Source organism: Erigeron canadensis, chromosome 7 (genome assembly GCF_010389155.1).
Source record: "Erigeron canadensis isolate Cc75 chromosome 7, C_canadensis_v1, whole genome shotgun sequence".
Classification (NCBI taxonomy): Eukaryota; Viridiplantae; Streptophyta; class Magnoliopsida; order Asterales; family Asteraceae; genus Erigeron; species Erigeron canadensis.
In genome coordinates, this window is record NC_057767.1 from 34,165,286 (window position 1) to 34,224,979 (window position 59,694).

Sequence of the window (59,694 nt, forward strand, 5' to 3'; positions counted from 1 at the left end):
ATATCGTTATCCTATTATTAGGCTAATCTTTAAACATACCAATTATGTCTATTAATCGTTATCCTTTAAAATAGGGATTTATATCCCAACCACACATTTTTGGTATCTAGACCACACATACTATTTGCAGCGATAGTCGCTGCAAATAGTGTGGGTGGTAAATCTGACAAAAAAATTGCGGACCCCCTGTCAGTAATCGCTGCAAATAATTGGATATGGACAAAAACACCACTATTTGCAGTGATAATCGCTACAAGTAGTCTGGTTTAATTACCAAAAAAATATCGGAATACCAGTCGCCTTTAAAATTATTTGGTTTATTTATAAGGATGGACAATGTTTACTGCGCCTAACCTTATTCAATTCTTTTGAGATGGTGGCATCAATATAACACAGTTTTAGGTCACTGTACCAAATTCAACTTGGTCGGGTGTTGATAATATTAATTAATAAACGATCCAATAATGAAGCAACTCCACTTGGTGGCTTTCTCCTGTAAAGTTTTTGTTTTATCAATAATCTAGTATAATCAGGCTCTATTGTAATCTGTATGCATATTCGGCTGCTTATGACAACTAAAAAAATTTAAAACTGTCTAAGGTTAATTATTTTATCATATACTCCATCCGTTCCATATTAAATCTCAAATTATGACTTGTCTAGTATTTTGTTTCAAACTTTGACCATGAAAATATTTTTCTATATTATACAACACTTCATATTAAATATATTGACGGATTGAGTTTTCAATGTAATTTTAATTGATATAACTTTCGTAAACTATTATATAACCCAAAAAGAAGATATTTATGGTCAAAGTTGTAATTAGAAGACTTAACAAGTCAAAATTGGACATTTGATAAGGAACGAAAGGAGTATTGCTTTTTTCATCATTTTTGCAGTTCTTACAGTTAAAGCCTTAACAAGTTTTGTGGTTAACTAAGATAAATACCGTGTTGATAATAGACTAGACAACTCTATGGTCAGGGGTAAAGGTGTAAACGAGACAATACAATTTGCGAGCTACCCGAAATCGACTCGATCTTAGTCGAGCTGAGCTCGAGCTCGAGCTACTCGAGTAGACTGTTGAGTCGAGCTCGAGCCTCAATATATCTTACTCGAAAAGCTCGCGAGCTTAATCGAGCTTATTCTTATTTACAATTTTACCCTTAAATATTAAATATTTTTACATAATTACTTTCCTATCGAGCCGAGCTTAATCGAGTCGAGCTTGAAATTGTCGAGCTTATAGGCCTAATTTGATTTGAAACATAATTTAATTCTTAATCGAGTCGAGCCGAGTCGAGTCGAGCTCGAAAGTGTCGACACATAAGGCGAGCATGAGCTCGAGCTTGAAAATACAGGCTCGGTCGAGCTCGAGTCGAGTTTTACAATCGAGTCGAGCTCGAGCTTGGCACTGTGTTGGCTCGATTACACCCCTAGTCAGGGGCGTGCCTAAAGGGGGGGCAAAATTTAAAATTTTGCTATGTATTTTTAAATTTTTTTTATGGATTTTAAAATTTTTTCAATAGGCTTTTAACATTTTGCCCCCTTTTAGATTTATAATTCATAAATTTTTTAATTTTGCCCCCTCTGAGAGTTTTTTCTATTACCGCCTCTGTCTGTGGTTAATTCTATTTTATCAATTGGTAGATTTTGGTTATTTATGAGATTTACAATGTTTTTTAGCCCTTTTTTTAGCATTTGATATGACTTTTATTTAATTGCACTGATAGAATGTTAGGGGCAAGGGTGTAGTCGGCTTATTTTATAGGCAAGTTGGTTCGGCTAGCTTCGGCTCTTTGGCAAGCTTATAGCATATGCATCGGCTAGTTTTGGCAAGTTACATCGGCTATATAAATATCGACCATTCTTATCCGATCCTTGTGAACGTTGGGAGCGTGCCTTGTGTCTGTTTTTTTTTTTTCTTCTTGTGCCAAAACTTATAAATCACCGGAAACCCTTTTTTTTGGGGGGTGGGGTGGTTTGCGTTTTATTTCTTGTCTTTAAATTTATATGTTGTACAAGTAACTATCTAACCTAAACACACTTAACGAGCAGAGAACCCGGTTAATGTAATATAGCCTAGTGGTAAGTTACAGGATCGTTCGCATGGACGCGTTACGTTAACTAATCTAGTAGTACGTGTAATTCTAATTTGTTTGGGGGTTTGTCACTAACTCCTAATAAACTAATACTTCTAACAGTAAATTAAAAATCTAGCCGCAACCGCTTTTCAGTGAGAGGCTAATCTGAAAATATTTGAGTAAAGCTAATAACAGTAATTAAATTAAAATACTTGTTTGGCATCTCCGATCTCATGGTATGACCTACTAGTTTGCTAGTCTGTTGGAAACTTCATCATGGCTCAGGTTCTCGTTAGATTCACTTTGCCTAATTAGTAGTGTTGTCGCTAGACTTACACTACCTATAAACAAATTCTCGCTAGATTCATTGTTTAAACATTAATGACCTAAAGTTTGTTTTACTAATTCATCTATTAGTTACCGACCAGATATAATTCCCTCTGGTAACCACAGTGCTTGGTTACAAGTCAAAGGATCGCGTCTGGCATTGTTAAGCTTCATGTTTAATTCATCCTAGTTACTATGGTTCTGGATCTCTCGGTTACAAGTGAATCACTTTTTACTTCTAGTTAAAGACCGACTAGTCATTTTCTGTCCTGGCATATTAGTCCTAGTGTATGATCATAGACAACCATCAGAATTAAACTAATATCTTCAGATATTAAACCAAAAGCAACATGAATTACTAATAAACATGGATCTACGATAAACAGCAAAACACATTTCAATAGAATCTAAACAAACACAGTAAAATAATAAATGTCTACATGATCACATCGATCCAAACAAGTATTCAACCTACTAGCCTAGCATTATTAAAGGAATAATAAAGTCTGAAAAGATGAAAGACATTGTTTGATAATATAAGTAAATAAAAGAGATAGATCTAGATCGAGGATGAAGATCGGAAGGTGTTAGAAGCTCCAAAACCTTCTTGGAATCTGCAAGATCGAACTAGGGTTGTTGCTGGGCGGCTGAATCGGCTCTCTCCTAGGGTTTTGAGGGTTAGTTCAACTTAAATAGTGGTAAAAGTCGGTTTTTGATCTGGGCCGACCAGCGGTGCTGGTCATGGGCTCTCATGGGCTAGCGGCGCTGGTGATTGGCCAGCGGGGCTGGTGGCTGTTGTTCTTCTTCTTGCGTCTTCGTTTGGCTCCCGAATCACTTCCTTGTGCCTTGTATCTTCATAGGCTTCCTTCTTAAGTCAGTTGATGTCATTTACCCTCTCTCGCATCTTCCGTGAACCTGCATAAACACATCATTCATTAAGTACCAATAGTTCCGGAATAATAACTCATTTAAGCATAGAAATGAGGTCCTTGGGGGTTTTTATCACAAAATGGACGCTCATCATGGGGTTTCAATTTTGAGGCTAATCCTATGGTTTTCTTGGCTTCTATTGCCGGAATCCATGCTGAAAAACTTGTCGATGCTCATAACGTACAACACCCTTATTCTAGTAAGATCGGTAACCACTTTTGGGGTTTCTGGTTGTTGTCAGCCATAAACATTCACTTTTTTACGACCAAATTGTTGTTTGCTTTGGCAAGAGTGTAGTTGACACTAGGGATGGGCATGGGACTGGTACCGTCCCATACCGGTCCCGGTACTGACGGTACCGACGCCGAGTATGAGCAAAATATGGTACCGATCTCGGTCCCATTTGAATTAGTACCGGTACCATACCGAGACGGGACCGGGATATTGGTACCAATCCCGACTAGTCCCGATAGTTGGCATTTAGTAAGATATGAATGGTTATACTTAATATCCTAGTAAGTTCACTGACTCAACTTTCTTGCATCTCGTGATGCATGGAAACATTATACATACAATGGTATAAGAAAAATAGTACTAAATTTGCAAAACATAAGATATGAAAACAGACAAAGTATAGACCAATTAACACTTTCAAATTTGAGGTCAAAGATAATATTATTTATCTTCAAAACTGATTAACTTGAATGGTGATGGTTGTGTTTGTTTTAGTGTTTAAATTTATAAAAGTTATACAAGTAAATATCTCAAAAAACACTTACACACACACACCTTAATGGACTGTGGACCCGATGAGATGTAATATAGTTAAGTGATAAATACAGGATCGTTCCCAGAGACGCATTGCTTTACCTAATCTAGTAATATGTGTAATTTTAGCTTTTATCACGATATTCTATTTAACTAATTAAAATACTGAAAAGTAAATAGAAGTCGCAACCGCTTATTCAGCGAGAGACTTAGTTTGATAATAGTTTGAAAAAGCAAATAACAGTAATTAAATTAAAATACTTGCTTGCATCTCAGATCTCATGACCCAGCCATATATCATTCTACCTACTTGCTAGACTGTTGGAAACTTAATCACGGCTCGGATTCTCGTTAGATTCACTTTGCCTAAGTAATTAGTGTTGTCTCTAGACTCACACTATTATATGAACAAATTCTCGTTAGACTCATTGTTTAAGCATTAATGACCTAAAGTTTATGTTATTAATTTATCTTTAAGATACCCTGCTCTTAATCCATGACCTGATAATAATTCTCTCCGGTGACCACAGTGCTCGTTTCCATGTCACTGGATCGCGTCTGACATTGTTAGTCATCATGTTCTATTCATCCTAATTACTATGGTTTTGGGTCCCTCGGTTACAAGTGAATCACCTTTTACATTTAGTTATAGACCGACTAGTGTTTTCTATCCTTATGTATTAATCTTAGTGTATGATTATAGACTCATCATCAGAATTAAATCAATACATGCAGATATAGAACCGATAATAATATTGTTTGATCAAATAATCGCATGAACCTTCGATCCGGAACAAGGAGGGGGTTTTGACTGATCCGTTGGCGGTGTATAGCTTTGAGAAGCTTAACGCCACAAGATCGGAGGTGTTTGTGTTGGCGGTGGAGACGACTCCATAGAGGAGCCGACCACCTTAGGTATTTTGAGGGTGAAGAGAACATGTCTCAACTATTGGGGAGGACCTCTATTTATAAGAGGAGCTAGCTTGGAGGGAAAGCTAGGGTTTTAGGGTTTTTAGGGGGATACCCTAATTATTTGGGGACAAGATATCGTAGACATGTTTATGGGATTTACATGTCATATAATAAATATATTATACTAATAAAAGATAAGGAAACGTACCTTTTCTTTAAGAGAAAGAAAATAAGAGATTTCCTCCATATTTGGCGGAGCTCCGTTCTGACGGATGAGCTCTGTTCCTGATGGAGGTGAGCTCTGTTTTCCTGAGGTGACCTCCGTTCTGACGGAGGTGAGCTCTGTAATCCTGACAGAGGTGAGCTCCGTAATCCTGGTAGAAAACATCTTTAAGTAGCAGATTCACATACAGAGGTAGAGCGCTGGAGAGGTATATCATCAAATATGAAGAACTAGTAAAACATGGATCTACGATAAACAGTAAAACATACTCCAAAATAAAAGTAAAATAGATAAACATCTACATGATCACATCGATCCAAACAAGTATTCATCATACTAGCCTAACATTATTAAAGAAATAACAAAGTCTGAAAAGATGAAAGACATTGTTTACCAACTGAAAGTAAAATAAAAGAGTAGATCTAGGTTGAGAATGAAGACCAGAAGGTGTTGGAAGCTCCAAAACCTCCTTGAAATTTTCAAAGTCGACCTAGGGTTTGATGTGGGAGACTAGGGCTGCTGAATCGGCATTCTCTTAGGGTTTTGAGGGTTGCTTCGACTTAAATAGGGTGATAAGTCGGTTTGCTAAATTGGGCCGCCCAGCGGCACAGGTTGGGCTCCAACGACGTTGAGCATGGCAAGGTGCCAGCGGCGCTGGTAGCTCCTGTTGCTTCTCGTATCGCTTCGTTTGGTTCCCGAATCACTTCCATGTGTCTTGTAACTTCATAGACCTTCATCTTGAGTCACTTGATACCATTTACCCTCACTCGTATCTTTCGTGAACCTGCGTAAACATAGAATCCATTAGGTGCCGATAGTTCCGGTATATTAACTCATTTAAGACATAAATGAGGCCTTTCGATAGGGTTTTTATCACAAAATAAATGCTCATCAAATGGCTTGAAACTTTGAGAACTACATTAATGTTATACGCAACCTGTGTAACTTCCAAGTGATATCACTGATATTAATTCTTTATTTTCTAGAATGTTACTTTCTGTGTATCTCGGGACCAAACGAGACCATCGCGATTTGCTCGGTATTTCCCGGTTCCAGTCCCACTTGGTACCGATCCTACAAACTCTCAAATCGGTACTTGGCTACCTCATATCTATAGTTATTTGAAGCGTTACATAATATTTTTGTGTTTGAAAATTAATCTAAGAAAGTGCACAAAATGAAGAAGAAAAAACTACTTTTAACATACATCACTTATAAACAACCTAGATCATCTTTATATAGGCTAATTAATCATTCTAAAAAACCTCTTAATTTATAAGAATATCTATATTTTTCAAACACCTTCAAATCAGATAAGTTGTTTGAATCACAATCATTTGAAAAGTATATTTAAGAAAAATCTTTTGTTATTTCCACCTAACGTGGAAATGAATCCTCCTAATTGAGGGATGAGCTCAGTTATCCCTCTAAATTTTCCAATTAAAAGGTGTGTGGTCGTCTTAATTATGGAGTCGGAATAAGAACCCCAAAGAAATTAAAAGTAGAAACAGGAGCCCCTTTATAAAACACAAAGCCATATTGATATTCACAAAAACCAACCAAATGTGGTTTAATGAAAAGTAAATTCTGATTTGACACGAAAAGAAAGAGAGGGATGTATAGGTTTGCCATTATTGGAAGTGAACCACATTGGGGTTTGTGTCAAACTATTTAAAAAATTATGACAACTAGCATGTGTTTTGTACATCGTTTATCATAAAATATATGAATGTATAGAAAATGTTCTTTATTACGGTAAACTTGCAGTCGGTATTTTCAATCGGCTCCTTTCATCAATAAACATCGGCTCGTCGGCTCCATTGAAATTGGTTTTTCAACTTGCCCCAATTTGCCACAAATTGGCACTGCACCCTTGCCCCTTATAGGGTATTGGCACGGATTACACGGTTCGTCATTTATTTTACGGAATAGGATTAATCCTTCTAAACATTAGGCAAAAAAAATACCCCTAAAACTATATGTATGTGACATGTGGATTACACTTAACCACGTTCAAAATCTTATCATTTGAATTTCCACATGTCACTATTTTTTGAATTAAAAAGATATTTAGGATTATGAACTATGAGGTATAATCATCCCCTTATTTTACTTACCTTCTAATTATTTTTTTTTTACTAGAATCATTTTTTAATATTTTACCTTTTCTAAAAAAAATAATAAAAATTCTTCTAATTCGTTTAAAATAGTTTACCTTAAAAACCATACATTGTTAAATGAAATGAAATTATATGGGCAGTTTTAAAACTTCTTTGTTCATTAGAGAAATGAAAAGAAAGACGACTTAATATACTTTTGACGCTTTTTAATTTTTGTTTTTTTTATTATCTATACATGTGCAAATTATATACTTACACATGTGAAATTAAGATATATAGATAAATAAAATTAGTTCGTTTTGATTTTATATCCTTAATAATATTAATAAAGGGTGACTGGTAGGTGATAAGTTATAAGGGTGTATTAATATTAGACTCTTTTTTTTTTTGTAAATAACACTTGTCTTTTTGTTAGAGGATGTTCGGGATTACGTTATGAACTAATTATCTGCATATTACGTTTGTAAAATGCAAATAATGTAAAAAGTGTTTGTATTCAAAAGTGATTATTTGCTATGAAAACACATTTTTGGAAAAAAACATGTTTTGTAAACACATAATCCATTTTGAAGACATAAAATTTCTTTTGTAATCACAATACCAAACACCCCCTTTAAATAAATTATAATTCAAGTATGAATATCCTTTGGAGTACTTGTATTGTAACCTTTTGATAATATTTGTGTGTGTATGTAACTCGTAACCAGCTACTATTGTATGGAAAAAAGTTTAATCGGGTTCGTTGTATATAAGTAACCTGTTAAACTGAACGAATCGTGTAAGAAATCATCCGAATAGTAACGTGGCACAATCTGGCATCTGATGCGTGTCCCGATGAGTGACCTGCACATTATTTACACGTCCCGGGATGCCCAAGATAAATGTTGAATTTGAAAATTTGTTACATACAATGCACAAAATTGAAGTTCGATATATATATATATATATGGGAAAAGGGAATATAAGGCTGTCTGGCACCTAAGCTTAGGTGTGGAACCCCTCGCATACTAATATTTTATTATTTCTTGTTTAATGAATAAATGCAGGGGCCCCCATGATTTTTATAGATTAAAAAAACAATATGTAAGTGTTCCACACCTAAGCTTAGATATCTGACAACCTTATATTCTCATCCCCTATATATATATATATATATATTATGACAAGTCATGTAAAGTGGTTTACATCCTTTTTTTGAACGTTCGTGTCACGGGACGAATAGCCGTTACATCCATTCGGGCAGACAGTCACTAGCGACCGATCCACGAAGTCAGGGACCATAGGGGTTGGAAAAACCGCCAATTTAACCGCTACAGAAGGCTCGACATTAAATTGGAGGTAAAACCTTGCCTACTCAGACTCGAACCCTGATCTCTCAGAATCCAAGCATCATTGCAGGACTTCAGAATACCACTGGTGTTTTAACCCATTGGCAAAGTGGTTTACATCTTAAAGCAATAATCTCGATCATTCTTATAATAATAATAATAATATTTAATTATATGATGATCAATATCAATCTCGACATGCTTCCTTATGTGAGGTGTCCTGCGTTCTATTTACTGAAATAGTGTGGCATTATCTTTTGTCTTTTTTGGCCGTGGAATATGTTCTTTTGATGAGCCTAATTAGTTATTTATTTACTTATTATTTGTATGACATAAACGTTCCAACCATCATATCCATAAGGTGGATTGGTTAGGACCACTACAATGAAGTCTCTCCAAAAATATATTGGCACGCGTTCAATCTTAGGATTGAGCAATAACGTACACTATATTGGCCAGCGGATATTGGGTGGAAGTGTTGAACCTGCATGATACCCCTTGGATAGAGAGGTTGTCATCAATGTAGTACACGAGATTAAAGAGTTCTTGATCAGTATTTTTTTCATAAATATTTAATGTTTTCTTCATTTACACGATTACTTACCTTATATACGAACAACTAAACCGGATATATTTTATGTGATTTCTGAAAGACGTATAATCACTTTCAGATTGAATCAATTTGACGGTTTACCCAGACTATTCAATCAGATACAACCTATAGATTTAGAATTTTATGTGTTGATATTTAAGAGTGTGAACTAGAGAATATGATGACCAGAATGATTATCACGGGTATATGAAAGTTATTAGGCCCATTAATTTCCTAAACGACGGTTAATTACAAAAGGTTTCCAAAGGTGGCAAAATTACGTCAAGTTCCGAAAATTAAATTTATCAGAGATTTGCCTCTAAGATCATAATAAATCCAGATAGGCGTGCATGTTTTGCGTATCTCCAAGGCTATATGATGTTTTCTTATGATGATAATGGTCAAACAAGTTAATCAAATTACACCAAAAGATCTAGAAGTATCTAAGTGTTATGTGGTGGAAGTCAACCAACATCAGATGTACATTCTGAAATAATTGAAGTTCTTACTCATGTGGTGGATTCATTTCAATTTCAAGTGCTACATATGTCACAACCGAAAAGAGTGGACAATTTGGTGATCAAGACTACTCTATGGTTGTTACCATGTCAATCATATAACGACATCAACTTCATCTTAAATAGTACGAAAAACAAAGCTAATTGCGGCTAATGTCAAATTATTTTCATTTATTTGGACCTCCAATTGAAGGAGGCAAATTACTAAGGTGGATGGTCGATCTGTAATTTGAATTCGGCTAGCTTCAATGATTTGTAATTGTTTTGCTCTAGCATTTGTCTTTAGTATTTTTAAGTAAATCATAATTACGACATATATGTATGTATGTATACAATGTACCTATGTATATATGTATGAATGAATATATACTACTACTCCACAAAACACCAAGAAGCACCAATGTCAGGTATTGAATCCTCGTCTTTTGATTAAGAGGTAAGAGCCTCTACCAAGTGGGCTAACCTCACATAAGCATGAATCGATCTATATATGTTCGTACATGTGTTTGTATGCTTTGTAATACCCTACATTGGCAAGAGTATAATCTATGAATGTATATGTGTTTGTATCCTTTCTAACTAATAAAAATCTTGATCTAGTTAACTAAGATAATGAGTACGTATTAGAATTAAAATTAAGGAAACATAAGGAGGAGTGGGGTTGGATGCAGGGTGAAATTTGAAAAGATTTTTGTTTTTTTTTTTCCCATTAAAATTTAATAATACAAACTGTAGGCCATTAAGGGAACCGTTTGTGGTTAAATAATTTACAGAATATGATCACCCCTCAAGTTCATGTATTTATATACATGGTACAATGCTTGTATCCAGATCATAACAAACTACAATTATCTCATCATCAAACACTTCAAGAAACAATAATTTTTTAGGAAATTAATAATTAAATTCGATCGAAAACATAAGATTAAGCATGACAGGATCAGGTTCTCCTTGTGGAGCTTGCAAATTCTTGAGAAGAAAATGTGTAAGGGGATGTGTTTTTGCCCCTTATTTTTGTCATGAACAAGGTGCTGCCCATTTTGCAGCAATTCACAGGGTTTTTGGCGCAAGCAATGTCTCTAAACTCCTTGCTCACCTCCCCGTTAGTGGTCGTTGTGAAGCAGCCATCACTATCGCTTACGAAGCTCAAGCAAGGCTTCAAGATCCCATTTATGGCTGTGTTTCACATATCTTTGCACTTCAACAACAGGTGCAATAAGTAGCTTATATTTAAACATAAACCCTAATTATCTATTTATCTAATATAATCTAGATAACTAGCTAGATAAAATTCATTCTAATTGTTTTTGTTTTTCTTTAAACAGGTAGTTAGTCTACAATCTCAACTAGCTTCTTTAAAGGAACAAGCGGTTTTGAGTGTGCTAAACGGCTCTAGTTGTTCAAACTATCCGTCCAACGATCATAGACAAAATGGGAGACTTCCATCTGATGATACACCTCCACAAGATATACATAGTTGGTTTCAACAAGAAGAAAATTCTTCAATCAATAAGGCCCAATTCGATCAAAAGTCAACCTTAAATAACAATATGAACGAGATCATGAATTTCAACTCCATGGGAGGAAACTACGAGAATTCGTTTCTCAAGGAAGAAGATGGATCGTTTTCCAGCTTCCAAGAAGGTTCAAATTACTCGATAGATTCATTGGAGATAATGCAAATAGACCACAACAACAAAGAATGGATTTTCCAAGAGAATACGGAAGACCTTCATTCGGTTGCTTTTGGCTATAGTCATCATTAATGAGAAAATAATGATCAAGAGATCAGCTTGGGATCAGCTAGAATATATACTTAATTATATCTATATATATAGTTCATGTTACTCTGTCAATTTTGGTATTTGCCCCCCACCTCTATCCAAGACATAATGCCAATTTTCTATACTTATATTAATTATATAATAATAATTAAGATTAATTAAACTAGGCCAGCCAGCTATTAAACCCTAGCTAGAATGTGTTTATTAGTTTGGAAACCCTAAGCTACATGATCATTGTTTTACTTCATAGATCTTGTATGTGTAAGTTTGGATATGATTTATCCATCATGTGTATATGCTAGTAGTTAATTATATATCAAGTATCTTGATCAGAAGAATATCCAATGTTAATTTCTTTGTGAGCTACTTTATGTTTTAATGACCTAGCTAGCTACTGATTAGTATATAGTAGCTTATAATGACTGATCACCCATGCATACATAGTCACATCATTGGCCTTTATTAGTTACATGCTTTATGCTCAAGACATACCTGATTTTATTCCTTACAAAGTTATTTTGCAGTTGTTAAGAATTAGTAGTCCTGATCCTTGAAAGCTAGAGCTTGCTAGCTAGGTATCTAGTGGCATATCTTCTAATTGCTCTGCATTTTAACTAACCGACGTCTTTTGTACAATACGTAGCATATACTTTAGCTAAGTTGATCACCGATGACACCGATCTATCTATATATATATTTTTCCAATATGTTTACTTCCGGCAAAACTTATAAATAGGATGTGAGTTCATCTAACTAATACTACTTGTGAATGCATTTTCTTTTCACGACGAATGAGAAATATATATTAAGGAAGCACGCACTCTAGCAAAACACTAAAAAAAAAAAAAAAACCTAAACTGGTTTAATATAGAAGATACTTTGGTTTATGTTTGAGATCCTTATATCAACTGTGTTCAGAAATGTTATATTACATATATATGTTTGGGGTGGATTAAGTTACCATGTTGGCTTAATTATTAATTAGTTTGTGATTAATCTTTTAACTATTATAATCAGGATGTCATTTTCTTTCATTCTGCAGCCTGCATATATATTTATATACATCCCGGCCAGTCTGCATATACAAAGTCAGTTGAGATGGTATAGTGAAATAGCAACTTGTGTTATGTGTGATCTGCAGGTCACTTTTCTCTAGATGTTAGTACTTAATTGAAATGAATTGAATATGTTGCATTATGCATATATATAGATTAAGTCTATGAGTTCTGTGTATTTATAAAGCTCAGCTCGCTTAATTACAAGCAGCTAGCACATTTTGGTTGATTCAGATATGAGTGCTATCAATCTCTGGTTATATAATGTCATACCCGGGTTACTGCACCTTATTATATATCTAGTCATTCTAGCTAGTCATTCTAGCTATATGTACATATTTTTATCTTGTTGATCAGCAAAGTCTACAAGCCGCAAGGATCTGATTAGGCAACAATATTGAGTACGTATTACACACGGAAGCCGGCCTCAAGATCAATATATTAATTAGTTCACTGTGAAGTTGGGGATACCAGTGTTATGGGTAGTTCAGCGCTTCCTCTGGGGGCTGCAGCAATCTGTTAAGTTTTTACTTGCAATTCATTAATTAATTTGTAGCTAGCTTGAAGTGTAGGTAGGTTGCACCCAATTGGTAAACATGATACGTTAAAGATTTGCACGTACATTGCCTGCCCAGAACAGGAGACCGGCCAGCCTGCTGATCGACTTGACAAGATTAAGGTCAGAGCCTTAAATGATCAAGCTACTAGTGGTCTTAAAGACTGCTTGTGACTTGAGGCTTAATGCTTCTGACCTTTTCCATCATCATATATATTAGTGGCCTATATGCAAGTAGTGCACTGCACAACTCCGAAGTCAGAGCCCGTCTGGTTCAATGGTTTTAAGAGAATGTTATAGCAAAATACTTCAGAGTTTCCTTAACATAAGTAATTCCAAATTCTGGCCTAGCTTCACATCAACTGACTTGTCATGATGAAAACTTTGAACCAAGCAGTCACAGTAAGTCTAAAAATGATTCACATAATAAATATTTAGCCAGGAGCACATGTTAGCAATTTCCTTACAAGTACTAATACTTTTCATATTAGTATTATTAATTACGATAGACTATATTTCCATGGGTTAAGTATGAGATTTTATACATTCCACATGCGAGCAAAGCTGACCTTTCGTCATATATATTACTACAACTGATTAGCTGTAAATTTTCTGCTGAGCAATTGTTTTATCCATCCATACCATAACTAACAATATCTAATATTCTTATTCATTAATTTGTTTATAAGCCATTTTCCCAATTTGGTTAAAAGTATCAACATCCTTCATCAAGAGGTTCTGAATATATCACAACCATATGCTAGAACTGTGGGTGTGTTTGGCTGTAGCTTATAGGATCTTAATTAAGCTTGAGCTTATTGTTTTTCATAAGCTCATGCTCATAAGTTTTGTTTTTAATTTGGCTATCAAAATTTTTAGTAGCTTATTAATTTTATAAGTTTCAAAACCATGAAACTACTTTTTATAAAAAAAAAATAATAATAAAAATTTTAAATTAAAAAAAAAAAGTTGCTTTGAAAGAACAAGCATGTATCTTATGAAAAAGTACACAAATACCCTCTACCTAATTACATTTCTACTATTGAAAATAATATACTGTATTTGTCAATTTATGTCATTTCACATTTAAGAACCAGAGTAGTTAGTCCCAGATTTTTTAAATATAGTTTAACAGAACAGAAATACGTAATGCAAAACTATGAGTATCGTCAATGAATAAATCATTGATTAAATTATAGTATTCCAACAAGTTTGACACATAAACTGATAAACAATACTAGCTGTAGAGACTTGATAACCACCAGAAAGGCAGAAATGAGTGAAAAACATTCTCTATATCTATAGGCAAACATTGTTCTTTTAAGTGGTTAAGTGCATTCCACGTGTCTCCTTTCTTGTGGAACTATCATTGTCTCATCGATATTTTGACATATTGCTCCAATAAGAATGGTATGCACAAGGTACGCGACGATTTTTAATGTAGACAATCATATACTCGTATATCATTCCTAACTTAAATAAGACCTACTACTTAAAACTTTCATAATTGACGTTAAATTTTTTGTCACAATTGTTTATAACGTTCTCAAATCTTAACAACTATAGAATATTTTTATTCTTATTTTTTCATGGTAAGGAGAAAGCATATCATCATTAAATCATAAATATACATATATATGATATATGATGGCAGAAGAATGGATTGTTCAACATTAATCTGTTCACGCACACTTTAATTTTTGACAACCTTTTGACTAGATAAAATTTATTTGGGTCATGGGCTCGAAGTACATAAAGATTTAATATTTTATGGGCTTTTTCAATCCTTTTTCCACTTTGATTTATTTGTTTTGTAGTTAGCTTTCATTTTCTTTTTGGAACTTTTTGGGTAAAACTCAATGTAATATGTCTTCAAGTTGATGATAATGAATTATTCAACAATAAAGTGTAATTATTTGGTCAAGATCAAGATGTTCTGTTACTTTAATTATGTTCAAAAAACATAAAATTATTTATGTATTAATTTGTTGGAAAGTACAAATAAAATTGTACACATGATGCAATTAAAATTGATGACTCGTTCATTGTATTCCGATAGGAATTCTTTCAAGTTTTTCAACTTGATTAGTCGAGTTGGGGAGATCTTCACAATTGAATTTTAATCAAAAAGGTCAAGATTTAAAAATCATCTTTAAATAAATCTTGACATTTGATTATAATCTAATAGTAAAATTTTATAGACCTTTGAAATAACTTTTGAAACAGTTGGAATTTCATACATTCTTTGAGGGCCTGATGAGAAACGGTATTTGGGGTATTTTCATCCAAAGCATCAAAGTAAAACTAAAATGTATAGTTTGTCACTAAAAAGTACACGTTAGTAAACAGTGATGCACAAAAAGTATTTTAAAGTTGTGTCCCTATTTATTTTCTATCATTTCAAATAATTATTTATTTTTACAAATAAATACGACTTACACCTCGATCATATTGAGAATGATTGTTTTCAAGGACAATAGTCAAGAGGATTGATCAAAAAAATTTCATTTTTGTTTTTATCAACATTAAACACTTATTTTATTCTTGCTGAACAGCTCAACAAAATTTTAATGTATTTATCAACATTAAACTATTAGCCACTCGTGTTATGCTAAATAACTGGGTGTACTTGGTTTTTTTAATTAACAATTATTAATCTTTGCTGATTTAATGAATAATGATGATTCTGCACGAGTTGTTTAACATTATTATTTTGCTAAGCAAAACTAAATTATGAAACTAATAGAACTTGTGAAAGGCGCTACTAAACTCATAATATATATAATCAATCAAGGGGACATTTTGTCTATATATTTGAGTACAAGACCGTGTTTATTATTGTATATAAATATAAATGTTATTAGCTAACTTACGTTAGGTGAGCCATCTTATTAATTAGTACCTTATACACTAGATAGTGGTTTCAATTATAATATATCTCTTTATATAAAATTGAGATTTAGTTCGAAAGTGTATAAAATAAGAGTGTTCGAAACGCATGACTTAGACAATACGATCGTGCATGAATTAAAATAATTGCAAGATATTTAATCATATATTAACTAGTTATTTGCATGAGATTAGTCTACTTGATCGAGACTCTTACCTTTTGGAGCTGTGACATGGGTGATTTAAGAATTATTTGAGATAGTTTAAGTAAGACTTTTAAAGTGACTCTCAAACGGGAGAAACACTTTTAAAAGTCTTAACCCTTGTACTTCCTAATTTTTCTAGTTAAAGACTAAAAAGGTAAAATAAACTACCGAATAACATGATGTATTTTACGAGGAAAACAACCTATGTGAACTTTAATATATGAGCATGAACTACTAATTAGATTTAAACACAAAAATCATGAACTACAAATTAGATTTAACCACAAAAAAGTTGTGATTATTAATTAGCATTCTAAAATAGTTTTATGAGACTTAAATTCTTTAAACAATCCAATAGTTGATAAAAAGAAATTTGTAAAAAAAAAAAAACCAAAAAAAAATAAAATGAATTGAGTAAAACTAATAGTTAATTAGCTTGACTACGGACAACTAAATCATAAGTCTCCATAACTGGTTATGTGGTTACAATTTTAGCAAGAGAATTCTATAACGTACTCACCCTGAATCGGCTCTGGTGATAAGGTCCATTATTAACAATGTAGATATGTGTGTATATGTATATAAATTAATAAAATAAATTTAAACGACAAGGTCCATAGATAATAATATAATTAAGACGACATCAACTAATACCTTACATTGAGAGTCTTGTTAATTAAAAAGTTATTACTTAATCTTTGATTGACTTAATCTATTAAATCAATTAAATATATTTATTTTTTAATTTAATAAATAAAAAACAATTATATTGGCTTAATTTATACAAACTTTATGTATTCATTCAATCATTTTACGTATTCAATTACTTAATAGATAAATAAACAAACAAGTTGTTAGTGGCATCCATATCTAAAATTTACAACTACTTACGTACATCTTAAGCACAATATTTCATAATCCCCATACAAAATATAATCAATTAGGTACGACTTTGGTAGAGAGATTATTGAAATGTTTTAGTTAGATTATATTTAGACAGTGTACATAGGGAAGGAGTATTTAAAATTCTAGGGAAGACACCATAGAATTCAAACTCCAATTATCCACACACTTATCTTAATTAGATAAAAATACAAAAAACTATGTGCATATATTTTATTCCTCCTGACGTACGATCTAGCTTAGTAGATGACATTTTTTCAAAATGACTCACGAAACGAGGGTAATTTCCTTCCAAAATGTCAAAGAGTATGTGTCCCCATTATTTTGTCATTATCAAACCTTCACCCCTGTCCGTCCCCAATATACCACTAGCAGTATACGTTTATGATCATACGGACTTGTTAACACTCAAAGTTAATAGATTTTGTGTTTGATCAGCTGAACAAATTTCGTCTCTCTTATTTGTTTTTGAAAAAAGTGACACTATAAAAATTTGTGTCTATACAGGTTAAATCCGTTAAGAATATCACTGTATTTGAAAACAAAATACTCCGTATAATAAACGAGTATAATACTAAAACTTCTATGAACTTTTGTTTTGCTAAGAATTACTCTTGTTACATAAAAGTATTATTATAACTTTTATATATGGACTGATCTAGCTGGTTTCCAATTTTAAGTTAGGACTTGAATTCAAACGTTTGAATTGTCTACTATTACGTACATGCATATCCCGGCTCTATCTATAAGATAATTAAAAAGACTGCTTTCAAAAAAAATCTTGGCGAAGAAAATTGTTGTAAAGCAAATGGAAGCTGATGTTGTCTATATGTTAGGCCTGGCTTCTTGGCATGGGCAACCAGTTTTTTTGGGGACTTTTTTGATGGCTAATCAAGCTCCAACATAACTTAACTACATATATATTGGTTTAAAAGCAAAAAAAAAAAGCAAAACATAGTATTTTATGATAAGATGAATAAATAACATGATGTCATGATAATAAGAAGAGCAAATTTGAAAAAAGTGAGGAGTCTATAGGCCGGCCGGGTTACAATATTAGAAGTAAGTTTTGATCAGTTTCTCATCATTCTAACAGCAAGTTCTTGAAGCTCACCTAGATCATCACTTGGAAAAGGTCTCTTCTTATTGTTATAAATTTGTTGAAAAGATAGATCAATATTATTGTATTGCTGATGATCATGCTCATCATCATCTGTATTAATATTTTGTTGTTTCTCTTGAACTCCCATTCCTTCATTGTTATGATCAATAGATTCAAGTGAGCTTTGAGGGGAAATATTTCCATTCATAACATTCGTGAAAGTTGGATAATTCTGATACACCGCGGATCCTGCCCATGGAGTCTCTATGTTTTTTGAGTCGAAGAATCCTTGCGCCATTTGTGCTCTCATTTGCATCAACTGTGTTTGTAAGCATGCAACCTACCATTCAATTAATTATCAAATCAAGTTAGAAAGTAAAACCATGCATCAATTCATCACAAAATATTTTTTAAGTATATAATATTTGTGTACTCGTATTTATATATGTATGTGCATACTTGTTGTTGCAAGGCGAAGATATGGGCAACACAACCATAAACAGGATCTTTGATTCTAGCTTGAGCTTCATAAGCAATAGTGACTACAGCTTCACAACGGTCAGCTACAGGCACATGAAGCAATAGCTTAGAAACATTGCTTGCACCAAACACTTTATGAATGGCAGCAAACCTAGCCGGGCCTTGTTCCGAGCAGAAATAAGGTGCAAAGATGCAATCCGTGGCACATTTTCGCCTCAGAAACTTGCATGCGCCACAAGGTGAGCCGGTGCCGGCAGTTGCCATAAACTAATTAAGGAACTGAAAGATATATATATAGAAAACACAAGAGGTTTTGGCACACGGGGAGACTAGGAAATGGTGAAAAATATAAGAGAGTCTCGAGGGGTTTTAAGGAGGTGAGGAAGGGAGACAAAGAAGGTGTGCTTGTAGGGTTGTAAAGTGACACTTACTTATGGCTTATGCAGATTTTGTGAACCATTCTTTAATAGGCTTAGACCATATATAACCAATTGAGTTTTGACATCCTAAAATTAGATTTTCTAAGGTTTCTACGTGTCATATATATTTTTTGGATGACTCAAAAAATCACATTTAACTAATTTTTTAAGATTTTCCACAACACTAGCTATCAAGATGACTTTGTAACCAGACGTTCGGATGTAAATATCTTGGGGGTGGTCAGGGAAATAGTTCAAAAACAGCCATGAAGATACCCGGCCTCGTTGGATACCGTACATATGAGTCAAAGATTTTAGCTTGAACAGAGAAAATATATTCCGTTTATCATGTCCCCAAAACTTAATTTAGAAAATTAATTAAAGTTATGTACTTGTTCAAATCACGAATCGAAAGAGCAATTATATAGCTTGTTATATACGAGTAATAGCGCGCTTATGCATTCACTAATTATTTTGAGTTGCAAATCATTGTTGTTAAAGTTAATAGAAAGTCGCGCGCTACAGCCAAATGAAATTAAATGGACAATTACACTTCAAAGGGTGGTTTAATCGAGTAAGAAGTCCGGTCATCAGCAACTAAAAGAATCACACTTCCGTGTATATGAGATGATATATATACCAATGCGTTAGGAGGGGTGGGTTATTTTAGGACCAATATTAAATTAGGACCATTATAAGCAAATCTCAAACATTCAGTTTTCTTTCTCTCTCTTTAAATCTCAAATTTCGTTTTCCAAAATCCGGCGACATCTCCAGCAACGGCCAACGGCGACGACATCTCCAGCGACATTTCCGGCGGGAATCAGTTTTGTTTTCCGATGGCTACGGTACGGACGTTGCCCTCATCCGTTCTAAAGAGGTTGTCACTTGACGCATATGAGAATCGTATGAATTTGATGGGCGGCGATCCAAAAGATGATGTCGGTTTGATACGGTATGGGTGTAGCCCTTGTTTCCGGCGCAAGCACCGTGGATGGGGTGGTCGGAGATGATGGTGGTGGCGGTGGTTGTCTCGCCGGAGAAGAAAGAAGGAGGAGATGGTGGCCGAAGAGGAAGGAGGAGGAGGGTGAGGAAAAAAATGAGTGGTTGAGATTTGAGAAGAAAGAGAAAAATAAATGATTGAAATTTGATCCTAATGGTTCTAATTTAAGATTAGTCATAAAATAACTTTTTCGTACATTAAAAATCATAAATAATATGGAGGAGGATTCCCTCAAGTTTTTCCAACTTGACTAGTCAAGTTGGGAGGATCTTGACCCTTGGATGAAAATCAAGGGTCAAGATTCAATGATACTTATTTAATCTTAGCCTTTAATTTTCAATCAAGGATCAAGATTCTCCCAACTTAACTAGTCAAGTTAGAAAAATTTGAAAGAATCCCGTTCCAAATAATATAAGAATGAACAAAATTGTATAACACATAGATTTTGTTTCTATGTAAGCCTAGTGAAATGAGATCCTGTAAAATTAAAGAATCCTCATCCAAATATATGCGTCTGACTTTAGTATTAATTTTGTACTTCCATATTTTTGGTGAATGGGAAATCGTGTAAACATTTTTACACATTGCTCATTTCCAGAATTGACTTTTATTATTTTCTAGATCAAATATGTCTATTACTCTGCTTATATTTGTTTTAAGTTCATGTTTCTTTTTTACTTACAAAGTAAAAATGATCTTCTAAGTGCTTTTAAAAATAAACAAAGTATTTGTCAAACTTGTTCATTCTCGTATTTTTATGTCGTGGTAGCTGATACAGTGGCGGATCTTGACGTATTTAATAGGGGGACCGAAAGTCATGGGACTAAAAATAACACTAAAAAAAATACTCAGGGGTACCAAAACTCACGATATCTAAAAAATAACATCTAAGAAAATTAATTTTTCAAAAGCATAGCGGATTGAATTATATTAGATACGTAAACCAGGTCGACTGATCCGTTTTAATTCTGAAAAATTCTGAACGGATGGGGCTTGGGCCCTCTCGGGCCCCAATAAAGCTCCGCCCTTGCGCTGATGTCAGTGAAAATTTTCTAGTAACACTTGTTGATACTATTAATGTTCATCCAGGTTAATTTATCAACTTTCAGTAAAAGCCGGTTATAATATCATTTAGGTCCATTATTATTATTATATAAATATATAATAATTGCATACTACTAAATGCTCGACCAGTAAATCATATTTTTCCAAGTGAAAATATATATCCAAGTTTATGTCTAATTAAGATTTAATTGAAAATCATTTAACTAACAATGTTTTATTTTTATCTAACATATTAATGTGTTATGTCATAATTGCAATTTGGCACTTCTAAAGTGTTAGATAGCGACATGGCGTCCAAAACTTTAGCTTTTAATTTAGAAATATAATTCCATTAACACAATAATGGGGAACTTATTTGTTCTTTTACCATTACTCGACCACAAATGTAAATGAGGATTTTGTATGTATATTTATTTATTTAATAATATTAAGCAATACGCAACATATACCTAGCTACGCTTTTATGAAATAATTTAATTTTATTTGACAAAACTTTGACGTCATTTCATTTTCATATTAATTTTAACTTGGAGTATAAAAATAAATACATATTGCTCACCATCGTGGTATTTTTTTAGTTCGTTCTCTCAGACTAAATGGAGTGGGCGTTTTCCCCCTTTGTTTGCCTAGTCTATCACCCCCAATTAAACACCAATCTAATATGGCGACCCCAAAAAAAAGCATATTCTGGTGACTTATATTCATCGTCCGTCTCTCTTTCATCATCAACCAATATCCTAATGCCATTTGTTAGAAGTCCCCTTACCCAACTAAATAGCCTCACTCCCCCATTTTAAAGAGGCTACCTATTTGGTGACATGGCACCACATGGTGCAAGTCTCCTCCTTGGGAAGTTGTCTCACTCCAGTTAACCTCATATACTTACTTACGATTACTTATTTGAAGTGGTGAAAATCAAACATGAACACCAATTAGACGAGCTAGTCAGAAGTCATATTGTTAAGTTCCTAACAAGAAGTTAAGTTTAAACCTTCTTAAATAAACATCTTAAAAATAGCCAGTAAGATAATGGGAAACTAAAAGAAAATAACTCAGTTAGATCGCTAACAGTGAGTCGAAAAAACTCGTTTCCATCAGGTGACCCGAACAGAAAAAGAGATCATCCGTTTACCGTTTGATAGTTAAATTTTATAGAATGTACATTTTAAGTTGATGTTTATTACTTAACTAGTGCTTAGACCCCGTGCGATGCACGGACAACCTAAATAATTTTTGTTTAAACTTTATTTTAAGATTGTATCAATGAATAAATATAATTGAGTTGGACATAATAAAAATATTCTTATGAGTTGATTAATTTAAAGAAGAAGAATGCTAGATATATCTTGGGATTTATTAATGATACACGAGGGCTTAAAACGCGTACATTGCACGCCAGAGAGAAATTATAAAATTGATTGCCCATAGTAGACGCATATAAGAAGGATTATGTTGGTTACCTGGATGTTATAAGTATTATGAATTTTCCCCCACTTTGATATATAGACCCACGTGGATGCGCTATAACCTTAAATAATTTCTTTCACACCGGTTCAAGCATGCATGTAGCAAAGTAAATGTACTCCTATTACAACTAATGACCATTTTAAAACAAAACTAATGACCTAAAATGCATATAAAAAAGTCTTATTTAGCACTAAAATAAACCAAATATACCTCATAATTTTCATCACAAATTTGACAGACTCTTATTTGTATAAGATTTGAAATTTGTTGATCATTCACTTTAACTCCAATAGCACCAGTTGCATCTACAATCCTAACTTGCACATTAAACCTACAAAAAAAAACAGATATACAATTTTACCACACAACTTAATGATTATAGAGTTTTAATATGAAATATAAATATATACATAGGATTGATGAGAACTCCTTCCTTGTTACATGAACAACAAATCCACATTTTGTTGTCCCTTAAAGCATCAATAATGTCGAATGCATCCATGTAGAGACCAGTCAACTTAACTTCTTGAGAACAGTTCACACATTCCATTGAATACCATAACTGGTCGGTTGGAATAAAACCGATTGTTGCAACAACAACCACTTTATCAAACTGTCAAAATGAAAATGTTTATACATTAGAATGTTAAAAAGCTAGTTATAAATTCGAAAGAAAGTTATGTTAAAAAGTAATTTAATCAAAAAAAGAAAAATTCACAAACAATGAATACTTACATGTTCGTTCATCAGGATCATCTCAATACTACCTATGTTATTAACATCTCCATATAGAGGTTGCTTCCATAGCCGCATATTCTAACCGTTATCGTACATGGCTTATTATCTGGACGCAAATTTCTAATTGAAATATGGTTTAGTGAAGTCATGCTAAAATTGATCTGTTATGTGTTTACGTTTTGAAATGCCTTAAAACTGAATGGAAGTGGCCTTATATAGACATAGACATGCAAGGAAGTAACCGCCACAAGTAATACACGAACGGTTACATATTCAAATTTTCGAAAATTTGAACTTTTTGAAAGCATAACTAATCCGTTTTCAAAAATTTGAACTTCTTATAAAAATAACTAATCCGTAGACCTTCCAAGGAGCAATATTGTAATGATTTTTGGGCTTTCTTGCATTTTTAAGCATGTCACATAGGCAATAACTAACAAATTTTGAAGTGAGATTTATATAATGTAGGAATTATTTAAATTTCGAAAACAGTTTTCCAATTAAGTAACTGTATATTAATTAGTACGAGTAGCTTGTACTAGGATCTCCTGCTAAAAGTTCAAGTTGTTTAACGTTAAAAAAAAAAAAAATTCTAATATGGAAGGTCTTTTGGTGCTTCTATGTGTAACGTTAATATCCATCCCCCTATATATAATAATTATATGCCCCAAATATTCTTGTAGTATGAATGAACGTATACAAAATTTTGATATTCATTGATGCAATCACGTACTATAAGTTACATCAAATATATTCAGCTTTGATTAAATATATAACTTACATGTACTAAAATATAATTATTACTAGAATTATAAAAGAAATAATTAATGGGCAATGATAAGTTAATTAAATTTTAATTGTACTATTAAAGTCAACTTTTATGAGCGATTAGTAAGGGAAAAGAATGGGGTCCATATGTAAATTAGATTATATTAAAAGGGTATTTAAAGTAACATTTTTCCGCCGAACGTAGCCGCACTGCTGTTCCTTGTCTTGTTGCCACCGCCACGTGTCAATTAGCTGACTACATCACCGGCATTTGATTAATTAAAATTAATTATTTAATGGGCGATTACTACACTTGATTAACACTAACTTACAAATTTAACCCATTTTTTAGATTTGGTGGAACCCGGGTATTCCCTTATTATTAGGGATGAACAAGAAAAAAAAAAATGGTCAAGTCTTTTGACGTTGAAAAACTTTATAACTTCCAAAAGTTTGGAATTTGGCACCTCCCATACACTTGAAGTAACACAATGTAGGGTTAGCCTACCCCGTTCAAGACTTTTTCTTCAAATAAAGTCCAAAGTTCAATCCCTAACATTAGCGGTTTTGGATTATTTGAGTGATATAGAAGTAGAATAGATTTGTCGTTCAAAACAGAATACAGTTAAGTATTGAAGCTTTGTACATAGCGCCCTTGTGACGAAGCAGCGTGGTTCTGTCAAAGTTTTGGCCAATAACGAATAAACAAGACCCTCAAACGCGAATATGATAGATGACCTCGCACCTCATATAAACATATGTTGAGACACTAAACTTGTGAAGCTTTTTTCTTTTTGGAAAGGTTGTAAATCAACTATGATAAACGGTAACATTCATAGTGCTTCATTCAACAAGAATAAAAAACTGTATAAATATATTAATACCCATCAACATCACTATCTAGCCACCACTTGGTTGCATAACTTTGAATGCTACCAATATTCATACTCTTTATGCTACCAGGGTGATGTAAACACCTATTTGTAAAGTAACTTAAATGATTAAGTTTTTTAATTAGTAGATAGTTCCATATTAGAAAAGTAAAACTCAAAAGACTTGTAGAATAAATTTTAACTGGTTTGAACTCATTACACAGTGACTACATTATAACCGACTCGGATCAAAAAAAGTTAGTGATATGTGATGTGAAAACTCATTGTTTTTCAACCCAAAATGCGGATGACAATCATCTTCACTGAATGACATCAGCCATCGTCCAACCATCAAAATTCGGTTCCATCAACGAATAATGAGAGGCGGGGGTCAAAGCTATGGAGTCATATAAAACCATAAAAATATATTATCTTATAGCTCGGGAAAACCAAAAAAGACTGAGTTGACGTTGGTTGGTTGCATCACATGTAAAAAGAATGGGCTTGAGACTTCGAGTACATAGAGTCAAAGACACTATGTGAGTTTGCATGCCTGGGTGTGCACACGGGTGTCTAGTGTTCATCAGCGTGAACAAAGAAAGATGGGGATCTATATGTATTTATGAATTTATAATGGAACTCTTGAAAGAGTGAATCTGAATCGAATAGCTGATCAAATAAACTCTAAACATGACTTAGTACGTGAACCAATCACAAATAAATATCATGGTTAGAAATTAAACCATTTGCAATTACATTACTAAAAACATAGAAATTGCTTCGGTTACAAAAGCATTCCAAACTACATAACGAAACGCTTTACTTAAGATCTCCAAGTAAACCCCAAAAAAAGATCTTTAAGCAATAAGCGTCGATCCACTACTAGCATTCAAATTTTTTTATAAACAAAATAAAACTACCATCTTTTTGTACATTGTGCATTTTTCATTTTTACCTTTTGTGATGAAAACGCACCTTCAGCAAGAACTGCAGCTTAACCTGTCAAAATAATTTAGCATCCAAACATTAGTTGTGCAGGATAGTTACGATTCCTAATGAATCATGATCTGTTAAAACAGTTACAAAAAGGGCAATTAAGGTGTTTTTGGATGTGTCATGGAAATCATCTGTTTCTGGTGTTTGGATAATATCATTTTGATAATAACTATTTAATAATCAATGATTCAAATTATTGGACTCAGCTAATCAGTTGCAACAAAAGGAAGCCATAAAATGAAAATGGTTAATGGCATCGTAGAATATGCTGTAATTCTTAGTTTACGAGAAAAGTTTCCAATAATGTAAAGGAACAGATGAACTTACTTGATCAGTGTTGTAGACTATGTACTCATTATACATTAACTCAGATGCCTTAACATTTGATGATAACGGTTTTCCACAAGGCACGACAACATCATCCCTCCACGTAATGTGTTCGGACTCGTTAGGGATTTTCTTGCCAAGCCCTTTAGTCGAGTCTTTTCCTTTTGGAGGTTTATCAATATACTAAAAAAAAAAATTAAATTCAAAACATGTTACCCATCGCTAGGAATATACAGTCATGTAAAAAAGCCATGTTATAACTTATAAGACAAATATATTATACAAAAAACACAGACCTTGGCCTTCTTCAGCTCATACATCTCGCCTAAAGCAACTTCACTAAGTAGCATCAAACCCACTGGATTTTTCTTGTCGGTGAAACAATATTGAGCACTTTTGCTGACCAAGTCCGCAAAATAAACCCCTTTGCCAAACTACACATCACAATAGATTTGATTTCTCAATCATCAGTCGGTCAATATGGTCACTTAACAACTGTGCATTATGTGTATGCGTGTGTGGGGAGAGAGAGAGAGAGAGAGAACCATATAACCAGTTGCTGGAGCTTCAGGTGGAGCTATTCGTAGTCCTTGGCTTAATATACCAACAAAGTTTGTCAACCGTGAACCTATGAAAGTATCAAAACACTATATTTTAGTAACACGTGATGATTTTAAGAAGAAAATGTTTAAGTCTACTCATTTATACGAAAAATGTGAATTTGAGGTTATAATTTAAGAGTCAAATGTGTAAAAAATATAAAGAAATAAAAAAAAAACAGCTTGAATGAAACCAGTCAATTTGGAATTATAGTTTAAGAGTCAATTTGTAGTTATCATATTTAGTATACAAAGTACTGTATTACATATTGACCTTATATTGCCCACATAAAAACCTCAAAATCAACCAAACCCATCCAAACCTAAACTTTAGAACTTATGTTTACTAACTCTCAACACGAACAAACTTTAATTATATTCAGGTCGGCCAATTTGGTCATTCTATGAAAAACGAATTATCAAACATCATACTCACCATGCCAAAGGAGCATCTTGTTTTTAAGTTTATTTTTATACGGTGAGAACTTTTCAAACTCTCCTCGTCTTTCAACCGTAAATACTTCTTCAAGTTCAAGTGCCCAATCCTACATATAAGGCCAAAGTTCAGCACAAATATTATGTGAAAAGACGGAAAAAAACCCAAGAAACTACAATTTGAATGTTTTAAAGCATAAATGAGATAAATAGGGGTGGAAGTAGACGCACCGTATGCGTAGGTGCATGTGTAGTTTGGAGATACTTCTCAACCAACCGATAATCTTCACTATCATGGGAAAGAGGGACCATTTCACATTGAAGCTTTCTATATTTATCATCAAGAGAATCACCGTTGTCAACATCAAACCCTACTATCTTAGAAGCTATTTCAATATCTTGAAGTGCTTCTAGCATTTTAACCTACAAAAGCGCAAAAGAGGCAATTACATTTACATAGGGAATGATGCAAATTACAAAAAAATAACTAATCTTTTGTCGTCTTCGTTTTTTTCTTATTTGTTCAGGTGGGTAGTGAGTTAGAGGTGATGGTTTCTACCCATTTAACTAAAAATGAGTTAACTAATCAAACGGCTAGTAGACCCAACACAGCCCACTTTGACTTGAAGCCATCTTGACTGCCAAACGTGTCAGTCTTGCCACCTCTACCAAAAAATTTTCAAATCTTGTAAAATTTATTGAATCTATTATGAAACAAAATATCACAAGCATAAAAAGACACAAAAAATAACTCTGTTACCTTCAATTTAAAGTCATCTTCATCCTTAATTACATGTGGATGAACAGAGGGAATGACTGTAAAAAATCGGTTGCTCGCATCAACGATCATGCTTTCTTTGACTGCAGGATTATCAGTCACCTGGTTTAGTAGATTCTGAAGCTCCGTCAATACTTCAAAACCTGCAAAAACAAACTGTTCCTTGTATAATACTTTATATACATCAGTAACATGATAGTATATTCATCAACAGTTTTCAGTACCTTTCTGGATATTACTTTTGCTAAGCTTCCCAAGGGGCATTTCCGCCATATTAATCTCAAATTCCATCATTGCAGCTCTGCAAAGTTCAAGATTATGTAAAAGATCCCTTCTTTAAGCATAAGTGTATACTAACAAAAACAAAAAGTGTATCTACCGGTATGTTTCCACATTAAACAACATCTTCATCAACTCAGCTAGTGGGGGAGCAAGTTCACTTTTAGCATCTTTAAACTTGTTCTTCTGAGGTGAATCTTTATTCACCCCATAATCCTGCAAGATCAAGAACTTTAAGCATTCGTGGAAGCAAATGAAATGTGACTCGTGATCATGTTTTAAAGTACACCATGAGAAAATTGAGGCAGAAATGTCAACCCATTTATTTTAAAAAGCGTTCAAAATTTCTACGTTTTGATTAACTATGCAATTAGCCCTTAATACATGAACCATCTGTAAAATTAGTAAAGATAAAAGAACAAAAAAGTGTTGCCCGGTTGACTGACATGAGCAGTGTCAGAAAATTACTTTAGTTGACCCAAATCCTTTTTGACCTGGTACCCAACCCACCCATTTGCCACCTCTTTCATGAAATAACTAAGGAAGATTGTCAATACAATATCCAATGGATAGAATTTCCCAGGTTGCTTCTGAAGCGTCTTTTGTTCCCAAGATTCCCATGTATTTCCCGTCTTTTCAAGAAACAGTCGTTTGAATTCTATAATTGCATCTGCCTTTGACATCTCTTCCAGCTTGACTCCTCCGATTTTTTCATTGCCAACTCGGCCCCACTTTCGGAACACATGACAATCTGATCCCTTATCATCTTCAATGATCTGAAGGATATAACAACTTTCATGCAAAAAAGAAACCAGGGACATGAAGCCTTTGTGAGAATTAATAATAAGGATGCACAAATATATGTCAAAACAATCTACAAGAATCAACCAACTATCTTCCCCCCTTGTGAGTTTTATAATGTAAAAAAATGTTGCTACAGGGCATGCCTTGATAATATTTGTCAAGGTAGTACATACCTTGTAAGTATAGTTTGCAATTTTGACCCATCAGCTTATAAATGGGTTGGGTTTTTGTTTTGATCTCAACGGGTCAACACGTCATATAAAAAACCATTAGCTGGTAACAAAATATACCAAAGGGGTTGGGAACATCCCACAAAGTCTTTTTTAATGCATAAAAATTCCAAAATAATTTTATTCAGTAACATATATCGTTATTGTAAACATAATATAAAGAGAGTAGTAAAATATGAACAAAATTGTTTTGCAGGTCAACCCAAAGACAGGATCTACCGTGTATAACCAATTTCAAACTGACACCTTTGTGACCCATTACCCAGCACATCCAGACAAAAAATCAAGAGTAAATATGTGCTTCCAGAGTATTTCCGGTCATAGTCATTCACGGAATGATAGAAAGTTATAACAAAAGCCTCGTACTATAATGCATTCCCCAACAGGTTTATAATGGCTGTACATTACATGATTCAAAATCTTGGATGTGACATCGCTAAAGCATCATCAAACCATGATGTATGTAAGCTAATTGTTTCCCAATAAACCAGTTATATACAAAAAATGATAATATTTAGTTAGAATAAATAACCTGTTGATGCCTGTGGATAGGTCCGCTAAGCTCAAAGTTGTATTATAAATGCTCTTGCCATGTTCTAAGATATGGCCTGTGTCTTGCAGACCTGATGATTCATGCACAGCGCTCCGCCCTTTGACTTTAACAGTAACCATGCTTTTGGACTCTTCAGCGGATTCGATCTTATACATATCAAAACGAAGTTTCTTATTTCTTTCAAAGCAGTCAACCAGATAATCTTCCCTTACAATGGGTATCTTCATCCTCCTGTCAAAGCTCGAACAAACACAAACTCAGAATCCCACCCACAATAATATCATAGACATGTGACGTGGAAATGTGCAATTGGAATAGTAACTTTTGTTGAGGTTAGATGGATTCAAAAATCTTGCTCTAATTTTTTTTTTTTTTAAATTCTGATATCAATATAGGATGTTAAATGTGATTGAAGAATTATATTACTTCAACGATAATCTAACTTGTTTGAATAAAATGATTTGAAGGATTATATGCTTCAAAAATAAATTCTCAAAGACTTCCGCCCGTTCTAATTGGAGATCAAATATACCCGAACGGACACATTCACAAGTAAATGGGTCAAGATTGCCGTATCTACTTGTGTGGTACCTGAGAATGAAAATGTGGTCATAGTGTTGGATATACTCAGTAAAGAAGTTTCAAGTGGTGTAAGCAAGAAAGCAGACTGACAGCTAATGTGACTTAGGCTGTGTAAGTGGTTATTGCAGCTTGTAAAATCAGAATCAGAATCAATATACACTTGCTTAAAGCTAAGTTAAAATAGATAGGTTGACCTCGGTAACTAGGTGTCTTACAACTCATCAGTACATATCAAATTCTGATTATTTGGCCTCTATATAGTAACAAAATGACAATCATAACGAGTTAACCAAAATGCTAAAACCTACTATTTGCACGCTTATATCTCTATATTCAGCTTAACACGAATCCAAACAACCCAACAAAAAAAGTGCTACCTTGCCTTCCTCGTCTCAGCATTCAGATTATCTGGCACTCCAATTACAACTAAGCAGTGTGTGTCTGCCACATTACACAAAAGTGCGATATATTAAGCCACGCAAACTTAAAAATGGGTGTAAAGATACCTATACGGTGGAGGTGGCAAAAAAAAAGGTGGTCGAACAGGTTGGGTGATGGGTCAAAAACTGGTAACTTTAGTGCAGGTCGGGTTAGGTTGTCACAGAATTGCCCAGAAATTTTCATTTTTATTAATAACTAGTTACCATTACCAAATATAATAACAAATCTTATCCGACCTGCTTTTTAAGCTAATATTTTTAATTTCATCGCTTGAACTGTTAGAGATAGAACATACCCGCATCAAGCCATTCATAAGAAAACAGGTCATAATTGCCACCTCACCTTTTTTAAGTTGTAATCGACGGTTTCAAGTTAAAAACATACCTTTCTTGAGTTTCGCATGAAACTCTCCACCCACGCTTTCAACTTTGGTCTTCCACTCATCCTACACAGTAGCATCCATCAGAAAGTTGCATGGTTCGAGTACATTTGATTAAGACGATCTAATGGAAATAGTACCAGAGTGTTAGAAGAAAAACTGATAATTGAAACTTTCAAATCTCCCAAATTCTCACTGTAGGATGACTGAGATGTTCCGTTACCAGCTAGTTTTCCAGGAGCAGGTGAAGGTGGAGGCATTATCCGAGTAGGCTTTTTGAGGGGTTGTGTCTTAAACCACTGAAGATCATCAATTAAGAGGATGGTTAGAATTTGTGTGACCGCTACAATTCAAGCCATAAGTGGCAAAGTGGGTGGGTCATCCGGTTGGGTAAAGGGTAGAAACTGTTTTTTTTAGCTGGAATAGGTTGTCAAGACACGTAAACACATTTTATCCTTTCCATTTATAAACACTTGATCTGATACGAAAATTAAGAAAACAACTGATTAATGCGCCAAGATATTACTATAATTATATATTCCAGTATTACCATGAAAATCTAACCTTTATATTGTCAAAAGTGGTTTCGGAGGTTAGATTCCGAATGATTTTCATCCCATTTGACCCATTTCCTTTTTAGTTAAATCTTTTAAGCTTAACCAATTTGACTCATTAAAGGTGGAACGTAACCCAAATCAACCCAGAAAATTTATCCAACTAAAACTATAAATGCAGCCTGACTCATTACCTTCTTCAGATATTGGTTTTTCGTTTCCTCTGGAATCTTCCATTTTCCTTTCGAGCGAGCAGGCTTGGAAGTGGAGTAGGCACACTTGCTCCATTCAGTTAGAAATCCTCTGCATTTATAAGTACCTTCCGAATAATGAAGATGCCCAGAACACATTGAACAAATTTCAAGTGGTCCAAATAGCATCCCATCAGCACTGATTAAAGAAATTGGAAACAAGAAAACCCTTATGAAAAGCATATTCGACATAAATAATAACAATGAGTTAATCAAGGACCCTCTAGGTGTGCATACCTTAGAAAAATTCTAGCGTAAATACATATATTAAAAAAAACTATTTAATTAAACCTGCATCCCCGGATTAAATTTAAGATGGTAGTTCTTACCTAGAGGTGGCAAAATGTACCATTTGGTAACTGGTAACATGTTAAAATATATTTTGACCAGTTTAGGTGACTTTTAACCAACTTAAAGAGCTACCTTTTTAGCGTAACTTTCGGAACTTGCCAATATGAACAGTTAGAGATAAAACATCACCCGAATTGACTAATACATCAGTAAATATTTCCACCAATAATGTGTATGTAACTACTACTATCTAGGTTACCTATACCAATGACCCACACCATGCAAAATAATGCGTCTTTTAATCTTAAAAAATAGTTAACGATCTAATAGTAGGATTACAGTCAACTTTATATCCATTAACGAAGTTGGATAGCAAAAGAAACCGTTATAAAAGTTATAATTTATAGCCATAAAGAGTTGAAAGAAAGAAATTACCAGCGGTCACGCAGGTCAAGTTCAGATCCTGATGAAGATTGATTATTAGCTTCGAGCATTTCCCGCAACTCTGCTGTTGATACATTCTTTTTAAGATCATCTTTAAGAGCCCATAATTCTTTCGTTTGGGCCTCTAGTAGACTATTCAACTTAGATGGTTCTGGCTCACAATCTTCGGTCTTAGCTATCTTTGACTTCTCGTCACGGTCAACAGTTGCTTTACGTTTAGAGCTTCCTTTTACGGTCTCTTTCTCCTCCTTCACTTCTTCTTTGCCTGAATATCAAGCATAAATGTCAAGTACCAGCATAAACGGAACTAACAGCAAAAACTTGTGAAATGTAACGAGCAAATGCAATTAATAGCAATGCACATTCACTTCATCTAGCAACCATTTTAAAGGAAAAATAGGATGATATATGCTGCAAATTTGCCAAACTTGACTTTACCTTCTTTGGTAGTTGAAACCTTGAACATTGAATCAACGGTTTTTTTGTCTGAACCTGACAGGCTTTCCCAACCATCCAAACTTTTAGGTTGAATAGCTGGAAAAGACTCCATGAAACATTTAGCATGATGCCATGCCAAGCCTCTAGCACCTGGACCCTCAGGCTTACTAGATATACGAACCTACCCATGGAAAAGCTCAAATTACATTTGCAAACAATAACCTTGAGAAAAAAATTACAGGATTTCGATCTGATGGCGGTAATAAAAGAGGTAAAAAGAATTATATGTGGTATATTTTTAAGGGGTATGCTCAATATAGCCCTTAAAACTTTGGTTAAGGTGCACTAAAGTGTTGTATGTGGTGCTTGAAAATTATTTTTAGGGACACCTATTTTTATGTAATAAATTGTATAGCATGTTAAACATAGCTTATATCTCGAATATGCTTTTCGTAACTGAAATAACACCCATTGCGGGTCAGCCTATCAAAAAAATTATGTTAACTGACATAACCAATTTTCTTGTAATCATATTTGACATGCAAACTGTTTGATTTGGCAATTTATAAACTTTGGACAAAATCTGATGATAGTGAGCCCAATCCATTCTGACTCGCACCATGATTACCCGATTTGACCCATTATCCAAGCTGACGACCCGCCCATTTTGCCACTTTCAAGACAAATTGCTAACCTCTCCTGTGGTAATCTTTTCTTTGCAGATCTTACAAGTAGCACGAGGAGTTTTTGAAGCTTCAATTGTGCATTTTGTAGCAGTGGAAGCAGATGAACTTGGGGATCCGCTGCCACCACCTTCTACATACTGTCTTATCTTCTGCTGATCTTCCCAACGAAGTGTTTCAATGCCTTCTACATCATCACACCTAAATGAACAGATTTTAATCAAAAGAATAAAAGAACAATCAAAAAACATAACTACGAAAAAAATACGCACGATTTAATTTGTTTTGCCTTCTTCAAGATGCACCGAGCATGATTCCACATCTGTTCAACCAGCACACAAGTAATCATTACTAAAAACAATTTGTAACAGACTAAATGTGTATATAAACTAACAAACCCGTCCTGCAAAACCAAAAAGAAAGTGACTACTTTTACTAGAATACCACATTTGAAGTGAATAGGGGATGAAAAATACTTAGATACACCTTAATGGAACTCTGCAAAACTAAACCTGTAGATCGCATTTATAACCATGATAATTGGAGTTTATATCTGTAGGCAGTCACTCTACCATTGGGTAGAGGTGTGACTGTATACATCTCGCCCCCCCATACCTCGACGTTGATGGTATTGGGTATTGTTGTTGTATAGTAGGTGTCTATGTTTAAATAGCTATTATACTCTCAAATATGCAAGATATCCATTGTATTTGCCATTGGTAAGAACACTTGAAATAAATTATGGAAAAAAACATTACAATAAACAATTAGGCAGAATATAAATCCAGCTTTTATCCGAACCCCCCCCCCCCCCCTCCCTCTTCTCTAACTATCAATCTATCTACCTATGTATGGCAATGCTAATGAGTTCATTTTGACCTTTACATGTAGGTAGGGTCACTTCTTTACTTCATATATATATATATATATATATATATAATTGGCAATAAGCTACTGATATTCATTCGACTCTCATGCAACAATGTAAATATTTACTTTTCACCAAAAAAATAACCATATCAAATACTAGGTATACTCAAAATGGGGTTCCTTCAACACTAACTAGCCCTTAAATTTGACATTATTAAGAAAACCCTTTTAATATTTCATCACTATCTGAAACAATAAATTAAACATAAAAACAAAATAAACAATGTCAAAAATTAAAGCAATAAAAAGGCATTGACATAAACACATTTACCATTAGAAAATATGAACCAATAAAAGCCACAAAACCTAAAATAATGTACAAGTTTGAAACTTGAAACAAAAAAACCATTTACCAATACACTATTTGAAACACTAATATTCAAGAAACCGAAAAAAAAATGTAAAAGTTTGAAACTTGAAAGAAACCCCATTGCCATTTCACTATTTAAAACACTAAAAAGCAAGAAAACCTAAAAAAGACCAAATTTTAAAACAAGAAACCTAAGAAAATGTCAAAGATTAAAGCCATAAGCAAGTATTGAATGAAACCCATCTCACATTACATTATAATCAAGAAAACCCAAATGGAAAACCAATATATATATATATATAAATTCGGAAGAGAGTGAGATAATATTACAGGCATAAAACCGTCAAATTTGGTGGATTGAACCATCTTTCCAAGACGTAATACTTCTTTATCAATTGGGGTTTTGCAAGTTTTGCAAGCAGATCTTCCTGATTTTGCATATTCTGCCTTCCATGGCTTTGGTGGACTCGCCATTCTCTTCTCTCAAACACTCCCTCACACAAACACACTGTTTTCTTCCTGTTTCTTGAAAATATTATATTTTTTTGTGACGAAAAAGTATTATTCCTTTTTCGAGTGAGGCACTTTGTGTAATCAAGTTTCTTTTGAAAAATAAATGAGATTAATTTGATTAATTAAAGGTATCTACGAGACAGAAAACAAAAAAACAAAAAAAACAACTATATCAATATTATGATTAAGAGAATTATTAGCCTATTTAGTTAGGTAGATTAATCATTCCCATAATTAAATGTATACTAAATAAAAGGTACCCAACACTCCAACAGAGTGGGGAGAGAGACAACAGGTGATAATGGTGACAGCATTAGCGAGCAGATAGTGATGTGGTTTTTTGATAACGTGGTTATTAATGATCTAATGAAGATATTGTAATTATCTTAACAGTGGAGGAATGTAAGTTGTAATAATTTTACTAAGGGTATTATACATATGTTAGATGTGATTATTTAAATCAGTAAATAAAAGAGAAAGGTGATTTAGGTATTTTAAAGGCCGAAAAATATATAAAAAAGTCATGATGATTATTTTATACTTTCTCTGTCCCAATTTAAGTGTCATAGTGTGACATTTTGAGTTTTACTTGTATAACTTTGACCATCAAGATTTTTATTTGTGTTATATAATACTTGATGAAAAATATATGAACTGATTGAGTTTTCAATGTAATTTTCAATGATATAACTTTCACCAAGTATAACAAAACATAAATAATAATATTAATGGTCAAAGTTATAAAAATAATACTTGAGAGGTTAAATTTGGACATTTAAATTGAGACGGAGATAGTAAAAGAGTAAAGATATGTCTTATGTGTTAAATGTGATATCATTGCTTCTTTTTCCATTTTGTTTTGTGTGTTTGTCATTTACAAGTAGTTTATAGGGATGATGATTTGCAAATTTAGCCTTGAATCAAAGCCTAAAACGAGGAATTCTCAATGAAAAAAAATGCTTTCTGAACTGAACGTGAAAGTTTTTCAATTTTTGAAAACCATCAATATATTTTTGGTTCGGTTCGGTTCGATTTGTCGATTTTTCAATTTGGTTTGTATAGATTTCTGATTAGGTTTCATAGCTTTTCTATACGCTTTTAACTACCGTATTATACCGTATAACTTAAATATTCAAGCGAAATTAAAGTAAAGATTATTTTAACTTTTTCATGACTATTTATATGGAAGAACAATAATGTTTAGTCCCGGGCTTTAGATAAAGATTGGTTATTGTTTGGATGGAACTCAAGTAGTCATGTACTTAGTTCTTACTCACCAAACATCAATATATTGATTGTTATTTGGGGTGACTTATGACCTTATAGTTTTGATCTTTTGGGTTTTAATTAGTGTACATATAAATTGCTCCTTAGATTGGAAACACGATATTTTAATTTGCAAAATGACAAAATTTTGAGTTAGAGTATTTAAAGAAGCAAGACTCTAAATCTGTTGTTATCTTGATATAAATGTTTTTATTTCATCGGATATTTAGTTTAATACCTGAAACACAAACCGTATGGAATATATATATATATATATATATAAAGAAAATTTTGAACTATTATTCATCCTCAATATGCAAACCTCATGGCCTGGCTACAAAAAATAATCTGGAAATAAGAGAAAAGAAAAGAAATTTTCTCTTCTTTTTGTATATATATTTAGGAGAAAGATTAGGTAAAACATGCAGTATCTATCTTAGGTAAAGCATAGGGGATTATGTAAAATTTAGGAGGAGGTTATGTAAAATTCAGGGAAGGTTATGTATGTTTATCAAATTCAAAGGTTTTATTTGTAACTTTTTATAAAGTGGCAGTACCTAAGCTTAAGTAAAGTCTGCAGTACGGATCATTTTCCCATATATTTATTTCGACTTCAAGACATATAGCCGGTAGCAAATTGATCAAATTTCTTTTTGGGATGACGCATTTTTATTAGTTTACAAACAAAAATGTTACCAATTCAACCCATTAACCAAGTCGAAACAAATTAATTACCTCGTTTAATACTACAACACAATTTTGCTATCCTTACATGTTACCATTTACACTATTTACATCTAATAGGATCTACATATACCATTTCGTCAATGTTTTGTGTCTAATTTGTTTCGATATGAACTGCTTAACCACTTCTACCTTTTATTATTAAAATCACATGTAATGAAATCATAGGATTAAATGACTAATAAAGTCTCAAAGTAATCATTAGTTTGAAAAGAAATAAGTGGCTCTGGTGGTAAGGGAAGGTCCACAGGTGACTTTTATGCAATCACTAGTAGATTTTCAGCACCTTAAACTTACATAAAACCAATTCTAACTAGCTTTTCATTATAAACATTATTTTCTGTTACTTCAGTTAAAACTTAAAATCACGAAATGCATCGATCAACTGTACTGTACAAACGAGCATTCGCGCACCAACTAGTGGGGCGGGCTGAAAAAACAAGATTTCGCAGATCCACTTTTGACATTTTCTTTTTGTTTTCAAACATAGTGATTGAATCCTGACCATTTTGTTCTGTAATTCCACCATTTTTCATTCCATGGAAAAGGTGGGCTAAAGACTGACCCTCCATGAGATAATATAATCAATCTTTTTCGGGACCATTTGTCTCTTTAGTTACACCAACTTTTAAGCCCTTCAAATAACCATCATTCTCCATGCAAATTCATCTGCTTTTTATCCAAATTCACAATCTTTCAACTTTTTTAAGCTCAATCACAAGCACTAATCTTGATTACTTAAACTAGTTATACAAGATTTTTCCCAAAAGCCTATTGGTATGCTTCTAAAAAGCAATACACATTACACACCACATCCATATAAGTATAGAACACATAGTCACATCCTGCATACTTTTTAGCCACACAACGACGATGGAATATTTCATTAAAGCGACAAACTTTATTCTTATTTTTATTGTTCTGGTTCTTCCATATATTAGTGCTTCATCTCAAGTACGTATTGACAAAGACAGCACAATGCTAAAAGATCATCAATTGTCGTTGCAGATAGTTGTTCATGGGTTTTTTCTTTGGGCTTCAATGGGTTTCTTGATTCCAATCGGGATTTTGACTATTAGATTGTCAAATGGAGAAGAACGTGGAAGAAGAACACGAATTTTGTTCTTTATACATGCTGTTACTCAGGCAGGTTTTGGCTGTTAACTTTCTGCGTTTTAATCATTTACGTTTCATTAGCATAGTTGATTACATTATAATCCCACTTTTCAACTTTAATGATGATAGCTTAGTTAATTTAATGTTTTGTATAACAGTTGATTGTAATGATTTTGTTTATACTTGAAATGAAAGAAAAGACACTTGTAGTGGTCTAATCTTTTTTAGCCTTGCAATTCTTGTCTTTAAAGAGTATACTAAATATAAAAGGAATTTTATTTTTTCAATAAATTTGGAATTTTTCTCTGCAGATACTATCAGTGATTCTTGTGACAGCAGCAGCAATACTGTCTGTGAGGAATTTCAGCAATGATTTCAACAACATGCATAGGAGATTAGGCGTAGCCCTTTACGGGTTTGTATTCTTGCAAGCACTTAATGGAATTTTACGTCCATCAAGGTAAACAAGCACATTTACTGGAGGTGACATTTTTTGTTAGTATAGGTCCATGTGGGTTATCTGTATTTCCACGGGTCAAGTCAATAAATCTAGCTAGGAAGAGCAAGCCAAATGAGTAGGAAGTAGCCCAAATTGTATTAACAATGCAAGCCCTGAAAATGTTTCAATCACATTAGATTATCAATTGTAAATATGGTTCTTGCTATCATATTAAACTCATTAACTAATCATAATCTTCTTTAATTTACGCAACATAGGTTTTTGTTAGGCGACCCCCGGACCATTTTTCAACCTGAACACACCTTTGACCTGTTACCCAACCTGTCACACATGACCAAACTGCAACACTGGTATTTACACACTTGAATGTTTCTTGAAATTGTGTTTTGAGCTTAGATCTTGTGTTGCAGGGACAATAAAAGACGAAGTCTGTGGTTTTTTGCACATTGGTTTCTAGGAACCTCGGTTTCCCTATTAGGGATAATTAACGTATATACTGGGCTACATGCATACCAGAATAGAACATCAAGAAGTATAGCACCCTGGGTCATCTGTTTCACAGCTGAAATTGTTTGTATCGGGTCCTTCTATTTGTTTCAAGAGAAGTGGGAATATATATTGAAGCAAGGGGTCACTCCAGTAGATGAACCTGCAATCACGATACAACCAACTGCTAATCAAGAGGTTTTGGCAAAACAAAACAGGAATCTGTGTTGATTAAAACTCTATGGAACTGGCCGAGTATTGTTTATTGAATTGTTCATATGTGGTACGTATCAAGGATGTTAAGAAAACCTATGAACGTAGCTTAGCAATTTTTTCTAACCGTTTGGGATTGTGATTGATAATAGAGGTTTGAGAAACGGTTTGATATTATCATTCATCAATTATTGTAATATCTCTCTCGTTTCTTTCCGTATAAATATATGCTTGTTCCCTTTCGACATTTACAATGTTGGCTATCTAGAATTGAGTTAATTTCAAAACAGTTAATTAGATTTAGTGGGCTTGGTATGATCTATGAAGAAACAGAATGGGAAGCATTTATATTTGAACATCCAAGTAATAATGATGGATCTCATAAGCAGATTATATATTATACTTCTAGAAAAGTAGACCAAAATGTATATCATTCATAACTAAAAATCCCGAATAATGAAGTTGCAGGTGCACTGAAGAATTAAGAAGACAATTCCACTTTGTAAGTTATTGGTAGGAGCCTACCACTTGGTATTTTATACAAAAACCCAACATCTAAATAAAGTTATATGTCCATAGTACAACACACGTGTCATATTCAGTCAAATGGTTAATCCAAACACAGTATCAGCCATCAAGCATCAAACAGCTCAGCGCTCATGTAAAAATGGCAGAAAACACAATGAAATGAACCCATCATGTTGCCTCCTGCAATTGAGGCGCCTGCATAAAAAGGTACTGCAAAAAACATAGTGGACTTTAGCCAAACACACTGACAGCAATAAAACTTCACATGAGCAAATTGTAATCTTTAATTACCTCAAATGATTTGCCAGATCGTTCGAAATCAAGCATGCTTAGAGCAACTTCACAGCTCTGTGAAACAATGGGCTCCGGATCCTTGGAAAATTCCTCTAGTAGAGAGATACATTGGTCATCTATGAACAATTTGAGAGAAGTCAGAATCATGAAGCTTTTCAGATATTATAAGTCGTTATTAACTTTCTAGGAATACCATTACATAACAATGTGGTACTAAGTTTTTAGAGGTGGCAATTCGGGGTTATGTTAAAAGGTCAATCATGTAAAATCAACAAAAGTTGTTAAAGGAAAAAGGGTTCAGAGGGGTTGAACAGATCGATTGTCGTCCAGTCCACATTGAACTTTTAATTCATAAAACCTCCGAGATCATGTTATTTGATGATATTATGCAACTTTTATAATCGATTCTGAGATGCTTGTGTTTATAAAAGAATATTGAAAACTTTGGGCAAGAAGTGTTGCAGATCAACTTGACCTGACCCATACAGCCATACCAAAAATTACCTGTAACCGAACCCATTATACCACCCACCTATTTTGCCACATCTAGTTTATTGTATACATAGTATCACAGTCTAACAATCACCACTATACATGTATACCACATGAATCTTTTATAGCAGATAGTTTAGAATCCATTATAAAAAACAGTTCAACAAACCTGCAATAGAACCCAGAGCCTCAGCAGCTTCATGTCTAACCATAGGATGCTCATTTACATCTTTAAGTACACTCGAAAGTGCATCTGAAGCAGATTTATTTTGTAACTGCCCCAAGACATAGGCAACCTGAAATCCTAAAAATATAATTTAGCCTACAAAAAGAAGAATGGGAGGTGGCAAAGATAAGAACAGAAAAAACGTTCATCCTGGACCTCGTGTCGCAATAAAGCACTCTTTGCATTCAAGGATTCTATTATGGCAGCAACTGCTTCATCATCACCATGATTGCGGAGTCCAAAAAGAGCACCATATCTCTCATACATCCCCTTTTCTTCATTTAAAATGACTTCCCTGAATGAAATTAAATTCCACCAGATAAATCATGTATAAGAATACTCCGTTCAAAGTTTAGATTTCGCAAGTGGGTGGTTAGGTAATCAGCCAACACAGGTCACTTTGAGTTTGGGTCGGCACAGGCTGAATAAAGGTTGGGCTGATCTGCTAACACATTTTCGCTCATATTTTTAAAAAAATACTTGTATTAGATACCAAATTCATTAGTTAGGATTACAAAGACAATATTCATACAATAGAAATCCAATTCTGTGAACAAGTATGCTATAGCTATACATGATTAAAGACATAATTCAACTCGTTTGACCCATTTGACCATTTCGTCGTATAGCCAAAATTTTACAATTAACGAGTTGAAAGAGAATAGACCCCAATATGGACCAATTTACATATAAATGGGTTGGCCACTTCTATTAAAGATTTATAACAAGTTAACACACCAATACAAAAGTATCGGCTTCTTTACAATCAGCCTATATAAACTCAGAAGTAAATCTTCTAAGCAATGTTAGGCTTTTCTTGATAGTAAAAGCTTTAAAAGAATACTAAAAGAGAACACATTTTTCAGAAAACATGGTTATCGTTGAATTTTTAACCCTCAGCAGAAGATAGTTAAGCTTACCCGACAGCAAAAATGATGGCATAAAATGACACCATGGGGTTGTTAAATTCATATCATATATGAAACAAACCTTAGTTCCGGTACCGAAGAACAAGAAGCAGGTGCAGCTGGATCAACCGACAGAAATGGTGATGCCACCGCCGCAGATGATGGATGATCGTCACCAACATTCTTCATCTCCTGAATTCGGGAAAGAGCCAATTCACATGTCTCTCGAACCTCTTGTGCCGGATCAGATTCTAAACTGTCCTTCAAAAGAGTAATATTGCTCTCTAAACCAATTGCACCAAGAGCTTCCGCAGCCTATTCATCCATAAGTAACACAAGCAAACCACAACCCGGATATTAGCAAAACACAAGTTCAAAAATATAATGTGAAACACTTCAAACAAATAATAGAACAAAGGTGTGGGATTCGGGACCGAAATCCAACCTCATGGCGTACAATAGGATGCAAAGAAAGATCATTAAGGACAAGCTTCAAAGCAGGAATAGCATCGGCATCTTGCATCTGGCCTAGAGCAAAAGCAGCCTCGTGTGCCAACAAATTTGAAGGATCTTTTGTTGCTGCAATAAGCAAAATTATAGTCTCTATCAGGTTAACAACATACACGTAATACTTATCTTTTTCAACAATAAGAGTAACAGAATATCGACTACCATAGTACCATGCATAATTTAATAGGGTCACGTCTCCAAATATTGAAATAAGTGTGAAACGCTCACATATGCATTTTCAATAATTAATAGAAAAAAACAAACACAAACACACACACACACACATTGCGGTGTTTGCAGCACCACACAAACCACATTTTCCATGGTTTGGTTTTGTTCCCACACCGTGAACCCTAACGAGCCATGATCATATCTTCAGCATTGCGTTCCACATATTCTCTCCACCTCTCGACGTGCGACCAGTAAACATTGCCAGCTATCAACTTTTATTTTATCAAATTACATTCTACCTAGTACTTAAAAACACCTAAACATACATATCATTAAAAAATATATCTATACTATATTATAAAGCAAATCTCCCCTGTTTACATTTTAAGTTTCAACATTTAGTTTCCTAAAATGCCCATATATCAATTCTATATTACCTAACACCCTTTCTCTCTCCTCAAATCTCAACCAATTATTTTTTTTATCTCTCCTCCATAAATCATTTATTCCCCCAATTCATTCAAAATCTTTTATCTCAAAAACTGCACATCGATAAATTATAAAAATTATTTGGGTGTTCTTAAAATTTCAAGCTCTTTAATTAGAGATGTCATTCGATATACTTTCGACGAATTTTTAAATTCGAGGGCGGATCCCAGGCATTTGGCTATCGCACTCTATGACCTATCACCCCACCATCTCACCGCCGCAACGCGGCGGTACTTGCTCTCGTATCTCTAATATATTACTCTGTCCATCTCAAAATAACTATCAAAATAACTAACTATTACTCGCTATTAAAACGATAATACTAGCAAGTGATATATGTGTATATATATATATATATAGGATATATAGATAGAGAACAAACCAAGGATGAGAGCATTGCGAGGGGCGGGACCGCGAAGATTACGGAGCGAAAACAGGACTCGAAACCGCTCAGAAATTGGTTGGGATTGATCTAGTAATCTTTCGCATAGAAATCTCTCTGTTTCTGGAGTTACTTCAAATGAGTTTCCATCAACACCCATTTTTTTCTTTATTTTTAAATTTTATAATATCTATATATATATAAGGTTTATTAAAAGAAAAGTTCAAATTTTGTGATATTGAATTATGCAAAACCCTAAACTTTGATTCAGATTGTTTGGATTTATTATACTTCAGCTTGTTTGTAATTTTGTGGTTATGGTCCTTGTAAATTTGGGAGGATGACACCAATAGCAAAAAATATCAAATATTATTTACTTGGAAAGATTCAATTATACCAACCTCTTCTTGAAATTTTTTCGTCACATCATTAATTAATTTATTATTCAATATGGGGATTGAATCCTCATATATAGTATTGTATTGCAGGTTATATATCTTTCACAAGTTAAAACACATATATATACATATATATATTCTTAAAATTTCTTCGCTACATCATTAATTAATTTATTATTCTATATGGAGATTGAATCCTCATATATTGTATTGTATTGTAATGCAGGTTATATATCTCTCACAAGTTAAAACACATATACATACATATATACTCTATATAATAATAATTAAAATAAGCATTGGAATCACTCACCTCCCAAGACTAGAGCTGCATTGGGAAAGGTAAACTTATCCCTACACTCTATAACTTGCTGCCTAGTGAGTGTTACAACTTGATGGTTTAACCCAAGCACATCAGTTGTGTCCTTAAGATTAGGGGTGGGTACGGTTCGGTTTGGTTCGGGTTTGACTAACACCGTAACCAAACCGTTATAATTCGGTTTTTGAAAATTAAAACTATTGAGGTTTCGGTTTTTACGGTTTTGGTCTATTTCGGTTCGGTTTTAGTAGGTTTTTAACCACTTGTAGTTTGGGTCAAATTGAGCTTCAAAAGTTTATAAGTGTATACCCTATAATTACACCTTAATTAATTTCAACAAATTTTCAAAACAATGTTAGTAACAATAACACTACAACAATGACAACAAATCCATAAAAGTAAGTTGTACAAACTTCGAACAAATTTTATATATAACTATTTATATCTTTTACGTGTTGTTTAATTATACAATAATAAAACAAATTAATTTTGTTATGTATTTTCACTGTCAACATATAAATGATATTATTATATAGACCTAAAAATGCAAATATAATAACATATTTATCAAAAATTAATAATAAAATGATATAAATATAAAATAAAGTAAAAATATATATTTTTGGTTTGGTTCGGTTTTTATGGTTCAGTTTTTCATTAGAAACCAAAACTGAACCACAACTTTCGGTTTTTAGAAAACCAAAACCAATGGTTTTGGTTTTCATGGTTTTTTCGGTTTTCGGTTCGGTTTTTGTTCACCCCTACTTAAAATTCACATTCTCATTCTCATCATCTTCTTCTTCAAGGATTTCATCAAGCAATTGAACAATTTCTGCAAACTCATCTTCTTATTCTTCTTCATTATTCATGTTCTCTTGTGCAGCATGCTCCTCAACTCCACCCACATTCATGTTCTCGTGTTCATCTTCTTCTTCAGGAACGACATGAACCACTTCCATATTCTCATTATTAACCTTTGCCTCCGCTCCAACCATGTTCTCATCATGTTCATCATCTTTGATATTCTCATTATCATTAATGTTCTCAAAGAAGTTATCAGCATCACCATCAAATAACACAAAGTTTAACGAATCCAAATCAATATTGTCAATTTCTTGGATATCTATATCATCCAAATTCGTCAGTCCATATTCCAAATTATCCATTTTTTCTGCAAGTTTCCATATAAAAAAAAAATAATCAACTTTCCCAAGTGGGTTTTTTCTAACACAATAAAGAGCAACATTAAACCCTGAAATTCACTTCAAGTGATGTTCTTTCTTCTTTTATATATATATATATATATATATATATATATATAGTAATCTCTAATGGTGTTCTTGATTTTAATTACAGTAGTAGTTTTTGGAAAACTATTCAAGATTCTTGTAACCCCCCAACCAGAGACAGAGCCAGAATTTTTTTTGCGAGGGGACAATTTTTAATTTGTTTGTCATACTTATAAAGAGTCGTATCCGATAATCTAAAAAATGAACCCTAGCTATTGGACTCTCAAAAGAATTTTGTTCCTCACACCTGGTGTACCTGATGTAACACTCATATCTAAAAATACCAATTTTTTAATAAATAAAGACCACACGTGTCGAACAAGGTCTTATTAAATGAAAACGTATTCAATCATAATGCAAGAAACCCATAAAATATTTTTTAGGAAATAATTAGTTTGTATATATATCTTTCCTACATAACTATTATGATTATTATAATTAGTTGTTTGTGATAAACATATATAATATCTTGAAAGAAAATAATTTTTCCACAAACAGCTATACTATTAATATAATACACATTTACATACCCAAAAAGAGAAAGCTTTTTTTTTAACCTTTATTCATTCTTTTTATTAAAAATCAAAACAACTCAAGTGGTTATTATCCTAACAAAGAGTTCTATCTCTAAAATAATGTTTCGATGACCAATGACTTCCAAATAATAAACTTATACTCACAAAGGTAACATTTGTATTTATTTCTTGCTTATTTTTTCTTACTTCTAGAAAAAAAATTACAAATATACCATATAAATTTTAAAAAATTACATTGTACTAAAATCAGAATTGGGACAGCTGACCCCACTGTCCCATGTTGCCTCTGTCCATGCCCCCAACCCCCAAAAGAAAACTATCATGTTCTTCAGTTAATTCTTTAAAAGAAAGGAACATCAACGGAATCATCATTCAATTACATATATCAACTAGTAATGTTTTTTTATTTGATGTTTTTTGATAAACAAAATATAACAATACCCATTGCTTTAATCAAGATTAGAAACTCACCTGCTGCTTGTTGTTGTTTGTATCAATAAAGGCTGACTAACTTGCGTTACAAGAAAAGACGCTTGTGTTGAAAGAATAGAAACTCAAACTTACTTGCTCCTATTTGCTAATTGATTGATGTGTCCCTTATATATATATATAGAGAGGAAAGGAATTGTTGGATTTTAACGGTCGTCAATTTTTAAAAATTTATTTGATTTTGTTCAATTAAACCCCTCTAGTTTTAGGTTGCATTCTTGAATTTTTATTTTAAGGGATAAGAAGGGAAAGACAAAGAAAACTTTTATTTTTGTACTCTTGAGTTTATATTTTAACACTGTATTCTCGAGTTTTTATTAATAGAAAAAGAAAGGAGAAGATTCAATAGGGGAAGAAAGGATAGAAAATTACATAAAAAATAGGCATTCTCGAGTTGAAAGAAAAGAAAAGAAAGTTGAGAGTTGAATGTATCTTGAGTTAGAAGTGAAGAAAAATAAAGGATAAAAAAAATACAATTTTACATTTATAGCCTTGTAATAATTAAAACCTTTATATAAGTTTAAGGGGTATAATAATAACTTCACCACTTTTCTTTCCAAATCTTGCCAAAAGTGTTAAGAAAGTTTTGGGATCAAAACACCCTCTTTTTTCCTTCCTTTTCTTTTAAAACAAAAACTCAAGAATACAAAAACTAAAAGTTTCTTACCCTTTCTTTTCTTAATTATCTTCTCAAATTAAAACTCAATAATGGAGCCTAAAGGAATAGAAAGTAAAGGAAATGAAAAGTCGAACATTTTTTACCCCAAAATAATGGAGCAAAAATGACGTGATTTGAAAGGAAAGATTAATAATCCATTAGAAAATTACTAATCTATCATTTCACCAAAGTTTTAAAGACAAATATTAAGAGGGCATAATTGTAAAGTTATAAAGAAAATATTAAGTAGTTTTTCTTTTTCTTTTCTTTTCCATTCAACTAAACAATGTGATTTTTGGTATATAACTTTTTTTTTCTTTCTCCCTCTATTTAACATTCTTCTTTCCTTCCTTTTGAATAAAACTTGAGAATGCAGTGTTAATGTTAATTAGTATATTCAAAGTATTTATTTGATTTTGTACAATAAGCCCCTCTGTTTTATTACTCGTCTATTTTTTTAATTTTTTTTTTATTACTTGTCTATTTATACTTTACCCAGTTATCACTTTGGTCTTTCTTATAATATTCCCTCCTACAGCTACAAAGTGGAAAAATATTTTGTCATACATTCGACTTGTATAACGTTTTCTCCTATTAACACTATCATGCTTAAGATTGACCGGTGATAGTTTTCAAGTTTCTTTGATACATGTTATGTCTAATACGACATACATTGTACCCAATTTTTGTATTTTAAGACTTTGCTTACGTTACACTGTGTGGGTTATGGACCGATGTGTTGCATTTGTCATAGAAATCGTATCTTTTCTTTCCTCCCAACATTTTTCAGTTTCCTATGTTACGTGCCCACCTAGTGCTTATATGCTCTATGTGCAACGAGTTTACATGATCCGCATTTAATGGTAAAACAACCCGGATTGACTTGTTCTTTAGTTAGTAGTGGGTCAAAAAAATGTCACATTGACTAACAAACTTTTGAAAGTTCGGAAATCTATGCCTTTTCTCATACCAAACATCTGATGCTTGGTAATATCATGTGGTGTTAGCTGTACAATCAAACGTCTTTTCACTTGTCTGTAGTAATTTGATTTTTATTTTATCAAGAAATTTGAGCTGTCAAGATTAGGTTTTCTTGTAGTTCAAAATCGATTCATGACTTTATGGTATTGTGGTGTGTAATTGACTAATTGTACATCAGATATTGAAGATGTAGTGATTATGAGTATGTTAATCTTGAGCATAATAAAAGACATAATGGTGGGTGGATCAAATTGTGTTAAGGGTTAGAATGATAAAAGAGAAATGATAATAGTACCATTATCTTTAATTAATTTACCACAATGTACAAGAGTTACAACACACAGTATTAGTCAGTAATGCATATATGTGGTAGATTTATCATTTGTTGTGGTACAGATATCACTTCTCATGACAAAAACCCTTTGTACTTGATTCATAATTGGCACTGTTTTAGCGGTTTATAATGCGACACGATGGTAATTGACTAGAAACATGAACGGGTTAACCCATGGTTAGGACCCACAACCCATGACCCATAAACTTGACCCAACGATATGCACCCAACCTCCCAACTTTTCCATCCCCCCCCCCCCCCCCACACACACACTCATCTCATTTCTATCTTCTCTTTATCTCACTGAAAATTCTTACACCAAAATGTTTGATTTAAGCAAGATTTGATTTGGGGTTTTCATCTTTACCATCTCCTTCACAACATATCAAAGAATTGACCTTCAAAGTGCAAGAAAACCCATTTTTATAGTCGAATTCGGATTTGGCAATTTGTGGGAGCTTTTGTAAGTATTCTTTAGATTAAATTCTCTTTTATGTAGTGCAAAACTTAATTCTTGGTGTATCTAAACAAGTACGTTTGATATGTTATTTTAAATCATTGAATCAAGTGACATAGGATGTTGTCTACTTGTACCTGTCGAAAATAGATTTTGGCAGATTCTCAACCTGTTTAACCATTTTTGACCCACTATAAATTGTCGTAATTTTTGCCAAGAAATGTTTCAGGGCAACACAATCTAGCCTGCTTTGACCATTACCTAATCCACCCAAATTGCCACCTCCGCTAATTATGGTGGCTGCTCTCCATGACTTACTCTTCTTCAATTTACTTTATCTATTATCAGAAAAATGTGGAGTAACTGACATGGACTTGGTAATTAATCTTAAGCTTGCTAAATGTCTTGGGAGAAGGACTTGCAGGGTACTACAATGTAGTTTGCATTGACATTAAAGCTAATGATCAAAGCCCTGCAATGTACATGCCTTCACTTCTTCCACCTGCACATTAACTCGGTGGCAGTGAACAGGTATCTACAGTTAGAAGGTAAGTTTCACCTTCATGGACTTTTTCTTTAAGTATTTTCTTTTCCTTTTTCCATTTATACAGAGTGAATTTCATTTTTCTAATGGTAAGCTGTTCGATGTCGTATGACTCGTATCATGTGATGTGTGTGGTTAGGTGGGTTGGTTAATGGCTTAAGCTGGGTCCGTGGTGGAAATGTCATTTTTAGTTTGTCGCAACATGGTCCCCATACCACATGGGGGGCAAATGCCCCCCTCAAAATTTAGAATTTGTCATGTACTTTTAACATTTTTCATAGATTATTAAAAATTTTCTATAGGTTTTTAACATTTTGACCCCTTTTATATTTATTTTTCACGACTTTTTTAATTTTACCCCCTTTGGTCCCTGTAGTAAGGTTAGCCAAATAGACTTTTTATTGCCTACTTTCTGACTTTTTACTTGATAACTAATGCATTAATCATGATAGCAGAAATACCATTATACAATGTTATTTTTAAATCATTGAATTAAGCGATACAGGATGTTGTCTATATGTATCTACCGAAAATAGACTCTGGCAGATTCTCAACCCATTTAACCATTTTTGACCCACTATAAATTAGTAATTTTCGCAAAGAAATGTTTCAGGGCAACACAAAATCCAGCCTGTTTTGACCATTACCTAATCCACCCATTTTGCCATCGCTGCTAGTTATGGTGGCTGCAGGCTTTGGATTATTTTGCCATTTCTACTAAAGTTTATAGATTTGTGAAGATTTTTGAAATATTAACTGATCTAATAGCTAAACAATGCAGATGGATGTGGATATCAGTGGCACAATTGACTATGGAGAATTTTTAGCTGCTGCTATGCACCTGAATAACAGTGGACCGTGAGTAGCATCTTGTTTCTGCTTTTTGGTGTTTTGATAAGGACGGAAGTAGTTATATTACAGTTGATGAGCTTCAACAAGCGTGTACAGATCACAATATGACTGATTTTTTATGTGGACGATATCATTAAGGAAGTCAAGCAAGATAATGTAAGTCATAAAATATCAAATTATCAAGAAAATTCAGTAACTCTGTTTATTCTGCTCATGCAGTAGTATACCCATTTTCTTAACATCAGCAAGCGTGAGGATCGCTAGCATCTCCATTCTTACAGGTTTCAGAATGTAATTATTTATAGTGTGATTCGAGATTTGCATACAAATTTATTGATTACGATTATGATTGAAAACAAATCAGCTTCAGTCACAACTTTAGTTTTAGAGTCTTGCAAGATTTTAGATGTGCAGAAATTCTTAATCTAACCTTTGTGATATGCTACTTGTACATTTTATAAATAGGGCCATCCATTGGATGTGGTGTCTAAGCCTTGGATGGAGTACTCGATACTAATCTTGTTCTTTTTAAGAATTCTCTGTAATCTCAATTCATTTTCGAAACAATTCATATAAATTTGAAGGCAGAGAGAATTTATTTTGAAACGAAAATAATATACTCGTAGTTGTTAGTTTCATCATCTTATGTTGAGTGCATTATATGAATTATGTTATGGTGGTGGTTCTTATCAAAGTGACTTGACGCATTTTTGATATGGTGAATATAAGTTTTGTAGTTGGGCAGAAGTTTCAAATGTTAAAGACGAAATCTTCAAAACAAGACAGAGGCGAAAATATTGAATCAAATAGCTCTGTTACAATAACTTGACATTATAACTTATAGTTTGAATCTCCAAAATCCAAGCCTAATTTGATAATGGGTGAATTCAGAAACCCAATTTGATGTGAACTGATCAACTTTATTATAATCCAGTTCTCTTTCAAGGTTTTCATGAAAATATTTAGATGAATCAATATAGAAGCCATTTGGCCTGGTCTTTTTTAGTTAAATCTCTTAACTTGGCTCATTTCACTTGTTAAAGATGATATAGAAGCCAGTAAACACGTCCACAGTTGATAAATTCAAGAGGAATCGTATCGATCTGGAATACAATTGATATTTACAGTTTTACACAAAATAGTTTATTCCTAACATCAAAATATACAAATTAAACGTAGGCTGTATGTCTGTATAACACTTTAAAACATACTTTTTAATGTATGACGGAAAATGTTTAGTATAAATATCACCATCTATTCATGATATAATGGTCTTTTTTGTCAATCGAAGTTTTACATGAACATTATATGACAGTGCCACTCATGTTCTTTAATTCGACAAGAACATATTCAAAACAAGATGGATAATATCTCAGTAACCAAAATGCATGGTCTGTTTCTTAGATATGAAAACTCAAGTAGATTAAAGTCAAATAATTAGGTACATTTTCTTTTTGATAACAGTTTGAAGTAAAGATAATTAATATTAAATAAAATTTTATAAAACACTTTTGGTTATGATCAAAATATTTATCGAGTAATATTTACTGCTCTTTCTGTCTAATTTTAAGATATTTGACTGACTCAAAGTTTAATAAAAATTAAAATTTTGTTATTTTAGCCGATAAAAGAACAATTCTACTCTTAAAGGCATTTCAATCAGGTGTAAAAGTTATAGACCAAAAAAAAGTGACAAAAAAATCTTAAATGCACCAGCCGGGAATCGAACCCGGGTCTGTACCGTGGCAGGGTACTATTCTACCACTAGACCACTGGTGCACTTTGTTATATCCGTCGGATTTTTATATTTAACAAAACTTAAAACAGTGAATCTCAGTCGCCTAGGAAATTGCTCGTTAACAGTGATTTTCTCATTGTTGATATTATGATGTATTACGATTCCAAAGTCGATTTCTTTCCACTGTTGATCGATATTTTAATCTCTCGTTAGCATATTTTGTATAATATAATATTGTTTTTTACTTGTAGTATATATCCTATGGGGTTGGGTATTGTAAAACAATTATTAAAGTATAACAAGTAAGATAAGGTTATATCCTTAGATCATGGTTAAGTTGATGTATGAAAATTTACAAAGCACTTGATACACGATAAATTTCATGATGCACAGTGATCTTTAATGAAGAGCAAACTATTTTTTTATTTGTTTTGTTTTACTTTACTTAAAATATATATCCTATATATCTTCTTTTTCATTAAAATGTAGCTAATATAAATATAGCTTTTTGATGACAAATAGCCAAGGACAAACGAATAAGCAGCTGATGATCACGTACCCTGTATATTTATATATACTTAATTTGCTTCAAGTATCGGATGTTCCTGCAGGGAATGATTTGGATATATATAAGTCTTAACTTACATGTTACATAATCTCAAAATTAAACTTAGGAGCTAGGCTAGCTTCTACAAATGGTTACCAGCGAATCGAAAAGAAATAAATGACGTTGATCTTTAGTTGAAACATAGAAGCATGCGCGTGGATGAATTTAATACTAGTACACACAAAATCTATGACATTAATAATAATAATAATAGACCATATATGGACCAACTCCATGCAAGATTTAATGCTCATTTACACGAGCAAAATTTGATTTGATTTGAATCTAGCTAGCTATTACATTCACAGAAGTGAATCGATCGGTCGGGGTCTTCAAAAGTCTCCGATATGATGCCATTAGCACCATCCCATCGGTACGTTGTGTATCGAGCTTGTAATTAATGAGGCTTTGTGGTCCTGCGTTACTTTTTTTTTTTTTATATAAAACTATATCAAGCTTTAAGTAGCTACGTACTTCGATAAGAACTATATATCATATATATATAGTAATCTGAATTTAAGATATGGCCAATCTTTTCAATTTCTTGTTGGCTTTAATTTAGTAATATATGCATCTTTAGATACAATTAAGAAGAATTAAACTTTGTTCCGTGTTCTGAAAAAAAGAACATTCAACCATGGATACATATGATTATAATTACTAATAATTATGCAAACCATATAACCAAAGTGAAGCTTAATTTCTATATAATTAATAATAGTAATTAACTTAATTGTCCTTGGCAAATAAAGAAAAAAAAAGAGAGGAAAATAAGCAAGCTATTCTATATATATAAACCCTAATTAAATTAGATGGGGAAATGAAACAACCAACTAAGATTACTTGGGAATCTAAAGCGTCCCCATTTTTCTTAAAATGACATTTTGGGTACCTGGAATTAATTGGTGTTTCACCATCACTTGTTTAAACAACAACCGATGCTATATATGCTATATATACAAATGAAGAATTCATGGATCGTGCCCAAGCCGAAGCTCTAAATCCAAATCATCTTCTTTATTATCATCTCGGAAGCTTCTATTATTTGAGTCTCTATCTTCTCCAAGTGACCAACCAAATTGTAAACTTAAACTACTCATCCTTTTCTCCTGATCCCTTGATGGAGTAGTTGTATTGATGACTCCATCATGAAAACCTTGATGGTGATTGTTTTCATGGTTTATCGGCCAAGAATTATTCGATGTGTAACGAACCTGCCCCTCTTGATGATGATAATAATAATTCGGAGATGAAGAAGAAGAACAGCTATAGGTTGGTGGATAGCTTGCAAAAACCGGGTGGTAGGATCTAGGGTCTGCATAGCAACTATCTTCTTCCTCTTGTGTAGTACTTGAGTAGTTATAATTATAAGGCGGCTTATTATTGGTCTTTGCCCTATCTTTTCTATGGATGTTCATGTGTCCACCCAAGGCTTGCGCTGTGGTGAATCCGCGCTTGCAAAATATGCATTCATACGATCTACTAACGGCGCCTAGATCATTCTCTTGAGGTTGATCAACTTCTTGAACTAGATTGATCCTTGGCCGATCTTCATTTTCTGCATCCATCATCATGGACTCCATATATAATGAAAAAACTAACCAAGCTTCCAAAATATATATGTGTGTGTGTGTAGTTTTAGATTAAGAAAGGAGTAGCAGTAGAAATGCTCAACTTATAAAGAAATGAAGAGTTGTTAATTTGAAGGGGGAAGGTGAGGTCTTAGAGGAAATTTTGTAGCAAGTGAAATTAAAGAAAAATGAGACAAGGTCTTGGTCTTATTCTTAACAGATTTATTCCCTTAGCCGGCATATAAATGTAAAAAACTTGATACATATATATACTTTCTTAATTAAACTTATAATGTATATATAGTGACTGTATATATTTCTTTTACATACTACTTTGTCTCTCGGGCCGTCTCATGGTGTGATAAGTAATTAGACCCTTAATCTCCTTTACTACTCTCTCATCTCACTAGAAGTGTCACATTTTGAATATTCAAAGTCTTTGTTATTTAACTTTGACCTTTAATATATTTTTTTGTGTTATATAATTATTAATAAAACTTATACCCGATGAAAATATATCTAAAACTCAATCAATTCATATAACTTTCATCAACTATTATATTACACAAACAAAAATAATTAAAGTCAAAGTTAATAAATAAAGACTTTTAATATTAAAATCAAGACACTTCTGATGGGACGGAGGGAGTATTATATATATGAGAACGGTATCCGGGCGTTGCGGCGTTGATGTACGTGATGGCGGGGTGGTAATGTAATGGCGGCTGCGGCGGTGGCGGTGATAGGGTGATCTACCTGATGGACTTCGCTCTTAGCCGTACGGGCTCCGCCTTCGGATTTAAAAAATAGTCGAAAGTATATCCAATGGCCACTCTAATGAAGAACATAAAATTTTAATAACATCCATATAGTTTTTATAATTTTCGATGTACGATTTTTGAGATAAAAGATTTTGAATGAATTAGAAGAATAAAATGATGTATAGAGGAGAGAGAAAAAAAAATAATTGGTTGAGATTTGAGCAGAGAGAAAAATATTTATAGTTATTTTAGGTAAATATATATTAGATAGAAGTGACATTTGAGAAAAAAATGTTAAAACTTAAAATTAATATTGAAAATTTAAGTTTAATGTTAAAAATTTAAAAAAAATCTGTTGTATAATATATTATATATAGTATAGATATGTAAAAGTTTACGTTTAGATGACATTTCGATTTACAGATAAGATAAAATAATAAGAGTAATTAATAGTGGTATATATATATATACTTAGGAGGTTAGATTTGGGCCCCCTAGTAAAACTTGTGCTATCTTCACTTGCACATGCTCAGATCCGACCTTGCAAATCACCCCGTCGGATCATACTGTATATGATCCGTCTTTGACACACTCGTTGCTAGCCACCAATCGCGAACGTTAATAGTCTTAAATATGACGTAGTCAAATGTATATATACTACGTACTCTTGGTATAATGTTGATAAATAAATGTCGGGTGATCATGATACATGAGTTAAAATAAGATGACAAAGATTGACAAGTATGTTTCAAATAATTCAATGAATTCGAGTCCCATGTTTTTAGTATTTGGAAATACAGGACTTTTATATTCACGAGTGATTGTTACCAGAGAAAACGTCTACGTAGTTTAAGTTTATGCGTTCTTCTGTTTAATTTGACGTCAGGAAACAAAAGGTACACTAATTAATCTTAATCATTGGAATTCTGGTACATGTTGATAGGAGTTGTTGGATTATTTTGTTTCTCTTGTGTTTGTACTTCCTACATTGATGTTAACGTACAATTGATGGGATTCACTAACCTTGCTATTTCCATTTCTTTTCTATACTAGATAATGTTACTATTACCATGACTAAAATAACAGCAATGAAGTGGCAAAAATCGAATTAAACACTGAAATACTTGAGACAAACATTGAGTCGAAGAAACCAAAAGATTTTCTTTAAAAAAATCCAATAGTTTTGTTTTTCATTTTTTAAAAATAAAAGACTTGTTGGTTGGTTTCGTTTTTATATGAGAAATAATTGGTCCATATATAGCTCACCGAATCAAATGTATGGATTTTTTTTTTTTAAATCCATATTCGGGGACAAGGGGCGAAATGACCTCTCGATCAGGAGGAATAGCGCAAGGGCTTAAGTCATTCATAGGTTTAATCCTATCTTTTTTTTTTTTAATATGCCGCTCCGCTAGCATAATTCACGGTAGATTTGTGAATTTCTACTGTTTTGGTTTATATCTTGTGAAACAAAATATAAAAGTTTAGCAAAAGTTTTGTATCTTGCGTTTTGTCTTTAATCATAAAGAAATGCTAATTGACTCACCACACAAACCTTACAAACAATATAATATAATTAACTAATTAAATTGAACATCAATCATAATTGCAATTATAAGGAAGATTAGTAGAATTTATAAATAGCAAAATTGCTACGATAAATATGTAAATTAGTTATAGGGAAATGCTAAATATAACTTTTAAACCGGAATGTAGTTAACGTGTATAAAAATATACAATATATTTTTATAAGAAAAAATGACCCTAAATTTTATGATAAAACTACAAACATTTTATACTTGTTAAATATAGCCAAAAGACTGTATTTAGCAAGACGTTTAGTTATATATAACCCACTTGAGAACTATCAAATTGAATTTGGTTGTGAGGAATGAGTCAAATTCGAATTTCCCATGCCGACAAAATAATCTTACAACATAATCAATTTAACAATATTGCTTGTCTGCCTTACTCTATATGTTTATATACGAAATAGGTACCCGCGTAATACGGCAACGATGACGGCAATGGGTGGTGCTAGTAGCGGTGGTAGAAACGATGTGGTTATTAATCTAAAAGTAATTGACGTAAATGGTAGTATAGTTATTTTATGGTTAAAAAATATATCTTTTGTAAATAACTTTATTAAGAATATATAGAGATATTAGGTTGAAATATTTAAATTAATTAATAAAGGAGATAGATAGTTTGGAAAAATATGGGCGCAAAATATTTTTGGGATATATTGGGTCGATTTAGTGTGTGAGTTAGAAATGTGTTAAAAATTAAGGGTATTTTGAGTATTTTAAAGGTAGAGAGTTGAAAATGGGAGAGGGTAGTTTGTTTATTAATATAGTATAGATAGATAGATGAATACATTTTATTTTTATAATGTGGTTAATATATAGATCCTACTTGTACATATTTTATTTTTATTTTTATAGTGTAGATGCATGTCGAGGGCCTTTTTTGCAGGCCATAATGTTTAATTATACTCGCATGGCTTATTATTTCCTCTTTGCTATATATACAATGAAACTAGAATATTGATGTTAAAAGATAGGAGTATTAAATTAGTAATGAATATTCTTTTTGAAGAAATAGAGTGGTGATATTAATTTTTGTAAGGGGAAATAATTAATCTTCTTAATTAAATAGCTAATAATTCTTTTAATTATAAGATGATGACATGTGAAAAAATCAGGGAACAAGATTAGGAAAGAAAATTAGTAGATACCACATATCACATTCTTAATGTTTTAGGAAAATTATTAGACTATTTGATTAAAATAATTTATCATTTTTCATACGATAAATTTAGGATTAGATTCTCTAAAGTTGATTCAACTTTATAAATAAAGTTAAATCAACTTTAACCCTTAAATTACAATAATTCAATTATCAAGATTAAAATGTAATATTCGAATCTTGACTTTTTATTTTAACTCAAAAGTTAAAGTTATTTTTATTCTAGGGTTTTGCTAAACAAAGCCTTAAGGCCTTTCGTTAAAATGCATTAAATAGTTGTACACTTACAATAAAAATCAAAAGTGACTTTTGATATATAAATATACAATCTATGCACATTAAATAAAACCTTAAGTGCTTCATTTATCATTTTTTTTTATTCTAAAAGGTACCTTATACTCGACCAATAATAAAAACTTTTGGTTTCCTGCTTTTCAGATTATTCCAAATTTAGTTATGTACAAAAGCAGTAACCAACTTCCTTGTCTTTTAGCATTTGTAATCTACATAGATTTTCTTGACCTTTTTAAGGGACAAGAGCTTCAAATAGCTAGCTCAAGACAAAGCCTTTTGATTTCATTAATGTAAATTAACGTTGTAAATTTGTGATGAATATATTATAATTTCTTAAAATCTTGATCTAAAAGTTTTATGTAGACGTGTCGTTTTAGTACTTGCATATCAAAATTGTTGTGATCATTCTTATCATATTGATCATCTAATCTAATTACTTTATATTATTAAACATACACATCCACCCTTTTTGACCCTGTCAAAAGATATGATTGATACATGTATAATTGTATTCCTTTTATTCATTAAAAAATCCATAAACTATCAAAAACCGAAAAGGATCTAATTAAGTTGTTGCTACTAACAAAGTTGGCGATGAAGTATATTATTGTGATAGTTTTGTACGAAGGTCGAAGTATATAACATAAGTTTAATTAATACCCATTTTTCGCTCTTCTAATGGAAGGAGTCGATTTTTTATGTAGACTATGTTCACAAGAAAAACAATAATAGAATCCAAAAAAATATATGTCGAGTGTGTATACAAATGATTGTTTTACATATCAGAACTAAAACCACGTACTTGTCATTCAAACTAGAAGATTAATCTCTAACTAACTTCTTTCTAATCATCTCTATTTGATCTTTTCTTGCTTGTCCTTAATTAAGATATGAGTAATTACTT

At 32.9% G+C, this 59,694-nt stretch overlaps 6 protein-coding genes and 1 non-coding gene across 7 annotated transcripts; 2 read left to right on the forward strand and 5 right to left on the reverse strand.

The window, feature by feature from the left end:
* The first annotated feature begins 10,730 nt into the window (after positions 1-10,730).
* On the forward strand, positions 10,731-11,686 carry LOC122608735 (LOB domain-containing protein 14-like). The gene is made up of 2 exons (XM_043781830.1): positions 10,731-11,015; positions 11,131-11,686. Exons 1-2 carry the CDS (start codon positions 10,737-10,739, stop codon positions 11,569-11,571), a joined length of 720 nt encoding a protein of 239 aa, XP_043637765.1. The 5' UTR covers positions 10,731-10,736; the 3' UTR covers positions 11,572-11,686.
* A 6,506-nt stretch (positions 11,687-18,192) lies between these two features.
* On the reverse strand, positions 18,193-19,096 carry LOC122608693 (LOB domain-containing protein 16-like). Its single transcript, XM_043781784.1, has 2 exons — positions 18,760-19,096; positions 18,193-18,640 (listed from the first exon to the last, which is right to left on the reverse strand). Exons 1-2 carry the CDS (start codon positions 19,042-19,044, stop codon positions 18,272-18,274), a joined length of 654 nt encoding a protein of 217 aa, XP_043637719.1. The 5' UTR covers positions 19,045-19,096; the 3' UTR covers positions 18,193-18,271.
* Positions 19,097-25,823: 6,727 nt separating this feature from the next.
* Positions 25,824-35,978, reverse strand: LOC122607824 (poly [ADP-ribose] polymerase 1). Its single transcript, XM_043780878.1, has 20 exons — positions 35,747-35,978; positions 34,449-34,498; positions 34,188-34,377; positions 33,494-33,674; positions 33,047-33,320; positions 32,264-32,459; positions 31,656-31,814; positions 31,521-31,581; positions 31,073-31,136; positions 30,093-30,344; positions 29,084-29,318; positions 28,627-28,742; positions 28,472-28,548; positions 28,230-28,390; positions 27,701-27,892; positions 27,471-27,579; positions 26,981-27,063; positions 26,732-26,869; positions 26,436-26,618; positions 25,824-26,111 (listed from the first exon to the last, which is right to left on the reverse strand). The coding sequence occupies exons 1-20, from the start codon at positions 35,888-35,890 to the stop codon at positions 26,064-26,066; spliced, it is 2,913 nt and encodes a 970-aa protein (XP_043636813.1). The 5' UTR covers positions 35,891-35,978; the 3' UTR covers positions 25,824-26,063.
* Positions 35,979-38,632: 2,654 nt separating this feature from the next.
* On the forward strand, positions 38,633-40,461 carry LOC122608281 (cytochrome b561 domain-containing protein At4g18260-like). Its single transcript, XM_043781369.1, has 3 exons — positions 38,633-39,085; positions 39,367-39,515; positions 39,926-40,461. Exons 1-3 carry the CDS (start codon positions 38,813-38,815, stop codon positions 40,230-40,232), a joined length of 729 nt encoding a protein of 242 aa, XP_043637304.1. The 5' UTR covers positions 38,633-38,812; the 3' UTR covers positions 40,233-40,461.
* Positions 40,462-40,668: 207 nt separating this feature from the next.
* On the reverse strand, positions 40,669-44,457 carry LOC122607483 (deoxyhypusine hydroxylase). Its single transcript, XM_043780459.1, has 7 exons — positions 44,215-44,457; positions 43,108-43,241; positions 42,745-42,977; positions 41,911-42,049; positions 41,698-41,824; positions 41,034-41,152; positions 40,669-40,952 (listed from the first exon to the last, which is right to left on the reverse strand). Exons 1-7 carry the CDS (start codon positions 44,372-44,374, stop codon positions 40,911-40,913), a joined length of 954 nt encoding a protein of 317 aa, XP_043636394.1. The 5' UTR covers positions 44,375-44,457; the 3' UTR covers positions 40,669-40,910.
* An 8,322-nt stretch (positions 44,458-52,779) lies between these two features.
* On the reverse strand, positions 52,780-52,850 carry TRNAG-GCC. Its single transcript has one exon. It is a non-coding gene; the product is annotated as a tRNA-Gly (tRNA).
* A 1,537-nt stretch (positions 52,851-54,387) lies between these two features.
* On the reverse strand, positions 54,388-54,999 carry LOC122609385 (transcriptional regulator SUPERMAN-like). The gene has a single exon (XM_043782432.1). It carries the CDS (start codon positions 54,997-54,999, stop codon positions 54,388-54,390), a length of 612 nt encoding a protein of 203 aa, XP_043638367.1.
* Between the last annotated feature and the right edge of the window lie 4,695 nt (positions 55,000-59,694).

Bases quoted from the DNA above. Each gene is read 5' to 3' on its own strand.
- LOC122608735 (XM_043781830.1), top strand. From the start codon at position 10,737: ATGACAGGATCAGGTTCTCCTTGTGGAGCTTGCAAATTCTTGAGAAGA. The intron at 11,016-11,130 runs GTGCAATAAGTA...TTCTTTAAACAG, and splicing joins TCTTTGCACTTCAACAACAG to GTAGTTAGTCTACAATCTCA.
- LOC122608693 (XM_043781784.1), bottom strand. From the start codon at position 19,044: ATGGCAACTGCCGGCACCGGCTCACCTTGTGGCGCATGCAAGTTTCTG. The intron at 18,641-18,759 runs GTATGCACATAC...ATTGAATGGTAG, and splicing joins TCTTCGCCTTGCAACAACAA to GTTGCATGCTTACAAACACA.
- LOC122607824 (XM_043780878.1), bottom strand. From the start codon at position 35,890: ATGGCGAGTCCACCAAAGCCATGGAAGGCAGAATATGCAAAATCAGGA. The intron at 28,743-29,083 runs GTATTGACAATC...TTGATCTTGCAG, and splicing joins AATTCTATCCATTGGATATT to GATTATGGGGTGAATAAAGA. The intron at 28,391-28,471 runs GTACTGAAAACT...TTGTTTTTGCAG, and splicing joins CAAAAGTAATATCCAGAAAG to GTTTTGAAGTATTGACGGAG.
- LOC122608281 (XM_043781369.1), top strand. From the start codon at position 38,813: ATGGAATATTTCATTAAAGCGACAAACTTTATTCTTATTTTTATTGTT. The intron at 39,086-39,366 runs GCAGGTTTTGGC...TTTTCTCTGCAG, and splicing joins TTATACATGCTGTTACTCAG to ATACTATCAGTGATTCTTGT. The intron at 39,516-39,925 runs GTAAACAAGCAC...CTTGTGTTGCAG, and splicing joins GGAATTTTACGTCCATCAAG to GGACAATAAAAGACGAAGTC.
- LOC122607483 (XM_043780459.1), bottom strand. From the start codon at position 44,374: ATGGGTGTTGATGGAAACTCATTTGAAGTAACTCCAGAAACAGAGAGA. The intron at 43,242-44,214 runs GTTTGTTCTCTA...TGCTTATTGCAG, and splicing joins TCGCAATGCTCTCATCCTTG to CAACAAAAGATCCTTCAAAT. The intron at 40,953-41,033 runs GTAATTAAAGAT...TGTTTTTTGCAG, and splicing joins GATCTGGCAAATCATTTGAG to TACCTTTTTATGCAGGCGCC.
- LOC122609385 (XM_043782432.1), bottom strand. From the start codon at position 54,999: ATGGAGTCCATGATGATGGATGCAGAAAATGAAGATCGGCCAAGGATC.